This window comes from Gigantopelta aegis, chromosome 2 (genome assembly GCF_016097555.1).
Source record: "Gigantopelta aegis isolate Gae_Host chromosome 2, Gae_host_genome, whole genome shotgun sequence".
In the NCBI taxonomy this organism is placed as follows: Eukaryota; Metazoa; Mollusca; class Gastropoda; order Neomphalida; family Peltospiridae; genus Gigantopelta; species Gigantopelta aegis.
Genome location: NC_054700.1, coordinates 40,604,558 through 40,665,505, shown reverse-complemented (window position 1 = coordinate 40,665,505; position 60,948 = coordinate 40,604,558). Strand labels below are relative to the sequence as shown.

The window sequence follows — 60,948 nt, the reverse complement described above, 5'->3', positions numbered from 1 at the left end:
CCATAAGAAGGCTTTGAATTACAAGGACCATGTACCTATTGTAGTGTGCACCCTGCAAATGGCTAATTGTACGTTTATTAACTATTTAATATAGCTTTTCTTTATGTACACATGGAAACAAACCCAAACCACTGTATATTTCCATCAATTTTATCATCTAAACTGGAGGATCAGTTACAGTTAACATTTTCCCACACAATCGATTGTGAATTTTTATAATCTATCATCACATCGTAAGAGCCAGTCCGATCAATTTTCGATTATAATCGATCCATGGGAACATCACTAGTCACAATAACTACAACGAATATTTCAATAGTTTTAAACTGAAAAATGCCACAAGATTCAGAGAATATAAATATTTATTTCCATTTCATTCACGCTTGTAATATTACACAATTTATAACATGTCAAATCTTGACAAAATCTCAGACAAAATTAAGGTGTAACGTTTTGTTAAAGACACAGTCTGGACCATTCATTTAGCGATCAGATGTTAAACATGAAAAATATAACTTCTTTAGCATATGGATAACATTATAATATTAGTGATACAAATGCATATTTTTCATGGTGTGAAATTTATGAATGTTGTATTTTGATTAGTCAGCAGATATTAAGACAAACAGTCTAACTAGCAATAGTAAAAAACGGTGATAATAATTAAATATTTGTGATGAAATGAATGGCAAGAATTCTGCAGAATTAAAGTTCAGTTATTTTTAAAATATATTCCTGATAAAAAAATTCATTATTAATCTAGTTCATTGAAAAACAAAACAGCACCAAGATGAACATTCACAGATGCAACTATTACTAGTATTAGCCATGTTTCTGTGATTACGGTTTTACGATTCGTGACAAATGGAGATAAACACAGAAAGTTATGCCATATTTTATTATATAAATGATTTTAAAGCTGCAGTCTTATAATTATTTAATTTTTTAACCATTTAGAATAGATTATCCACATCTAGAATAGATTATCCACATTTAGAATAGATTATCCACATCTAGAATAGATTATCGACATTTAGAATAGATTATCGACATTTAGAATAGATTATCCACATCTAGAATAGATTATCGACATTTAGAATAGATTATCCACATCTAGAATAGATTATCCACATTTAGAATAGATTATCCACATCTAGAATAGATTATCCACATCTAGAATAGATTATCGACATTTAGAAAAGATTATCGACATTTAGAATAGATTATCCACATCTAGAATAGATTATCCACATCTAGAATAGATTATCGACATTTAGAATAGATTATCGACATTTAGAAAAGAGTATCCATTTAGAATAGATTATCCACATTTAGAATAAAATTATCCTCATTTACTAGTGAAGATCTTATTCATATTTAGAAAAGATTATCCATTTAGAAAAGATTATTCACATTTTTTTCTTCTTCATATGATACCCTATTCTATATCCTTTAGAAGCAGTGATTAATCTTCAATGTGCTAGTTTACAAGGAAGCATTTCAAAAAATAATAATTTAACAATATTTATTCATTCAATAAAGTAGATTGGCGAATAGGCAGTAGACCTATATAAATGCCTTATTTTTTTTATATCTGTTGAAACATATTGCTAAAACATGGGGAAAGATTGTTTGCGATACACTACCCCTCGATATTCTTTAAATGCAGTGATATCTATGTCATACATGTAACTAGAAATTATTAAACGAGCTTGTGTGTCATACTGATTTTATGAAACGAGTGTCACCATTCTTGTATTGCCTGAGAAAAAGCAAGAGTAACACATGAATCCTGACATGAGTAAAATCAGTACGATTCACACACGAGTAATAATTTTTATATTATCCACATTATCCATAATATTATTTTTATTAATAACAAGGACCATGAGAAAATAATTTCAAACGTAACTAGAAGAAGACGGTAAAATGACATCATTTTGTAAGTGATTACACAGAGTTAAGACTGGGGAAGCTGCATTGTTATGACATCATTCTTTGTGCACATGAAATCATTATGACACACATGTTATACTGGTTGTATTATTTCCCTGTATATCTTGAACTATGTGGATAATTTAAAAAATGTATTAACTTGCTATGTACTGCCAATTTACAGGATGCTTCAATTCTTTTCTGAGGTCTGTGTCAACACATTGCAAAACAAGACAGAAGACCTGTTTATCACATGAAGACAGCTGATCACACACACATTGTGTAAAAATACACACATTTATTAAAACAACACTTGTGTTTGTATTTTATATTTGAAAATTATCATATATTGATGGGGAAGTGAGAGAGAAGCTTTAACTGTTTAAATGGTTTAGCACTGTCAATACAAGTAGCACACAATGTCTTTGATTGGAATGTCTATCACAGCCACACCAACAGCAGCGAAACTTGTACAACCCCGGCAGTGTCTTAAAGCTTGGACTGTTCTTGGAACAGAGTTCCGAGTTTCTGAGCTAACATCATGTTACCCTTGATCTTCAACTTCCCTGACATGAATGCCTGAAATAGTAAAACAAAAAAAAACAATTTTTTTTTTTTTTTTTTTTTTAACTGGCATCAAGATAAACATTATCAGGTGCAACTGTAAACCACATTTGATTGGTAATGGAATTATAGTCGGTGATAAATAGTGCTAACTGCAGAAACATAACTTGGACATTGATGTCATAAATGCAATCTATTGAGATATATACTATGACATTTATGCAATTTATGCACATCTGTGGACTGTTATTTAACACATATGGTGGAATTTAAGAAAAAAAACCCACCCCAGGGAGGCCACTCTGTGGCTGATTTGAAAACTTCAACAGATGTCACATAATCATGTCATGTATTCTTTGATGTGTTTCTCAAAAATGACTGTTTTCATTCTGCGTGTCCAAAGAAGATTCGGATAATTTATTAACAGCAGGAGTCTAAAGTGTGTCCAAAAATATTTTCCTCACGAAAGGCAATAAACTCCGTAAAATCACCCACACACGAGAGCTATGAGCTGAGCAAAAAATTCCAGCTGATAGCTTTCATGTGCGGTAGGCTTTAGGTGAATCCTCTACCACTAAGCTACATGTACACAGATGCTTACTCAAGCACAAATTTAGGACTGTTTTCAATTCATTTTCTAGGGGAGCATGTCTCGACCTTCCCCCTATAAACTCTGCTGGCCACAGTCTAGGTACATACACCCCTACTAAAAATTCCTGCACACACACCTTCTACACCCATGAATGAGCCGGACTGAAACTCTCACCTGGGCTGCTGGTAGTTTTCCTGTGAGTAGATCCCTTAGATTAGAGTCGTCTATCGTCAGCGTACAGTCGGCTTTCTTTACCTTCGGCTCCCCTTGGTAGATTTCGCCATTTTTAGACGTTTTCATGTCGACAGCTGAAAATTAATATTAATAAATCAATAATCTTAACTCATTTATTCTACAACTGAAGTCACTGCCATTATGAATCACAAACTGGAGAAAACTTGGAGTGTTTTCTCTTTTATGGATACATTACCTGTCCTCAAACAAGTGTAGAGGGGAGTGCACTGTTTGAGGACAGGTAATGTAAAAAGAAATCGGATATTTTTGGATCATTTCATGAAACGATGTATTAAAACAAATTCCATAGAATTAAATGTCTCACCTACTATAAAATTATTCAACAAATAAAGAAATAATCTGAGATGTAACAATTAAAAAACACAAAATAAAATAAAATAAAGAAATATTTAAGAATTGACCGCAATTATTTTTTGGTTCATGCAAGTATGAACTGAAAAAAAACCGATGTGCACACTGTATGACTCTGCGTAGATGGCATACAAAAGTGTGCACATCGTTTTTTCGGTTCATACTTGCATGAACCAAAAAATAATTGCGGTCAAATCTTATAATTAAATTTATATGCATACTTTAACAATACATAACTGAATTGATTTTGTTTAGCTTTAGCCTGTAGCATTGTTTGTGTAAACTTCATTGATACTTATGTCGTGTAAGAATGCAAATGTTCATTCACTATTATTTGAATCAGGTGATTTTTTGTAAATGACAACATTTGGTAAATTACGTAATTTTGATTAGCGATGCCATCTAGCTGCTGTGCATTTTTACGGATCATTTCATTATATTCGAAGGAATTGTCCTATTCGTATTTAGTTTATATTTTATGAAAATGAATGAAGGGAACGTGTCTAACATTTATGCTGTTGGGGGAACTGTTTAATTTTCGCCAACAGCTGTAAAACATCGCTTACAAGTAAGTTACAGGTGTGAAGTTTCCTACATGATTTCTTTGGCCAATGACCGAGTCTCATGTCATGATTAGCAAAGAGGGGTTTTTTGTTTTGTAAATCAATGCATATAGATCTACATGTCTACTGTGCTATAGCATTTTCCATTAATTTATCGTATCCATGTACATTTTAAAAAATTACTTTTGTAGATTTCATGTGTATTTTCTTCAAAATATCTAAATATGGTTGCCTGAATAATCCGGCTTGTTGCACAAAAGTAGTGCGAGTCAGTGGGGGGTGTGGGGGGGGAGGTAGTAGGCGTGGCTTAAATTTTTTCAGTTCATCGAGATATGAATGAAAAAATGTAAGCACCTCTGGACCAATCAGATTGCCGTAAAGTGTATAGACGCAAAGAAAATTGAATTATAACTAATTTAAAAAAAAGAAGGAATGTTTTAAACATGCATTGAGATGAACATCCATAGATGCAACTATAAACCAAGTTTTACTGATCTCGGACTTATAGTCGGTTACAAATGGAGCACTAAAGACAAACATTTAACAATGGAGCTAAATGCACAATTTGATTTTGTAGCTGCTGCCAGAAAGGAATACATATATCTCGCCTCTCAACTTCACCATGGCAAGACAAAAACGACAATAAGACTTGCATATTGCAACAAATCACTTGATAAGATCCACTGACACTAAAAACATGAGTTAATTAAAAAATGTGCTTATCTTGATTAAACTGATGCTTCAAATAGCGTATGTTTTACTTGTACTTAAATAGATTGATACTCAGCTACTCAAATAGTGTATGTTAAGCTATTTCTTTTTAAATATAATTCCACATACTCCACTGTGCAACCTGGTTGCCTCCCTTTGTGATGTTCCATTGAAAGATTGCGTTGATCTTAGCTGCAAGGCCAGGACTTGACTTAATACGACGAGCCATCTCTTCAAATATGGACGTACTCTGAAGATCTGTTGAAACCTAATAAATGCAGAGTATTATGAGAGAGTGAATATAACATGTACAATATTAGTGTTCAATGGCATGACCAAGAGCAAAGGTAATAATATAGTTTTAAAAGTTTGTTTTGTTCAACGACACCACTAGATCACATTGATTTATAAATCATCAGCTATTGGATGTCAAACATTTGGTAATTTTGACATAGAGTCTTAGGAAACCTGATACATTTTTCCATTAGTAGCAAGGGATCTTTTATATGCACCATCCCACAGATAGGATAGTACATACCACAGTCTTTGATGTACCAGTCGTGGTGCACGGGCTGGAGCGAGAAATAGCCCAATGGACCCACCGACGGCAATCGATCCCAGACTGACCTCGCATCAAGTGAGCACTTTACCACTGGGCTATGTCCCGCCTTGAAATCTAATAAATACACAGCACATGTATTATGAGAGAGTGAATATGACATGTACCATATCAGTGTTCCCCTGCATGACCAAGGACAAAAGGAATCATAGGCCTAGTTATTGTCAAACAAGAATCAGTCAGACAAAAGAACACTATTTCAACTCAATGTAATTATAAGACTTAGGTTTTAAAAAAAAAAAAGGAATATGATCAGTAACAATATTTGTAAGGGAGATGGTAATTTTTTTTCTTAATGATTCGTACCTGTTTTGTGACTGGAGTACTCTCCTCTTTAAGATCGACGTATGCTCCTGTTAAACTAACATTACCATTTTCTACAACCTGTAATACAGGGGGTGCATACAGTCAGATCAAATATTATATAACACAGCATAAGACATTCATTTATTAATCCGACGCCATATAACCGTAAATAAAATGTGTTGAGTGCGTCGTTAAATAAAACATTTCTTTCTTTCTTTCATTTATTAAATTGTGATAAAACCATTCCCAAATTAACAAAACAGATGTCCTACTAAGTCTAACCTTAAAAAATAGATTGCTAGTTGTAACTTGAGTCATCATGATTAGACAAATTACTTTTTTAATCAATATCCACCCCACCCCCCAATATATTAAAATTAATTTTAAAGAAAGTAAAATGATGTCTTCAGAGTTATTTTAATGAATACATGTGTACCTTACTGTGGTGTAACATTAAAAAAAACCTCTAGTTCATCCCATCCTCCTATAAAAAAATTTGGTTTGACATAAGAAAAGTAAAAATGTTTTTGTGTGCAATTTAGAAAACAATTGGCTCAGAAATAAATAACGTGTTATAAATTCCATAGTATGAAAAAAGGTGTTCCCTGCCGGAAGGCCTATAGATCACATTATACCTTTGTGACAAAATGAATCCGGTTGCCTTCCTTCCACATGTCTGTCTGTAGGGTCTGCCCAGGAAGCACTGGTTTTGAAAAACGCACCTGAAGAAACAAATATTAAGAAAAACTTAAAAGTTTGTTTTGTTTAACAACACCCCTAGAGCTAGTGATTTATTTGGAACATTATTTAGCTGTTTCACGGTTTGTTTTGTTTAACAACACCACTGGAGCACACTGATTTATTAATGATCGGCTATTGGATGTCAAGCGTTTGAAATTTTTTATATATAGTCTTAGAAAGGAAACACGTTACATTTTAATAAATATTAGTAGCAAGGAATCTTTTATATGCACCATCCCACAGACAGGATAGCACAAACCATAGCCTTTGATATACCAGTCGTGGTGCACTGGCTGGAGGGAGAAACATTTTAAGAAGGTTTTATGCTGTATGAGTTGGATATATGAGTTGCTACGAGAAAATGGTAACGCCACACCTGAACAACCCCCCCCCCCCGACATATGAAGAAACCGATTTAAGCAAATTTAAATCGGAATAAATTGGATAAGTCAACTGTTGAAAACAAATTTCAATTATTATTTGCCTTGATTCAATTTTAATTTTTAGACGTTTTCATTAAATACTGGTTATCATAAGTAACATCTGAACTACTGTCTCTTGGGAACTACAATTATCACAAATACACCAACCTTCACACATTTGAACTTGGTCACATCATTATTGGCAAACTGTTGTAAAACGTGACGGACAGCAAAACCAAAGCTGCATAATCCATGAAGAATTGGAGTCTGAAATCCTGGAAACAAATATCACAAATATGGAAAAACACTGATATCATACTTATAGATTAATTTAAATATCACACTTATGGAATAACACTTGTATCCAACTGATATTTCCCTAACAGAAACACTCATAAACTATAACATTACTGTGCTTACCAATCTAAATATGTTATTAATATCAGAGAGAGAGAGAGAGAGAGAGAGAGAGAGAGAGAGAGAGAGAGAGAGAGAGAGAGAGAGAGAGAGAGAGAGAGAGAGAGAGAGAGAGAGGGGAGAGAGAGAGAGAGAGAGAGAGAGAGGCGGGGATGGAGAGGGGGTGGGGTGGGGTTTGGAAGCCAGTACCCTAAAGTATTATATTATGTTGTTTTATTATCTTTATGTACACAACCCATGTTTTACCCTTGGCATGTGTTGTTCTAATTGTAAACAAGGGCTGGCAATAATAATAATTTTAAAAAAAATTGAAATTAAAAAAAAGCTCTATTTGAAAAAAGGTATACTTACATATACCTACACCCCTTCAGAATAGTTTTGAGTTCCATATTGAGTAAACGACACCATTTACATGTCAGTATGTTTTTAGTTTTTAAAATTGTAGCCAAAATATTTAGTTAAAAAGATGAAAGAAAACAAACCCCATTCATCACATATAACATAAAAATAATTACCGTTGAATATATTTACTAAGTACGATGCCTAAACATTCGTGCAGCAAGTCTGCTGTCATACCTAGGATTTACTAGACTAGTATTAACTTGCCTTCAATATAACCAAGTTAATAATAATCATACGAAGCACACGTGTCATAACAAGTGTAATGATGTAATTTTGGGAAGCGACGTCATAACATGACATTGCTTCTTCAGTCCTAGCTCAGACTGTGCATTTGAAATATGACATCATCTCCTTCTAGTTGTGGCTGAAACATTTTGAGTTGGGTCTTGTTATTCATAAAGAAAACAATAATAATATGGATAATAAAGAAATTATGACACTCGTGTGTGAGTCGTACGTATTTTACAAAACTTGTGTCAGAATCCATATATTACCCTCGCTCTCGCTCAGGCAATACAAAAATCCTGACACTCGTTTAATAAAATCATTATGACACACAAGCCCGTATAATAATCTCTATATATTAACTTGCCTGCCATTGCTGCAAAACTTGGGTCAATATGTAACGGGTTTCGGTCTCCACTTAGTCTGAAGATAGCGGCCTGGAAACACAATAAAAAAAAAAAAATCTTTAATCTTTTTCATGAGGCTAGAAAACTGCAAACGATCACTAAATATGTTGGGTATGGGTGACTGACTTCATAACTTTATGTTTTGTGAAATAATGTTTTAAATTTTTTTTGAATTACTAACTTAACAATGAATCCCCATTTTAAATTTTGTTTGTTTTACAAACTGACATTTTCAAGTTAATATTTATGGTGAAGTTGTTACATATTTATGTTGTTGCAAAATGGGAATGGTGTATTTGAGCATATGATTAAATGTGTTTGTAGTTGAAATGTTTATGAATGGAAGGAAGGAAATGTTTGATTTAACAATGCACTCAACACATTTTATTTACGGTTATATGGCGTCAGACATATGGTTAAGGACCACGCAGATATAGAGGAAACCAGCTGTCGCCACTTCATGAGCTACTCTTTTTGATTAGCAGCAAGTGATCTTTTAAATGCACCTTCCCACAGACAGGATAACACATACGACAGCCTTTGATATACCAGTCGTGGTGCACTGGCTGGAGCAAGAAATAGCCCGATGGGCCCACCAACAGGGATCGATTCCAGACCGACCGCCCATCAAGCGAACGCTTTACCACTGGGCTACGTCCTGCCCTGTTTTCGAACGGGTCGAGAAAAAACAAACCTTAGTTTTTGTTGTTGTATTTAAGTTGGTAAAAAACAGAATTAATCACTTTACTGACAAGGCAAACTGCGGGATGAAATGTTATTTGTAAGAGATTTGGTCAAACTTGGCCCTCACGTTAACCATTTTTCCTTGGTTTGGAATTGTCTTAAACATTTTGTGCCCCCCCGTGGTTGGGACAGGGAAACAATTATTTGTGTACACCATAGAGGAACCACGACTGGTATATCAAAGGCTGTGGTGGTATGTGCTATCCTGTCTGTGGGATGGTGCATATAAAAGATTCCTTGCTGCTAATCGGAAAGAGTAGCCCATGAAGTGGCGACAGTGGGTTTCCTCTCAATATCTGTGTGGTCCTTAACCATAATTATGTCTGACACCATATAACCGTAATTAAAATGTGTTGAGTGCGTCGTTAAATAAAACATTTCTTTCTTTCTTTCTATTTGTATGATATCTAGTCAGTGTTTACACTATGCTAATGAAGACGAGTGAGCTGTCTACCAAGGTGTATTTTGCTGACCAGTTATCACATTTTGATTGGTTGAAATACTGCAATTTCGAATGATTTTTGTTAGTCAAAATCGCCATCGGCCAGGAGATATTTTTACCTGCCATCCCGGAGATATTTTAACCTGTCATCCCGGATTATACTTTAACCTACCATCCCGTCGAACTGGCAGTTATTTTACTTTATGATCATATATGGTCCAGCAGGTTTTTGATTTGGTCCAGCAGAATTTGTAGCTTGCCCCGACTGAATCTCTGGAAGGAATTTCAGTCAATTTTGACCACTGCCCTCCTTTTCTCTAGCTCCACTATCCACTTCCCCCATCCCTGTTATTTTGAAATATTTATGCAATTTTTATCCATGTTCACAATGAATGAATGAATGTTTAACGACACCTCAACACAAAAATACAAAAGGTAAGGCATGTTGGAAATAAGATCTATTATAAAGATAACATACTAGAAATCACTGTGCACCAAGAAATAAGTTTTTCTGTGGGACAGTGTTTTACATGGGTGATACTGATTAGCGCAATGTGGTCTTTAGTATGCACTTTGACACAGACAGGACAGTTGATACACCTGTTGTGATGTGCTGGTTGAAAAACATAGGATTACCTGGTCGACATTTGTTGATTCTGTGACTGTTGCATCCGGCCGACGTTTAGGGTGATCCACAGTTGGAATCATTGCGTCTGATGTTCGTTTGCCACCAAAATTACCCGAACCAACGATGAAAAGCGAGGACTGGTTAAATGCAACTTTTTCTCCTTTTTCGTCAAAAGATTCAACTGTTAAGAAATAAAAACCAAATTTCATATAATTCTGTACTATTCTTTTCTTTCTAATTTCTGGCCATATAGTCATGCACGTCAATAGTTGCACATGTCACATTTTTTTCTAAGGCTTGTGAGCATGTGCGAACTAGTGACGTCACATTTATCAACAACTCAAAAGACAACAACACTTCCTGGTCCGTTAACAGAATAAGTCTAAAATAAAAAAACATTTCACTTTTTTTTCTAAGGCTTGTGAGCATGTTCGAACTACAACTCAAAATATAACAACACTTCATGGTCCGTCAACAGAATAAGACTAAAAATTTAAAACATTTTGACAAGTGATTTTTACATCATTTGTTTTTTCATCAATGAAAAGTCTAATTTCTCTATTACCAAATACAAAGATCCAGAGACAGACATTGCCGTTTTCATTACGTTTTACAAGGTATGCCAAAAGTGGATTCTATTTAAAAACTTTGGCAAATGAATTTGTCAGTAGATATTAATAACAAATAGTGTGTTAAATACAGCACTGGACCAACTACTTAAGTAAATTATATTTATTTTATTGCTTTACTGTTACACATTAACTTTACTGTTTGTCCTTATGTGCGTAACTATTGATTACTCCAGGATACATATATGACCATAATTCAATTACACATCACAACTGATTTTAGCCATCTGATTGGGCCAATCCATGGGACAAAGGGGGAAAGTGCCATTGGTCAGGGGTCAATTTTAAATTTAAATTTAAAAGAAAATTGATAACAAATAGTATATAAGAAAAAAAAAAAAGGAAATGTTTTATTTAACGACACACTCAACACATTTTAATTACAGTTATATGGCGTCGGACATATGGTTAAGGACCACACAGATATATAGAGAGGAAACCTGTTGTCGCCACTTTATGGGCTACTCTTTTCGATCAGCAGCAAGGGATCTTTTATATCCCACAGACAGGATAACACGTACCACAGCCTTTGATATACCAGTTGTGGTGCACTGGCTGGAGCGAGAAATAGCTCAATGGGCCCACCGACAGAGATCAATCCCAAACCAACCGTGCATCAAGCGAACACTTTACCACTGGGCTACGTCCTGCCCCTTATAACAAAAATGTATCCAGTTGAATAATATATGTTTTGGGGCGAATTAAATGTACATTAGTATGGGAATATTTTAATGGATTATTTAGTTTATCAACTGCTGTGGGGCCCTGTAATTAATACTATCCAGTATGAACAAGATCCACTATACAGAAGTCAATTAAAAGAGATTTAAAGTTTGTTTTGGGTAACGACACCACTAGAGCACATTGATGAATTAATCATCGCCTATCTGATGTCAAACAATTGCAGTGTTTCTGCCAGAAAGAAATGTTTGGGTATGGCGCTCTGGAACTGAATGCAACCACAGTCAATTGGGGTATGGGGAGCCTCCTCCAGAAAGAAAATGGGTTACATTTAGGGTTAAGAAAATCATACAGTAAAGATAAGAGTAATTAATTTTATCAAAAGATTAACTTAAAAAAACAATATCTACAAAAATATTTGGGTATAGCACCATACCTGTTTAACCCTCTGACAGAAACCGTGAACTGGTAATTCTGATAGTAGTCTTCAGAGAAAACCTGTTACGTTTTTCTAACAGCAAGGCATCTTCTACATGTATATATAAATACACTTTACCACAGACGGGACAGCACATATTACAGCTTTTGATATACCAGTCGTGTGGCACTGGTTGGAATGGGAAAAAGCAATAGGTCCATTGAGGAAGTTTAATCCTATGACCCAAGCACCTCAGTCGAGACTACTCTACCGGATGAGCAAAATCTTACCCCGAGAGTCACTGAAATTGCTTAAAGGGACATTCCTGAGTTTGCTGCAATTTTTAAGATGTTATCGACTAACAGAGACTTTTTAATGATTGTAATTACATATAAAATATATTTTTCTGCATAAAATATTAGTGGCTGTATATTAAAAGTGTTTCTGATCATTCTAATATTTGTACTAGGTTACATTTTATTTTGTTTCCTAAAAAAAAAAAATTCTGTATGTACGAAATTATTTGAATGCAAAATCCAGTTTGGGCTTCCTACAAATATTAAGTCGACCAGAAACACATTGAATATACAGACACTGATATTCTAAACAAGAAAATATATTTAATATGTAAGTTTAATCCTAGAAATATTTTATTAGTCGGAAACATCTTACAATGCAGCAAACTCAGGAATGTCCCTTTAAAGTTGGCAAGAACTCACTGACATAAGCAGTGGGAATTATCAAAACTGCGAAAGAACTTACTGTTGTAGAGAACAAGTGCCCCTGACCCCTTGTCAACGATATCTGCAATCTTTATCCTGTTGGTTAGTGTAGCCATTGGTTTGAGGGGTTGGAACAGCTCCAGGTACTGTTCTCCATGAAGAATCTGTGGAAAAAAAAACCCCATAACAATGAAGGAAATGTTTTAATTTACGATGCACTCAACACATTTTATTTACGGTTATATGGCGTAAGACACATGGTTAAGGATCACAGATATTGTGAGAGAAAACCTGTTGTCGCCACTTCATGGGCTACTCTTTTCGATTAACAGCAAGGGATCTTTTATATGCACCATCCCACAGACAGGATAGTACATACCACGGCCTTTGTTACACCAGTTGTGGAGCACTGGCTGGAACGAGAAATAGCCCAATGGGTCCACCGACGGGGATAGATCCTAGACCGACGGGGATAGATCCTAGACCGACTGCGCATCAAGTGAACGCTTTACCACTGGGCTATGTCCTGCCCCTCAATAACAATGACTGTCATTTACAGTGTACTGTGTTCAGTCATGGGTCACTGGTTGGGATGGGAAAAACCCCAACCCATAACAATGACTGTCATTTACAGTGTACTGTGTTCAGTCATGGGTCACTGGTTGGGATGGGAAAACCCCCAACCCATAACAATGACTGTCATTTACAGTGTACTGTGTTCAGTCATGGGTCACTGGTTGGGATGGGATTAACCCCAACCCCATAACAATGACTGTCATTTACAGTGTACTGTGTTCAGTCATGGGTCACTGGTTGGGATGGGAAACCCCCCAACCCATAACAATGACTGTCATTTACAGTGTAGTGTTGTCATGTGTCACTGGTTGGGATGAGAAACCCCAACCCATAACAATGACTGTCATTTACAGTGTACTGTGTTCAGTCATGGGTCACTGGTTGGGATGGGAAAACCCCCAACCCATAACAATGACTGTCATTTACAGTGTACTGTGTTCAGTCATGGGTCACTGGTTGGGATGGGAAACCCCAACCCATAACAATGACTGTCATTTACAGTATAGTGTTCAGTCATGTGTCACTGGTTGGGATGGGAAACCCCAACCCATAACAATGACTGTCATTTACAGTGTACTGTGTTCAGTCATGGGTCACTGGTTGGGATGGGAAAACCCCCAACCCATAACAATGACTGTCATTTACAGTGTACTGTGGGTCACTGGTCAACCCATAACAATGGTCATTTACAGTGTACTGTGTGGGATGGTTGAGATGGGAAACCCCAACCCATAACCAGTCATGTGTCACTGGTTGGGATGGGAAACCCCAACCCATAACAATGACTGTCATGTACAGTGTACTGTGTTCAGTCATGTGTCACTGGTTGGGATGGGAAAACCCCCAACCCATAACAATGACTGTCATTTACAGTGTAGTGTTCAGTCATGGGTCACTGGTTGGGATGGGAAAATCCCCAACCCATAACAATGACTGTCATTTACAGTGTACTGTGTTCAGTCATGGGTCACTGGTTGGGATGGGAAAACCCCCAACCCACAACAATGACTGTCATATACAGTGTACTGTGTTCAGTCATGGGTCACTGGTTGGGATGGGAAAACCCCCAACCCATAACAATGACTGTCATTTACAGTGTAGTGTTCAGTCATGGGTCACTGGTTGGGATGGGAAAACCCCCAACCCACCTGTCATTTACAGTGTACTGTGTTCAGTCATGGGTCACTGGTTGGGATGGGAAAACCCCCAACCCATAACAATGACTGTCATTTACAGTGTACTGTGTTCAGTCATGGGTCACTGGTTGGGATGGGAAAACCCCCAACCCATAACAATGACTGTCATTTACAGTGTAGTGTTCAGTCATGGGTCACTGGTTGGGATGGGAAAACCCCCAACCCATAACAATGACTGTCATTTACAGTGTACTGTGTTCAGTCATGGGTCACTGGTTGGGATGGGAAAACCCCCAACCCATAACAATGACTGTCATTTACAGTGTACTGTGTTCAGTCATGGGTCACTGGTTGGGAGGGGAAAAACCCCAACCCATAACAATGAATGTCATTTACAGTGTACTGTGTTCAGTCATGAGTCACTGGCTGGGATGGGAAAACCCCCAACCCATAACAATGACTGTCACTTACAGTGTACTGTGTTCAGTCATGGGTCACTGGTTGGGATTGGAAAAACAAGAAAAAACAGTCCATTGGGAGCAATTAATCCTGCAAACCATCACACTGAGCGTTCTACTATTGAGCTACATCCTACCACGTATAATTGTCAAAATGTAATGGTCTTACACAACAGTTTACCGTGACAAAAAAGTTACAAGTTTGTTTCTTTAATGACATCACTAGAGCGCATTCATTTATTAATCATCAGCTTTTGGATGTCAAACATTTTGTAATTTTGACATATAGTCTTAAAAGAGAAACCCACTACATTTTTCCATTTGTAGCAAGGTATCTTTTATATGCACCATCCCACAGACAGAACAGCACATACGATACTCTCTGATATACCAGTCACAGTACACTGGCTGGAATGAAACATAGCCCAATGGGTCCAATGATGAAGATCGATCAAAGTCAGACTGCGCAGCAAGCTAGCGCTTTATCACAGGGCTAAATGTCACCAACTACCTTGACAAGGTCCTGTTTTAGACCAGGAATATCAGTAGTAAACACTGCACGCATCGCCGAAAAGGATGGAAGGACTCCGAACGTGGGCAGCACGCAGAACTCGTCAGAACCTTCGTAGAGAAACTTGAGGTAATTCTCCTCTCTTGTTGACATGCCGACTGAAACAAACAAACTTCGTAACTTTATTTATTCACAAATATTATTTATTAAAACAGACAAAACATTTTACCATTATGTCACCTGATTGATTACAAGTGGAGAGTATGTTGAGGCCAAGGTCTTATAGCAATCATTAAAGTATAGTTTATATTATTTAATCACTTAGAATAGATCATCTGCGCTAACTTAGCTTGAACTTACTAACTATTGTACTGCTTCATGTCACTGTTACATAACATTTCATATTAGTGGCTAATCTGTGTTACAAAAATGGATTATTATCCATTTTAAGAGGGGCCGGATGTAGCCCAGTGGTACAGCGTTCGCTCGATGCGCAGTTGGTGTGGGATCGATCCCAATCGGTGGGCCCATTTTGGGCTATTTCTCGTTCCAGCCAGTGTACCACAACTGATATATCAAAGGCCATGGTATGTACTACCCTGTCTGTGGAATAGTGGATATAAAAGATCCCTTTCTGCTAATCAGAAAGAGTAGCTCATGAAGTGGAGACAGCGGGTTTCCTCTCTCAATATCTGTGTGGTATTTAACCATGTCTGACGCCATATAACAATAAATAAAATATGTTGAGTGCATCGTTAAATAAAACATTTCCTTCCTTCCTTCAACATGAGTCTTTCTTTCTTTCTTTCCATTTTAAGACTCAGAAAATTGCTATAGACTTGTATGCTGTTTGAGGGCAGCTGACAATAACCATTAGCATACATACAAGTTTTATTACAACTGTAGTTGCATTTGTATTTTACATTAATAAATGAAAAAAAAGTTTGTTTTGTTTAACAACACCACTAGAGCATACTGATTTATTAATCATCAGCTATTGGATGTCAATAATTCAGATAATGTCGTATAGTCTTAGAAAGGAAACCTGCCACATTTATCCATTAGCAGCAAGAGATCCTTTATATGCACCATGCCACAAACAGGATAGCACATACCACATCGTTTAGTACATCAGTCATGGTGCTCTGACTACAACTAGAAATAGTCCAATGGGCCCACAGATGGGGATCGACCCTAGACCAATCACGCATCAGGTGAGTGCTTTACCATTGGGCTATGCCCCGCCCCTGCATTAGTAATGAGGTGAGATTCTGAGTTTATTAAAGGGAGAGTAAACTCAAACACGAGCCATATGTGTTGAAAAGATGCATACCCATACTGACACTTTTAGAAATGAAAAATGCATAGTCTGATTTATTCGTGGTTTGGTTTGTTCACAATACGTTTTACAAGCAGTATAAGTACGCCAATTATTATACATACATTTTTATAAAGTATTTTAAGAGCAAGACATTTTATTTTTAATGGTCATTTGTAAAATAATTTTAAATATAAAATTATATCTCGACTCAAAAAAAAATATTGCATTTTTACCATGCCATGTTAATGTGCTGGGTCAGGGATACTTGGGCAATGTGTCCCCCAGGATTTGAGTTCAATCAGAGAGTTGGCAAAATAATTTGGGGGCGAGAATGCTAGGTATTTTGTTTTTGTTTTTAAAAGTCAATTGTATTTAGATGCATTCTGGCGTACATAATAGATGGGTGTTACCGTGAGAGGTACACACAGAAATCTAAAAGAAAGATACATGTCAAGACATACTTCTGTAATGTTTATTACTGCTTTGATGATGTCAAGTCTTTGATGAGAAGTATATATATATATTTTTTTAAGTACGGATTACTCAATATAAGCACAAATACATAATATATAGGCCTACTATTGATTAATTAACTCAACACAAGTAACATAAAAAGCTATCACTGATTGAAAAAAAAAGATAAGCAATCACAAGTACATAATATATAATAGTGAATTATTCAACTAGTTATTATTTTTTATTTATTTTTTGCTTCTACTAAAAGTGAAAAAAATAATCTGCAAAGATTTATTTAAAAAAAGAAGAAAGAAAAGTGCAAAGCAGTTTGCGTACATTGTACATGTAGTTCAGGAATTGCGGGTGATTTTTTCCCAATAAAAACTTATGGAAATTAGCGATGTTGAATCATTTTTAAATTAATATGATGGAAATTGGGTGCCATTTTATAATTCTTGAAGTTAACAATTGTTTACTTTTTTTTTCAATTTTGACCAGTGGGACGAAACATACTTAAAATGTTTATTCTCTCGTCAGATTAATCAATGGGATCTTACGGTCCCGACAAGAAATTTGCGGGTTCTGTGCAGGATCCGAATGGCACCTATCGTCCATGCAAACATGTTCGGTTTTAGGAAATCGAATGCTGTGATTGGCCGAAATACTTTACAGGTCATCGGGATTACCAGCAATGTGCGGGAACATTTATACATGTACCATTAACCCCCCCCCCCCCCCCCCGAAATGAACCGTGGTTCACAAATTGGGAAACGGTGCACCAAACTGTGGGCCTAAAACTGCGGTTTTCGGTAACATCCAATAATCTTCCCATCCCTCTGCTAACTGGGGGCAGCCATTTTGTTTCTTTTTTGTGGCATCCGGTACAAAAGTTTGGGGCAAAGTGACGTCAGCTCCGACCATGCACAGTAGAAACAAACACTCTAATTGACGACAAGGTGCTTCACTTTCATCAACCTGACTTGTAAAACAACATAAATGACTTGATAGTATAATAAACTATTTAACTAAATATATTTTTTTGTGTCTAGACAGGTAATTAGTTACAGTTTCTTGGTTACTTTTCAAATACACACCTGCCAATCAGGAATCACAGGTACAGGTCATGGAAAGAAAAGACAAATTAACAAAGAAAACACTCCAATTACCATTTTAGTACGTGGGTTATTGCATGGACAAAACATGATACAGTTATTTCGACACTTTGACAATGGTGGTTTACTTTGTATTGGAAAATAATATATACTTATTGCTGGTTTACTGTGATGGATATTATTACAGAACATTGCAATGCATCCGCAAAAATCAGCTAGCTTGTTTTTTCAGTTCTAAGACTAATTCCTGACGTGACACGTTAAGTATTACATAACCACCTTGCTTAAGCATTCCTTTAAAACTGCAGTTACATACTTACAATCATCATGATAATGGGGTTTTTGCATGCTCTATATTAACTGGGTTTTTTGTTTGTTTTTTAAACAAAAAATCACTTACTTCCCAGAGCGTACAGTATCACATCCCTTTCATTGTACGTGAACATTGACGGACTGATCTTATACGACTTGACAAGTTCCTGCAAGAAAAAACATAAATCAGTTCATCTGATTATTTCTAGAGTATTTGAACATTGCTGGTGTCATAGTGTTAGTGAAGACAATAACAAGACTTTCTTCCACAGGTTCATTTATTTAATGATGATCATATGAAAAACCAGACATCTTGTTCTAGTTCGCACTAAAACGCACATGTGAAAATACGTATTGTTATCTTTGCCTTTGCAGTCATGGATTGAAAGATGTTGTTCATATAAAAACAGAATAAAGAATGAGATCAGGTGTGGTTAATTTGGCAGGAACAGGTGGAAAAATACCCAGCATGTGCTAATATCCTAAGCATCACTAATTACACGTGCCACAGAAAACACAAGAAACCAATATCCAATCTAAACCAACCAACCGATAACATTACTCTCACTATTAAAGGGACATACCCTAGGTTTTGAACCCTAAGACATATTTTTGACTATTAGAGCTGACCGGCCTCGGTGGCGTCGTGGCAGGCCACCGGTCTACAGGCTGGTAGGTACTGGGTTCGGATCCCAGTCGAGGCATGGGATTTTTAATCGAGATACCGACTCCAAACCCTGAGTGAGTGCTCCGCAAGGCTCAATGGGTAGGTGTAAACCACTTGCACCGACCAGTGATCCATAACTGGTTCAACAAAGGCCATGGTTTGTGCTATCCTGCCTGTGGGAAGCGCAAATAAAAGATCCCTTGCTGCCTGTCGTAAAAAGAGTAGCCTATGTGGCGACAGCGGGTTTCCTCTAAAAACAGTGTCAGAATGACCATATGTTTGACGTCCAATAGCCGATGATAAGATAAAAAATCAATGTGCTCTAGCGGCGTCGTTAAATAAAACAAACTTTACTATTAGAGCCGGGTTTTTTATAACAGAAATCATACTTTACTCAGATTTTATTGTTTATATTCTCCATGTCCGTACATTCGAAGTGTTTTGGGTCATCCTGGTGTTTTTAATATAAGAAAATGCATTTCTCATATTTGTAAAAACGCACATGCGTCTGAGAAGTAACAGTTATGGAGTTGAGTTTTAGTCTATTTTTAGAGGGTATTTCACCATTTCAAAGTCACAGACTCATATTTTACCCAATTGAAACTTTATCCAAATGTGTTAGAGGTTTGTAGATTAACTAAACTTAGTGTGCATTTTCATGGGCCGAAACTAGGGTCTGTCCCTTTAATATATAAACTGTAACAAGGTAAGTGACGATAACTATAAACGATTAATACCCTAAATATCTAATAAATAATATATTTAATGACCAAACTACACTTGGTTACAACACTATACTGTACAATGTTTATGAGACTGATCTGGTAGCTATATAATTATCCTTGCCCTTGCTTTAAAAAAAATTTCTCAAACTCATTTTACAAACACTGAAATATATATTTACAAAATGTACACACTTACGGGATCCATGCGGTCAGATGAGCTGTTTGATGACGTAGAATTAGTTCTGACGGTTCGACCAGAATCAATCTCCTTCACCAAGTTCATCATTAACACAGATGACTCTGTAACACAACAACACTAGTCTGTAACGTAACAACACTAGTCTGTAACATAACAACACTAGTCTGTAACATAACAACAGTTGTCTGTAACATAACACTTGTTTGTAAAACACTAGTCTGTAATACAACACTTGTCTGTAACACAACACTAGTGTGTGACACAACACTAGTCTGTGCCACAACACTAGTCTGTAACACAACAACATTAGTCTGTAACACAACAACATTAGTCTGTAACACAACACCTGTAACACAACACTAGCCTGTAACTCTACAACACTACTTTGTAACACAACACTAGTATGTAATAAAACACTAGTCTGTAACACAACACTAGTCTGTAACACTACAATACCAGTTTGCAAAACACTAGTCTGTAACACTTCAACACTATAGTGCTGTTGGAAATAGAATACAAATTATTTTCTTTGATTATTTCTTACATATTAACAGACAAGTAAATATTTTGTAAATATCTATTTAATTAAAGTCTACCTAATTTAGCATTTACTTGTTTTGGCTCTCATTGATGTACAAGGTGGTATTTACTCTTGAAATTAAAAGAAATATGTCAGTAAACAGGTGATTTGTGCACTTTATTGGAACAGACTATAACAAAGTTTGGTCAACATATGTCAATTTCATTGCTGTTACAATATGTGAGGGTCCATTTCTGATAATGGTTTACCCCTATTCCTCTCCAAAACTAAATATTTGTAGACATTTATAAGCAACTTTTGAGCAAAACTGTCAAGAACCATTTCGAGTTTGTGATCTATTTTCTGGTATTAAAGGTGCTATCTCAAAGTTGCAAAATGACAGCTATTGCAAATCATGTTTTTATTAAATTTTGCTTTAACATTTAAAGACTACACCTTTAACTATATGCCCATAAATGATTATAGGAAATGATTTTATCTACTAGTAGAAAATAAATTTTTATTGGAGAATCTTTATCACAAACAGATGCTCACATATAACTTCTGATATAGCACCTTTAAGTGATTGGTAGATTGTGTAAATTTCTACTGTATTTATATTGAATTTATATTCACTAAATATGCTGGACAAAATTAATAATTTATCTTGCAGTTTTAAATTAAAAGTTTGTTTAAGGGTAAATGAAATTGACACATATCCATCAAAATATGTTATAGTCTGTTCCAATAAAGGTCACAAATCTCTTGTTTACTGACATCTTTATTTTAATTTCAAGAGTAAACACCACCTTGTACATCAATGAGAGCCCAAACAAATAAATGCTAAATTAGGCAGAGTATCATTAAATAGGTATTTACAAAATATTTACTTGTCAGTTCAATATGAAAGAAATAATTGACGAAAATCATTTTTATTCTATTTCTGACACTACTTTAGTCTGTAACACTAAAACACTAGTCTGTAACACTACAACACTAGTCTGTAATACAACACTAGTCTGTAAAACACTAGCCTGTAACTCTTGAAACCCAGTCTGTAACACAACACTAGTCTGAAACACAACACTAGTCTGTAACACTACAACACTAGTTGTAACACTACAACACTAGTCTGTAACACTTCAACACTAGTCTGCAATACATTAGTAACCTGCTTTCACACATGGTGTCCAATTGTTAAGCACACACATAATATAAATGGTATCTTATGGGAACTTGTTTAGTATTCTTTATATATCACCTCCAACACATCTCATACCTTGAACTGTCGATGGATTATCACTCTCTGTAAAGTCTGTAATCTTGTCCCAGTTATCTCGGACTAAACAATACAAGAAACAGAAAAAAATTAGTAAACAAGAATTAATACAGGCATTGGTTTAGGCAGTCATGTAGAGGAGGGTGAGCGATTGCGGTCACTAGCATTTACGTAAAGATAAATGTAATATAAAAGAAGACAATGGTACCAGTCAAATAATTCATGAGTTCTTGACCTTGTAAACATACAAGTGTTTTTGTCAAATGTGTATTCAAGTTGTGTGGGATCATTGTATATCATCAAACAAATACTTTTTTTCTACACAGCCTTAATTTTGTTTTACTGATGATCATTTCCAAACCAGGAGTTATTTCTGGTTGAAACATCAAGTAAATTTCTATTTGAAATTATAACTAATTAAATACACATCTTCATAGCTTCAACAGGTACAACTACGACTTGCTCTGGGATGAACTGGGCATAGCCATATGGTAAAGCACTCCCTTGATGCGTGGTCGGTTTGGGATCGATCCCCGTCAGTGGACCCATCAGGCTATTTCTCATTCCAACCAGTGCACCACGACTGGTATACCAAAGGTCGTAGCATGTACTATCCTGTCTGTGGGATGATGCATATAAAAGAACCCTTACTACTAACAAAAACAAATGTAGCGGGTCTCCTCTCTAATACTATATGTCAAAATTACCAAATGTTTGACATCCAATAGCCAATGATTAATAAATCAATGTGCTCTAGTGGTGTCGTTAAACAAAACAAATTCTCTTTGTTCTGGGATATACTGTTTGTGAGCAATGAAGGAAGGAAAATGTTTTATTTAATGATGCACTCAACACATTTTATTTACGGTTATATGGCATCAGACATATGGTTACGGACCACACAGATATTAAGAGAGGGAACCCACTGTTGCCACTTCATGGGCTACTCTTTTCGATTAGCAGCAAGGGATATTTTATATGCATTATCCCACAGACAGGAAAGTACATACCATGGCCTTTGTTACACCAGTTGTGGAGCACCGCCTGAAACAAGAAATTTAGCCCAGTGGGCCCACCGACGTGGATTGATCCTAGGTCAATCACACATCAGACGAGCGCTGTACCACTGAGCTACATCCTGCCCTTGTTACGGTGAATGAGAACACTTAACACAGAGCTAAATCCAGAAGTTGATGTCACTGTTATTAATAGAAAAGTAACAGCAGTATTTTGCTCTCGACTCTGTTGAGACTAAAATAATCAGCCCTTGAAATATGCGATGGCAATCAGTGCCGTTACAAAATTTATATGCAGAGGGTTTTTTTATATTTAGAATTGGGTATTTATTTTTTGTTATCTATATTGAATTGCCGTTGCATGATGATTTGAAGTTTCAGAGCTGAATATTGTAATAACTCGAATAAACTACACTTCACGTTACAAACCGTTCTCTGGCGTCATCGCTTGTCCTTGTCTTCTGACGATGGCTCCTTTTGTTCTCTCCCATCTCACTGAAAATATAAACAGTATATATTGTTATCAGACAATCAGTGGAATATCTGTTCCAAGTGAAAATTTATGAGTGGTGGAAATAAACTATAGCTTCATTAATTAATTTAATTTTTCTTCACCAAGATATGAATGCAAAAACAAACCCACCTGTTGTAAAGTGTATAATAAGAAATCACTTTCTGTCGTGGTTGTCTAATATTTATATAATTTGTAGACCAATGCAGTCAACACTTTTAAGAACATAACCAAAAATATGATACATGTATACATGTATAAAACAAATTTACAATTATAGTACCATTTCGAACCAAGAATAAGCGTAGGCTACCCACAATGTGTATTTTAGCAAAACCATAAAAATTTAAGCCCATCAAAATAAATGATTTCACAATAGATGTAAAGATGATTTTATTCCTTGAACTTACACTTTGCAATCCATCCCGCGCCCACTTCATAGAGAGACCCTGTCTCCTGGCAGCTTTTGTCACACAGGAAGAGAACCAAGGGCATCACGTAGTCTGGCTTCAAGGCGCCAATTATATCTGAGAAAAATTCACATCCATTGGAACAGCAATTCTAGAATAGTCAACTGATAAACAGAAAAAGACTTCGCTGTTTAAGGGGAGCTATCACTCACCCTCCCTCCCCATCACTCACCTGAGACTAGTTATCTTTAGCTCCCCTTAGCATCTGAGTTTATATGATATCAATTGAATATTAAATGTATCTTAAATGGCTTTCAATAATCAAAGTTAGAGAAGTAATTAATCACTCCTCAATTTTTTCATGTTGATGTCTGAAGAAGGAAGAAATGTTTTGGACTGGGCTGGATTGATGGATTGGATTGGATTGGTGGATGGATTGGACAGATGGATTTAATAGATGAATGAATTGGACAGATGGATTGTATAGATGGATTGATTGGAGATATGGATTGATGGATTGGATAGATGGATGGACGGATTGGATTGGATGAATGGGATGGATGGATGGATGGGATGGATGGGATGGATGGATGGATGGATGAACGATGGATGATAAATATGATAGATGGATTAGATGGAATGGACAGACAATGGATGATAGATGATGGATGGATGAGATGGGATGGCATGGATGGAGGCAGTCAGGGGTGAATGAATGAATAAATAAACAGAAGGATGTACAAATGGATGGACAGACAAATGTTTATAGGCATCCTGTTAAAGAATGTTCACACTCACCAGGGGGCATCACTGTCTCTGTAAGTCTGGATCCAGCCATAGGAGCTATCGTGTTGCACAATATGTTGTTTTTCTCTCCTTCAACTGCCAGTGTGTTGCTCAATCCAAGAATGCCCAGTTTGGCTGTCAAACAAAGACAAAAGGCAAAATAAAATACAACATTGTAGCGGTGTTGCTCTTGTAAATACGAAGGAGGAGAAAGATATGTTTTATTTAACGATGCACTCAACACAATTTATTTATGGTTATATGATGTCAGACATATGGTTAAGGACCACACAGATATTGAGAGATGAAACCTGCTGTTGCCACTTCCTGGGCTACTCTTTTTGATTAGCAACAAGGGATCTTTTATATGCACCATCCTACAGACAGGATAGCACATACTACGGTTTTGAAATAGCGAGAAATAGCCCAACGGGGATTGATCCAGTGTTCACCATAAAAGGCCAGACATTCAGTCGCAAATCATTGCCACTCTGTGCAGCCTTCAGTAGTCCAAAAGTCAGAAAAACACCATTAGTGAACTGTTTGATGCAATTTCATCATGCCACGCCTCAGTGAAAATGACAGATGGCGAGTCATAGGGATGCTTAAATCTGGGACCTCGCAGCGTGACATCGCACATCAATTCAACGTCTACAGAAACACCATATGGCACTTATGGCAACGATATCAACAAAACAACCAGGTCGACCACCCATGACAACCCCTCGCCAAGACACATGGATCCGAACCACACATCTGTGAAACAGGCCGTACCATCCCTTTCTCCAGCATTTAGTGGCCTCAATGAGATGACGGTGCCAGGCCTGTATCAATGCTCAAGGTGGACACACTCACTACTGACTGTGAACTTCGCTCTCGACCCCCTCTAGTGATGTGGCTCATTTGCATATGGCAGCAAGGTTACTGCCCGAGGGTAAAATGGGTAAGGCATCATAACCAAATTTTTCACAGATTTTTTTTAAATTGACCTTTTAACAAAATTAATTACTATTATCATTATTTTCTTAACCCTAACCCATTTTCTTTCTGGGGGAGACCCTCATACGCCCTATCGCATTCAGCACATATTGTAAAAATTCAATTGCATAGTGCCATACCAAAAAACTGGGCAGGTACGCCATTTTCATGGAGTATTACTCGTTTCCATACCTTCGGACATTTCTCTTTCCATGTTATAATGTTTCATACATGGCAGTAAAAACTTATCATCAATTATCTTCATCTTTTGTGTGTCACAATAACTTTTGCCTTTCAGTATAAATATATTTCAATTTGCATTAATAGAACGAAATGGAATTATAGTATTTTTTTCTCTTAACAAGTCCAAAGAAAAAATGCATATTACCGGTATTAGGCCTATTGGTCAGGTATGTTGGTGCAAAAACAACCACTCACAATACCCAAGTTATAATTTTATTTTCTTCTGTGTCTACGTAATTGATCAGTTTTGTGATTTTAGATGGGAAATTCTACTTAATCAAGGGTTTTACAGAATTATTTACAGTAATAAAACAGGACGGCTGATAATGTCCATTACCATTTTAGGGGTGGCAGATTATCCCACAATACCCTGTGATGTTTTAAAAAAAACCCAGCACATATTTTTGTTTGTGTTCAGACAACGGTAATTAATTACTATGACTATTTACCTTCCAAATATACACCTGTCAATTGGGAATCACAGGTACAGGCCACAGAAAGAATAGACCAGTTAACTAAGAAAAACACTCTGTTTATCATTTCAGGACATATGCATGGACAAAACATGATACATAGTCCATGAGCCCGGACTCAAAAATTGGCAAATTGGTACCACCTGGGGGGACAAATGCTCATAGTGATTTTTTTCAAGATCTACATCCCGATGGATAGCATTGCAGGACCAGTGGCGTAGCGTGGGTTGCCAGCACCCAGGGCAAGTATTGTCTCCCCTAACCAATGAACCGTTAGCACTTCCAGAGTCCCTTCCACCAGTCCAGAATTTTGCACCTGGGGCAACCACCCGTGTGGTCCCCCCGCGCTACGCCACTGTGCAGGACTCACAGCTGTCTGTGTGTATCCATCTTCATAAATCAAGGCTAATATTCATTCCTCGTATTCAGCCTTGATACATGTCGTCAAGAAATAGAGGGCGCTAGTAGTGGATATCAGTAATCTTGACGACATGTATCAAGGCTGAATACGAGGAGCGAATATTAGCCTTGATTTATGAAGATGGTATGTATCTACCAGTTCTGTGACCCTATCCCCATTTCCACAACAGTTATATTTTTAAAGAATTGCTAAAGAGTGACTATATTAAAAGCATTGTAAAATAATTGTCAGGGCATTTAGGAATATAAAACTTGGATGATTGGGAGTTAATGGATTGGAGAATTCAGATATGTTACCAATATTGAAATCCTTTGAGGATTAGGGTCTCATATAACACTTTTTCTGTAATGTTACAAAATACAATTCACAGAGTTTTATTTTTCAGTAGAAATTTAACATAAAGTTTAGGTTCAGCACCTAAAATATTCTTTTTAAAGGTTTTAATTACAACAGAAGTTCATTTGGACATCCAGTTATTAGTTGCATCCTATATATAAAGTTTACTTGGAAGTGTTTCTATATAATGACCCTTTTCATGACCCTACCCACCTTCCTCAAAAGCAATATTTCAAAGGAATTGTTAACAGGATAACTAATAGAAACATTACAAAATATTTATTAAGATGTGCATGGCAAACAAAAAGGGTAAATAAAGTTGATGGGATATAAATCTGAAGAATAGAAACAATAGTGACATCATTTGAAGGTTAAGGTTTCACATAACACTTTTATTTGACATTAGGTAATGCAAGTTTCGCCATTTTACAACAGTATTTCAAGTTGAAGTTTAGGTTTACACCTTTTCGGGGCTTTATTGTAAGCCTACCTGAATGTTTGTTGGACTCCCACGCATTATTTACATCTTCCATAGCTATTTGCTGATTAACATGAGGATCATACTGGTTTTTTTTCAAAAAATATTTGAATACAATTTTATTATTTTCTAATATAAACCTAGATATGATACAACAAAGTAACATAGCGCTGACATTGACACGGTCTTCTGTTCACCGAGACCTGGGCAAAAGTTTCCGTTACAGTACCATAACTAATATAAACCCAGTAAAAGTCCCTGTCAAATTAAAATGTACTTTTATTACATATTACTGTTACCTGCTGGTGGTAATAAAATTTGAGCCGTCACACGCGAAAATCTACAACTTAACATGACGTCTTCTTGTTAAGAAACCGAGTAAACGCAGCTCAAAGTTTGACGTCACATGTAAATGCGGAAGTAAAAGTTGACTTGCTATTTGTTTTGAAGAATCCATAAGGTCGACGACTGTCACTTTTCGGACCCTTCGTACACAATAAATAAAGCATATCCAACAGTAATTTTTTAATGTGATATATTTGACAAAAGGTACTTTTTATTTCTTTCATCTTTAAAACTTAAAATTAATATTTTGTCCAGAATTATGAAAAATACAAAAAATACCGACCTATAAACAACGTTGTCGGTTTGTTATAGAAATTTGACAGGGGTCAAGGTTAATACACTAGTTTTTATTTTAATGTGGCGAAGCATTGTAATAATATAGCTAATTTTAAATTTGAATGACGTCAGTGTTACGTCGTCAATTTGCACCTCCTTACAATAACCATAGACTGGGTATATGACGTTTCCGTTTTAAGAATGCTGGAAAAATTCCAATGCAAAATTGCTATTGAATTTGTTTTTTGTTTAACATTACTAATGCACCTGAATGTGTTTGAAGAAAACCTTGTGATTAAAAACTTGTACCTTTTACGAAATACGAAATTCAAGTGAAATTACGGCAGGATATGCTATATTTATTGTGTAGGAAGCAAAAACAAGGGTGCGAAAAGTGACTGTCGTCGATGGCATCTTCTTCAAATATAGCCTACATAATATTCTCGCTGGGTAAAAATTAAAGGAGGTCGACTGCGTGACCCCACGCACCCTACCCCCAACAAAACAAACAAGAAGAGAGGAAAAACAAAACATACGAGAAAAAGAAGAAAAGGGGGGGGGGGGGGGGGAGAGAGTAGAACATGAGTAAGACTTTGCGAAAAGACCTACGCTTATTTTAATATTAATATTTTGATAAAAATTTCAAGATTTAAATAATAAAGATTTTTGTTTTTTAAATATGATTCTCTAACTTGGGATAACATTTCTGTGTTCTTTTTATTTCTTCATCGATTGTAGTAGTTTCGTTTTTGTAAAGGCGGTGTATATATTATTTGGCGTCCAAGATGAATGCTTTTAATGATGCCTTTACCACTTCCTTTGTTTTTATAAGCGGTGATACCCTACAAAATAAAAAGTTTCTAATATTTTATCAATAATTACCGAATAAACAAATGACAGTAATTAAAAATCACCAGTTACGACCAACTACATCTGCAATTGAGAACAAAATATCAGACGAGAGTTAGCGTACAAAAAGTCAGAATGACCATTCTGATCACGTGACAAATTTGGTGACAAGTAGGCCTAAGTGGTTTTTCAGTCGGGGATTGCCGTAATAATGTAACCAGCGGCAAATATATGACAAAATGACATTTAAAAAAGTATTATTAAATGAGAGTGCTTTTCCTTGCACGGGTACTACGAGTCCCGTGAACGGACTCGAGTCTTGCAAGACTCGGCCCATGCACTCCGAGCACACGTGGAGACACTAACGGTAAGCTACTTAAGTTTTTGTACACACCGCGCCTTTTTTTCTTTGATGTCCAGTGTGCAGACTGATCGATTGTTTTTTTCAGTGTGTGGGGGCAGTGGCGTAGGTAGGATTTTGTATTGGGGGGGCACCTGTGTAGTGGGATATGGCGCAGGAACCTTTTTAATGTTATTAATAAGCGGAAAGGTAAAAATTTCCCGGGATTGGGGGGGGGGGGGGGAGAAGAGAAGTGTGTGTGTGTGTGTGTGTGTGTGGGGGGGGGGGTGGTTGCGGCGCTGGGTACTGTGAAATATATTAAAGGGAGAGTAAACTCAAACATGAGCCTTATGTATTGGAAAGATGCATACCCGGACCACCAAAACATACTGACACTGTAACAAATGAAAAACGCGTAATTTTAGATTTAATAAAATAAAAAAATCCCGTGATTATTCCTGCTAACTGGGGACAGCCATTTTCTTTTCTTTTCGATGCATCCAGTACTCTACCTTGGGGCGTCAGCTCCGACCAACTTCTGTATGCACAGTGTAACTAAAAACAGTACTTTACGACAAGGTACTTCTCTTTGATACACCTGACTTGTAAAACAACATAAATAATGTGATAATATAATAAACTATTTAACTAAATATATTTCACGTTGCATTAACTGAACGAAATGGGGTTATAGTATTTTTTTCTGTTAAATAATCCAAAGGAAAAATGTACACCATTAGGCCTATTGGTATGCTAAGTTGGAGCAAAAACGACAACCATCGATACCCAAGTGATTATTTTCTTTACTTTGGGACTACGTAATTGGTCAGTTCTGTGATTTTCGATGGAAAAGTCTACTTAATCAATAATTTTACAGAACTATTTACAGTAATAAACCATGTCCATTACCATTTTAGGGGCGACAGGTAATATTACACAATACCGGCATATATTTTTGTGTCAAGACAGCGGTAATTAATTGGCTCGTCTGGTTACCTATCAAAGACACACCTGCCAATCAGGAATCACAGGTACATGTAGAGGGCGTATTCACTGGAATGGAACAAAATGGCTGCGCCCGTTAGATATAACAGCCGTCACATTTAACTGTTTTATTAATTAAATACATATATAATAATATACTTATTGATATTAAGCAATAATGTGCATTATATATTGTTGAATATGCACACTTCCAAAAGCCTTGCTTAAGCGGGAAAATAAAGAGGGGAACAGAAAAGTAAAGGTGTGGCAAAACACGAAAGCGGGGCGGCTGGCCCGCTATTGCAATTTGCCGCCTCGTTTTCGCTTAAATGGAGCAGTGAGACCACTTGCCACAACAGAAACTAAACTATCTGTATAAAACCATTCAACCCTTTGTCCGCCTCAGGTACCAGGATACAACATGTCCTTTACCAACCGAAGAATGAAACGATATTGTTCGACAGTACGACACCAACAAAATATGAAATTACTCTATGGCGGATACAGGAATCTGAATAAAGTGGGGTGGGGTGGGAAATGTTGTAGTTCGCTAAATTTCATATGTGTCACCCATGGAACCATCTATGGTTTACTAATTAGTATTACATTCATGTATGGGATCTGTAGCCTACATTTATTACCCCCCCCCAAAAAAAACACAAAAAAACAACCCCAATTCAATTCTTTATTTCTTTATATATGAATAATACGAAGAACATGGCACATTCTAAAACATAAGTAAGAATATTTAAATACAAAGATATTCAGTCATGTACCATATGGATTTTAAGTGAATAATGACACACAATGTAAATAATTTTGATAGTTTAATAACATATCTATCGGAATATATCACTAAAAAAAACCCCAACCACCCCAACAAAATCAGATGCTGAATAAACAGAAAATTAATAAAGTACCGATTCCAAATGAATTAATTTTACTGAAATTGGACGGGAAGTAACCTAGAAAACGGTAATAGCGTTAAAGTTTCATTTATTGTCCGAACCAAATTGTTAACAACTACGAATAATTACTCTCCTACCTTTAATTGCCGTTAGATTTCCTCCAAAGTTTGTCCAGACACAAATCTTGAAAAAACCATTACAATGACACAGATTCCACATACCAGATGATAACTATGTCACCTATATCGACTTCGCTGAGAGTGCATAGGGCAAAAAGCATGTAATTTTGTGCCCGCTGCCATTTTAACTTTTTTTGGAATATTCTTTAAGAGGGGTGAAAGGATACAGGGCCGTACCCTCCGGGGGGGGGGCAGCGCCCCCCCCTCCCCTGAATCTTTTTTTTTTTCTTTTTTTTTTATATATCTCCAGTAATAGCATAGAAATGTTTAATCTTTATAGTATGTTAAAAATTATTTATAAAATTTAGTGCCCCCCCCCCCCCCCCCCCCCCCCCCCCCCCCCCGCCCATCCCCCCCCCCCCCATGGATTTTGGTCAGGGTACGGCACTGGGATAGGACTTAATCTAATAACGTCATAACATGTTATGATATAAAAGCAAACGTGATGACGTCATATTATTATTTCTTCTTCTTCTTTTTTTTTTTAATGATACCACTAGAGATCATTGATTTCATATTAATTGTCACATACTTTGGAGGCTTTCACCCCTCTTGAAGAGTATTCCATAAACAAGCAACATGGCAGACGGCAAAAAACTGCATGTATTTTTCCCTATGCAATCTCAGCAAAGACGAGATCGGCGACATCGTTGCAGTCGCGTGTGTGGAATCTGTATATTTGTAGTGTGTTTTTTTGCGATTTGTGTCTGGACAAAGTTTAGAGGAAATCTAAGCCAAGGGCAATTAAAGGTAGGAGAGTAATTTTTTGTAGTTGTTAACAATTTGGTTCGGACAATAGATGTCGTCTACTTTGATGTTGACAAAGTGACGTCATTAATGCTGTATTCTTACAAGGTACATTTAAGATAGAGCCCAAATATCTGGAGCCTATTTCACTAAACATCGTAAATTTACGTTGACGTGCAAAACGTAACTTACGATGCTTAGTGAAATAGGCCCCTGAGATTGAGTTTTTTAAGGTTATTACCTGTTACTTACCAAAAAAACAAAACAAGAATAAGCTTCTTGTTTTTTTGCATGTGACGGCTCATTAATATTATTGTTAAAATCTTGATAGATACCATGATAAAGATGGATGCATACTTTGCAGATATCAAAATTCTGTGCTACATTTCCATAACTCTTCATTTGCAACCTGGTTGTCAGTCTTCAGTTATGAACACCATAGTAGTCTACGAGATACCATATAGAGTCTTCTTCTGTTTCTATTTTACCAGGCTATATCAACGACAGTTGGTGTCACTGGGTCATACTCTACACTGCAATTTGGTTAATTGAATGTTGTGTATTTTTTATCAAACAATCCCTACACTGTTACACTTGGTGTCTTTCGATTCTACCCTTCTTTGCACAGAACAAAATCATATCCTGGCAGGATATAATCTACAACTGAAAAAGTAAGTGACTTCTCCCTTTAAAGACCGGCCTCGGTGGCGTCGTGGGAGGCCATCGGTCTACAGGCTGGTAGGTACTGGGTTCGGATCCCAGTCGAGGCATGGGATTTTTAATCCAGATACTGACTCCAAACCCTGAGTGAGTGCTCCGCAAGGCTCAATGGGTAGGTGTAAACCACTTGCACCGACCAGTGATCCATAACTGGTTCAACAAAGGCCATGGTTTGTGCTATCCTGCCTGTGGGAAGCACAAATAAAAGATCCCTTGCTGCTAATCGGAAGAGTAGCCCATGTAGTGGCGACAGCGGGTTTCCTCTCAAAATCTGTGTGGTCCGTAACCATATGTCTGATGCCATATAACCGTAAATAAAATGTGTTGAGTGCGTCGTTAAATAAAACATTTCTTTCTTTCTTTCTATCTTTAAAGGGACATACCCTAGTGTTTAAACGCTACAGCATATTTTTCACTATTAGAGTCGTTTATGATCACTGAAATCAAACATTACTTATATTTTAGTGTTTCTATTACCACAAAATGCATTTTTTCGTATTTTTAAAAACGCATGTGCGTCTGAGAAGTAATTGTTATGGAGTCGCTTTTTACTCTATTTGTAAGGGCTCTTGTTTCATTCTGTTGTATTCAAATTTGTTACAGATTTGTAAATTAACCAAAATTTTACAGGTTGAAACTAGAGTCTAGTGAAAATTATGCCTTAATGTTTAAAAACTAGGGCATGCCCCTTTAAAGAAGAAAGGGAAGAAGTGTGATAAAAATAGGAGAAGTGGACATTTATTGGTAAATTTTAGTAATGTTTCGTCATGTTCCGCATCAATTCGGAAAGGCCTCAAATTAGACACTCGATTCTGATTCCGGAGTACAGTGGCAGTTTAATCCCAGCGTATGCAGCTCTACAGACATTTCCATTGTCAATACAAATTCAACGATGCTTGCACCAGGCCCCGTGCTTATAAACCTTAAAGTCTAGACTTTAATAAAGTCCAGACTTTAACGTCATGGCAACACCATTCAAATAGCTTTACGTTAAAGTCTGGACTTTATTAAAGTCTAGACTTTAAGTTTTATAAGCACGGGGCCAGGTTTAGGACCACATTTGTGATAGCAATGGGACTCTGGAGATCTCATGGATTGCCAAGCACAAAATATAGTCTCTGTCTTCTGAGCTAAAGGCATTTTACTTGTATCCCTTAATTGCAGCATCACTTCCACTTGAAAACACAGGATAGCATACAACCTTGGATATTATTTTAATATTTTTTTAATAAAACACTTTGCCTTGGAGTATATTATTTATACTGTCTTAATTCTTTGTCTAGGAAAGTAATTAAATTGCTTATTTTGGTGACCTGACTCTAAAAGGTTCTCAGTTGCTTTACAATATATGATGCTAAGATACTTGGTTGCCCCTTTACATGATGATCTTTCGTTGCTCTTAGTGAAAGTCCCGTGATATATATCAACCACCACAGTAATTTATTACCTCTAGAAACAATCACTGTTTACTACTTGGACCAAATCAATCCCATCGACAATAGTCTGTTTTTCTGTTAGACTATCTGCTCATGTCAAATTCATCTGCAACCAAATTCATGGTAGAGATACCAATGAATGTTAACGGATATCTGAAAATTATGCCAGCTCAGTGATGCACTCAAACTGATTGGTCTTCAAATTTATTTTCCTGGCACAAATAGTCACTTTTCATATTCCGATTTTGTCATGGGATTTTTTGTTATGTATAGTCGCTCAAACTTGAATGTTGCATAACAGTGTTCTTCATCAAGTCAAAGGCAGCATCCACCGAAACTGCCTTTGCAGTACAGATGTTCTCAGCAAATGCATTTAATCAACTTTGAATGAGGCTTACTACCAGTACTATGGAATATATTCATATTGATTCCTTTAAACGTTTGGCTTTGGAAACTCTCTGATGACGGGTTGATGTTCTGCTGTATCTTTTTAGCAGGCAAATTTAGCCTTAACCCTGTTGTGACCTCTAGGATTTGTAAATGTAGTTTTATGTTGGTATGCTCTGGTTCACAATTTCAAATACATTCATCGGCTCTGAACATAATGTATTGATAGTAGGCAAGTATCTTTGAAATGGTTCATAATGAATTCGGTCCAACTTTGGATTTTTCAATTATTTGTGTTTGTCTGCCTTGCTAGCCTCAAATGAGGTTATTTGTTTTCAAGCAACTTCAGCTAAATGTTTGGGGTTTGGTTTTATCAGTGGTACCATCCATTACCAGTGGCTGTGATCCAACACATGCGCCTGAAACATAAAATTTCAAACATTTGCTCCACCAGTGAGAGCCACCTTCAGTCTATCAATGTTGTCCCAAGCTAGATTCGTCTGTATTAGCCTAAATGGTGGTTGAAAAATATTGAAGTGCTAATTCGTAGAGACATAGAGTTTTATCATTTGTCTTCAGCAGGGAGTATAACACCCTGTCATGGTTTTTTCAAGGCCTGGATTAGTTCAACATAATTATGAATGTAATAATGCATTAACATTAAATTTTAGGACACATATACAGCTGAATCACATACTAGTGTATTAATGTAATTCATAAATAGGTAAACTTGAATACAATAAACGTTTGTTGTTTTGATATCTTAAGCTGTGGAGCCAACAGTATGCCTATTTGGGTGTGGTCATGTTATGATTTGTTAGTATCTTTCATGGACTCTTTGTACAAAGATACAGTTTTAAACAATAATACCTTTGTAGTCATGGATATATCACAATGATAACAATAAATCAATACATAGACTTTTAATCAGTTTTAGTCTAATGAGAACTCATTTTAATGGCATCTAACCAAGACATAATGTCAAATTCACTTTAAATGTAGAGCCTAAGCCTAAGTAGTATTTAGCAGCCAAGTGTAGATTTGTATGCAACAAAATCCCTGAAACAGAACATTTGAGGGAGTCAACATAAACTTCAAATGAAATTACTGATGGTGAAATGGTGGAAATTGCGTGAGACCCTAACCCTATACGGATGCCACAATTACTTCTATTTATGAAATTTATATTCCACTAACTTGCTTTTCCCTTATTTTTGCCTTGCCCATCCTAATAAATATTTTATAACGTGCTTTATTTAGTCACTGTTAACAATTCCATTGAAATATTGCCGTTCAGGAAATAGGGGTAGGGTTATAAAATATGTAATTACACAGAAAATCCTGCAATAAAACTTCATGTATAGGATGTAACTAAAAACTGGATGTCCAAATGAGCTTCTGTTGTAATTAGAACCTTTAAAGAGAATATTTGAGGTGCTGAGCCTAAACTTTATTTTAAATTTCTACTGAAAAATAAAACTGTGTGAATTATAATTTGTAACGTTACAGAAAAAGTGTTATATGAGACACTCAGTAATGAGGGCATGCGGGGCTTTATGGGCCGGAGTCTGTTACCACAGAATGTAGTCCACTTATAATGCATATAGTTCGTGAAATTGTTGGCCCAAGAATAGAACAAGTATGACTTTCGGGTTAAGAAACATTTCAGATTGTTAATGCACGTCTTGCAAAAGCTGTTGGTTCAAACTACGTTACATCACATGATGTATTCTATTTCTCTGTTTCTAGACAAACAGTGGTAAGTTGTATCAGAGGTGTGTCAGAAAGAAACTGTCTCACTCTGACCACTCTAGTTGCTTCAGGTTCAGACAATTTGAAAAACCAAGAAATTTGACTGGGTGACTAAGTCTACAAGTTGTCTCATCTTAATAAAGTCCGAACCAAATTGTTAAAAACTACCTTTATTTTTTGTTCGATTTTATCCACATTTTGTCCAGACAGAAATCTTGAAAAAACCATTACAATAACATAGATTCCACATACTAGATGATAACCATGTCACCTACATGTATATCAACTTCACTGATATCACATAGGGCAAAAAGCATGTAATTTTGTGCCGGCTGCCATTTTGACTTTTTATGGAATAATCTCCAAGAGGGGTGAAAGGATATCATTTAATGTAACAACGTCTTAACATGTTATGACATGAAAACAAACGTGATGACGTTATATTATGGTTATATTCATGTTTTTATTCGTATGTTTTGTTTGTTTAAAGATACCACTAGAGATCATTGATTTTATATTAATTATGTCCCATACTTTGGAGGCTTTCACCCCTCTTGAAGAGTATTCCATAAAAAAACAAAGTGGCAGACAGCAGAAAACTGCCCTATGCTATCTCGGCGAAGTCGATACTGGCGACATCATTACAGTCTCGTATGTGGAATCTGTGTCACTGTAATGGTTTTTTCAAAACTTATGTCTGGACAAAAGTTGGGGGAAATATAACGGTAATTAAAGGTAGGAGAATAATTTATCATAGTTGTTAAAGGGACATTCCCGAGTTTGCTGCATTGTAAGATGTTTTCGACTAATAAAATATTTCTACGATTAAACTTACATATTAAATATATTTTCTTGTTTAGAATATCAGTGGCTGTATATTCAATGTGTTTCTGGTCCTCTTAATATTTGTAAGAAGCCCAAACTGGAGTTTGTCTTTAAATAATTTCGTATGTACGAAAAAATCTTTTTTAGGAAATAAAATGAAATTTAACCCAGTACAAATATCAGAACGATCAGAAACACGTTTAATATACAGCCACTAATATTTTATGCAGAAAAATATATTTGATATGTAATTACAGTCGTCAAAAAGTCTCAATTAGTCGATAACATCTTAAACATTGCAGCAAACTCAGGAATGTCCGTTTAACAATTTGGTTCGGACTTTAGGTTACTTAAAGTGATCATATCAGTAGCGAAAAATCATATCAGGAGCAAAGGCAACAATTATAATAACTACATAAAGCATGATTGTCCAACAATTAAATGCACTGCTTATTTAACGTTTATTTTATCATCACTTTGACAGTCTAATGTCGTCTGCAAATTGAAGTATGTGCATGACACAGCGGAAATAAAGTAACATTGCAACGTTCAACCAGCCGTTTTTTGCTAAACGTTTGCAAACATATTTTGACTGGTTCCCGAAATGGTCATTCGGTTTAATGTGTAGCGTAAAAATCTGTCTTCCAAGACAAGCGTTAGGCGACAAACTGCTGGCTAAACTTACTCCTGTAAAAAAAACCTGTCCCATCTGCGCAAGCGCAACAGACTAAGCAGTAAACCAGCCCCAAGCTCAACCAGCAAACATTTCACTATGTTCGCGAAGTATTTGATTGGTTCCCAGTGTGACCATTTGGTTTACCGTGAAGCGCATAATTCAGTCTAACGTTTGCCAACAGTACTGCACACGGGTCAATCGTCCGTTTTACTGCGTGTGGCAATAGTAAAATAGTATTGATTTTTGTTTAACTTCGTGTTAAATCGTAATTCTGTTTCCAAATGTAAATTCCATTTCACAATGGGAATTCCGGGAATTCTATCTATTTTCCACGATTGAGAAAAATCACTGGGTCTAGTGTGCTCATGAATCTTTTTTTAAATTATTTTTTTAAATTTTAACTGATGACGGTCGGTCTTGTTGGAAAAAAAGCGATTTGGAATTTCCTTATCTTGTTTCTGTCGCTTGAACAGAGTCTATTGACTGCTGCTTCGGCTGCTTTCTCTTCTGATTCTTCTTGCAATCCATGATAATGATAATCATGTGGAGTGATCCCACATTTCTATCCTTGAATGTGATTGGTCAGTGCAGGAATAAGCGATATCCAAGCGTTCCATGTACAGTGTAAGTGTGAGCTAATCGCTACAGCAATGAGCAGTTATGGATGCTGTATTCGTGGGAAACTCAAAGTTTTCCTGAAGAAATTAATCCATAGAAGCCGAGCTATCCATTCAGACAAGAACCAAGAAAATATGAACTGGAGTCTGAGCAACTGTGGCGAAAATAGACGTCGCAAATAAGGGTAGTAAACGTCGCATGCGACGCCTTGTTTTACAACCACCGTTTTAATATAGTCACCCTTTAGCAATTCTGTAAAAATATAACTGTCGTGGAAATAGGGGTAGGGTCACAAAATGGGTAGACACACACAGAAAGCTGTGAGTCTTGCAATGCTATCATAAATTTTCCATCACTAGGGATGTAGGCCTTGACAAAAAGCATTATGAGCATTTGTCCTCCCAGATGGTACAGACAGACCCCTCTGGCTCATGGACTAACAGTTATTTCACCACTTTGACAAAGGTGGTTTATTTTGTATTGAAAAATAATATATACTTATTGCTGGCTTACTGGGATGGATATTATTACAGAACATTGTGATGCATCCACAAAAATCAGGTATGTTTGTTTCTTAAGTTCTAAGACTAATTCCTGACGTGACACATTAAGTAACCACCGGCTCGCCAAAGGGCGTATTCACTGGGATAGTACAAAATGACTGCACCCGTTATATACAATAGCCATCACATTTAACAATTTTATTAATTAAATATATTATACTTGTTGATATTAAGCAATAATGTGTATTATATATCACTGAATATGCATACCAGTCCAAAAGCCATGCGCGTACATTCATTTAACTACTACACCAACGAGGCCAGTATCATACTTTTAACAGGTTAAACCCCATTCAATGTAATATTCATTCCACTTGGATCACCACATCCAAAGTTGTCCACAAGGTTAAAGGAGGGAAGCAATAAATACCTGCACTATAGTTTGCCTGTCCAAAATTTCCATAGATACCAGCTGCTGATGTAGTCATTATTATTCTGAAAGGAAATAAAATGACTGGTTGACAAAAGGAAAGGAAATAATGGAAATGTTTTATTTAATGACGCACTCAACACATTTTATTTACGGTTATATGGCACCGGACATATGGTTACGGACCATACAGATATTAAGAGAGGAAACCTGCTGTCGCCACTTCATGGGCTACTCTTTTCGATTAGCAGCATGGGATCTTTTATATGCATCATCCCACAGACAGGATAACACATACCACGGCCTTTGATATACCAGTAGTGGTGCACTGGCTGGAGCGAGAAATAGCCCAATGGGCCCACTGATGGGGACCGATCCCAGACCGACCGTGCATCAAGCAAATGCTTTACCACTGGGCTAGGTCCTGCCCCTAAAAGGAAAGTAACCAGTGTTACCACCAAGGCTACTTTTACCAAGTTTTATATGTGCTTTCCCATAGACAGAAATACACATACAATGGCCTTTGATCTTTGATATGGCAGCCTAGGTGAACTGGGGCAAGTAGAATGAAAACCCAATGGGTGCACTGAGGGTGGATCATCCACGCAGACTTCACCATGAGCAAAACCAAGGTGAGATGAAGATCACCCTCCTATAAAATGGTGCTAGACAAACAATTACATGAAGTTTAAAATAAAATAATTATATAAAACGTTTTATTGAAAGATGATCAATTTACCACTCATCATGAAGACTGTCCGATGACCAATCACAACTCGGAGATACACCCCTTCAAATAAATACCCAAGATGGTATGGTTCAACCCCAATCAAGTAAAAGCATGAAATAAAATAATACAATTTTCATTATCATTTATGAAAACATTAAAATACTTAAAGGAAACATGTCACGTAAACCATATTTGGCACCAACCATGTACAATTAATTATAAATTGAATCACCTAAAAAAAAAAATTATAAAAAATTAATTACTTAAGATATCTCCATAAAAGAACCCCAGATACGAGCTCTTAGCGGAAATTGCCGATCTTTAATGAGCAGGGCAATCACGAGGTCCGTGACGTCAGAGACGCGTCGCTTGATCTGAAGCCTTACACTTAAAAGCATTAGTCCGTACCACTCATAAAGAATCTAAGACTTGCACAGCTTACCAAAACAATGAGTGTTCGTTCGCAAAACGTTTTGCCGTATCAATATGAGCTGTTAGTAAATGAAGAAAGACACACATTTACTTACAACAGTGATACTGAAGAAAAAACGGATAGCGAGTCGGAGGGTGGAGAAACTGATGGTGCCAGACCAGACCGGTCGACCAATTTACAGCCCGGAGCCCGAAAGCAACCCGGAGACAAAACCAAAAACTCGGATGCTAATGCCGAGGTGTATACTGTTCATATTTAGCATAAAGATACACCTCGATATGATGTATTTAAATATGTAAAAAATATAAATGTAGGACAAACATTTTTGGGTGTTTTTTAAAAGAAAATGTCGCATTTTTTATGTTCGGGCTGTACATAATGAAATCTGTATGCACAGTGTAAACAAACGCTCTAATTTACGACAAGGCGCTTCACTTTCATTAACCTGGCTTGTAAAACAACATAAATGACTTGAGAGTATAATCAACTTTTAAACTAAATATATTTCTATTTGCATCAATAGAACGAAATGGGGTTATAGTATTTTTCTCTCATAAAAAAAGTAGTATATTATTAGGCCTATTGGTAGGGTGCGTTAGAGTAAAAAAACGACCACTCACGATACCCAAGTGATAATTTTCTTTTCTTTGGTACTACGTAATTGGTCAGTTTTGTAATTTTAGATGGGAAAGTCTACTTAATCAAGGGTTTTACAGCATTATTTACAGTAATGAAGCAGGGCGGCTGATAATGTCTATTAACATTGTACTATAGTCGCGACAGGTTACGCCACAATACCCTGTGATCTTAAAAAAAACTGGCACGTATTTTGTACGTATGTCTAGACCGTGGTAATCACTTACCTGGTCGATACCCTGCAATATACACCTGCCAATCAGGAATCACATGTGCAGGCCACGGAAAGAAAGGACCAATTAACTAAAACAACACTCCGATTCTCAAGTCAGCCCGTGGATGAAACATAATAGTTATTTCGACACCGACAGTAGTGGGGTTTTTTTGTATTGAACTTCGTGTTGCTTCGGGCGATGAGGAACGTTTTTGTGACGTATTCCGCCCGAAGATTAAAAACATTATTTAAAATTATTATTGTTTTCTACACGTTTTTTAAAAAACATATTTAAAATACATCGTACTGAGATGTATCCTCATGCCAAATCCCATGTTTGTATATGCCATATTTAATTACTTATTGACGTTTCCTTCTTCGGACGGTGAATACAGATTTTGTTATGTAGGCCTACAGCCCTAACATGAAAAATCTTTTTTTTTTCAAAAAAATAAATAAATAAAAAATTCTACATTTTTGTTTTAACATATATAAAATACATCATGCTGAGGTGTATCTTTGTGCCAAATATGTACAATGTATCTCGGCATTCGCAACCGAGTACTGTTTTTGTCTCTGGATAACGTTCGGGCTCCGGGCTGTAAATAGGCTGACACCAAAGTACTATGCGGTGTTGGTGTCCAGTCTTTTGTTTTGCGATAAAATAGACGCGTCTTTCTTGGGATACAATCCTTTGGAAAACCGTAAAAAGACAATCCCGATCGTTTAAACTGTTTATTTTTACACCCAAAGGCCGCGCAGTACGGCACTGTTGGACTGAAAAGATCGTAAGCCCCTCACTCCATATATAAACAGTTAACAACAATGGAAGAGTACAGCGGCTCTGACGTCACTTCCCTTTTTTTCCGAACGCTCACGAAGAAATATGCATAAATCGTACTTTGATACTGATTAGCGTAATTTCTTAATTTTAAGTTAACTACACGTATTTTATTGTTATAAAGTTATTTGTATATTATTTTTATATCATTTTTCTTTTAAAATGAGCTATAATATGGTCTCGTGTCATGTTTCCTTTAAATGATGGAAGTAAAACTTTATCACCTAAATAGGTGACTACCTGCCAAAGTTCTGTTTCTTCATGTGTGGCCAAGCAGCGCGAGTTACTAGGAACGATCCTCTCAGGTGGACCCGATGAATCAAATCTGTAACCAGAACAAATTTATAAATAAACAAGCATTCTGACAGTACTGCTAAAGCAAAAAAAAAATTCTCAAGGGTCTAACTCTAAAAACAAATATAAAAAAGGGATAAATTCCATTTCTGGCAGAGTTATGGCCCTTTTATATTTCTGATGAAAGTCAAACCAGTCTCAGTGGTGTCGTGGTTAAGCTATCGAACATAAGGCTCGTAGGTACATGGTTCGCAGCCCGGTACCGGCTCCCACCCAGAGCGAGATTTAACGGATCAGTGTAAGACCTCTACACCCTCTTCTCTCTCACTAACCACTAACCACTAACAACTAACCCACTGTCTTGAACAGACAGCCCAGATAGGTGTGTGCCCAGGACAGCATAATTTAACCTTAATTGGATATAAGCACAGAAAAAAAAAGTTTTAAAAAATTCAATTTGATGTGGCCATAATTTTGTCAAAAATGAGTAAATCTCTATAAAACTACTCTACCTTTCTCCCTTCTGGTTTACAGAAATATAAATATAAACTGATGGCTATCAACTAGAACCGTCTCTGTTTTAAAAACATTTCAATTAAAGGTCGTTTTTTGGTGGGGGGGGTTAGGACTTACCTGACAAATGGGTAACACTGCTTTGCTTTAAAAAAAAATCAGAATTTTTAAAACTTTAAAATTGTTTTTCTAAAAATAATTATTTTGGACATAAATAATTCTGTTATCAGCCCTCAAAATAGAAATACAAATGTGAAATAAAAATTAAAACTCTCAAAACCTACCCCAGTCCTGGTCACTAATCCTGGCAAATGACCTGTCTCGCAAGATTCCAGCATTGTTCACAAGGATATCTAAAATATTACATTTATTTATTGTCCATTAGGATATCTGGAAAATTATATTATTTCACGAGGATATCTGCAAAATGGTATTATTGTCCACAAGGATATCTAAGAAATTGTATTATTATTCTCCAGGATATCTTGAATGTTTTTTATTATTGTTCACAGGGATATCTGAAAAATTATTTTATTGTTCACAAGAATATTTGGAGGGATATTATGTGAAAAAGTACAATATTGTTCACAAAATTATGAAGAAAAGTACAAAATTGTTTACAAGTACACCTATAAAAAAAGTGTAATATTGTTCCCAAGAATATTTAAAAAAGTATGTTCTAAAAAAAACCCACCCAAAACTTATTACTTTATCAAATCTATTAAACATACTGCTGGGTAAACCTACCAATTCTTCCAAAATTGTCCAATGCTGTCTGAACCACTTTATCTCCATCCTCAACAGAATCTAAAAACAAAACAATGGCGTGATTCTTTAGCAACACATCAGGACTCATACCTAAAGAGCAGGATCTTTTATATGCAGTTTCCCACAGACAGGACTGTACATACCACAACTTTTTAAGTACCAGTCAAAGGGCACTAGTGAGATGATACCAGATCTCACACCTGTTATTTAATTATACTGAGATACAGTCTAAAATTCACAGGGCTAGCTCTGCCACTCGCCAATTGCGAAATTTTAGAACATTTGGCAAATTTTATTTTAATTTTTTTAATAATAATTCATATTTTGTTGGAAAATAGCTATAGGTTTTGCATTTTTTAGATAATTTGGTGAAATTTTCTGATCACCCAGAGCGAGCCCTGATTATTCTATCAAAAAACCATCTTTAATGTAGTTTGTTTATATAATCCAATGTACTGTATATCACTGTGTATTGGCAGATTTTTTAAGCCGCTAAATACCACTAAGAGAAGAGGGGTTGGCCAATACATGGGTTGGCCAATACATGGAGTCAACAAAAAAATGTCTTAAGAAAACACAACAAAATATTGGCTTGTACGGAAATACAATACTAACAAAAACTCGTCTTCAAAACCTTACTGACTGGCCTCGGTGGCGTTGTGGTAGGCCATCGGTCTACAGGCTGGTAGGTTCGGATCCCAGTCGAGGCATGGGATTTTTAATCCAGATACCGACTCCAAACCCTGAGCGAGTGCTCCGCAAGGCTCAATGGGTAGGTGTAAACCACTTGAACCGACCAGTGATCCATAACTGGTTCAACAAAGGCCATGGTTTGTGCTATCCTGCCTGTGGGAAGCGCAAATAAAAGATCCCTTGCTGCTAATCGGAAAGAGTAGCCCATGTAGTGGTGACAGCGGGTTTTCTCTCAAAATCTGTGTGGTCCATAACCATATGTCTGACGCCATATATCCGTAAATAAAATGTGTTGAGTGCATCGTTAAATAAAACATTTCTTTCAAAACCTTACTGTTGCATTATTTAACCAGTATTTTTCACAGCCACTATTAAGTCCCATACTAGTGTCCATTTGATTGTTTGACACCTATAATAAAAGTTCTATTTTATTTGAGAAATTAAATCAAATTTATTTTAGTTTTATTGTGTTGACAATTTCTGGCAAAAAACACTGACAAGTAGTACACATGTACCAGTATTTGGCGCCAAATGTGTCATATGATCAGAACGGTCATTAATTTCATGATCGCTGATATTGTGTCCTCAATTGCAGATTTAATTGGTCGGAACTGGTGATTTTTACTTACTGTCATTGTTGATTCTGCAATTCCTAATAAATTATTAAATTTAAAAGCTATGTTTTATTAGAGATCTTATAAAAAGAATGGAAGAGGTAGTGTTCATCATTGCAATTATCTATCATGGGTGTTAAATAATATTTACACTACTGTATAAAAGTGAAACTACATTTATCAGCTAGCGATGTCCATCCGATTGATTCAATCGAGAAATAAAAGAACAGAACAAAGTTATCCCACATTAGGGGATTTTTTTATAAACCTTTATTCTTTTTTAGCTATATAAAATCTTTATTAAAATAGTTTTTGTATACTGTACTTTAATCGATTCGCCAAAACAAATTCCCACGATTGACTGTTTGCCCATTTCAAATACGTAAAAAGAGTAGCCTATGTGGCGACAGCGGGTTTCCTCTAAAAACAGTGTCAAAAATGACCATATGTTTGACGTCCAATAGCCGATGATAAGATAAAAAATCAATGTGCTCTAGTGGCGTCGTTAAATAAAACAAACTTTACTTTATTTCAACTACGTAAAAGCTGGGTCGACTTATACATCATACCAACCTTTTTGTACCACATATTGAGGGAAAAACTAAGGGTTCAGCTTATCTGCAGAGATATATGGTACCACAAATACCAGTATTGCAACAGACTTGCAGGGCTCACCCTGCCCATAGTAAAATTAGCCAACTGCTAAGTTTTATACAAAGTGGCTACAACATTCTATGCTTGGCTAATAAAAATGATGTTTAAATTATCCTTTTTAAAATAATTTTCAGAGAAACACCAGATATATCTGAAAATTGCCTCAACCTAAATTCTTTCCAGTGCGAGCCCTGAATCATTTGTAAAGTTAAAGTTTGTTTTCTTTAATGACATCATTGGCTATTGGATGTCAAACATTTCATAATTTTTATGTATAGTCTTAAAGAGGAAACACGCTACATTTTTCCTATTAGTGGCAAGGGGTCTTTTATATGCACCATCCCACAGAGAGGATAGCAAATACCACAGCCTTTGATATACCAGTCAATGAGAATAAGCCCAATGCACCCACTGATGGGAATTGATCCTAAACCGGCCATGCATCAAGTGAGTGCTTTACCACTGGGCTACATACCAACCCTAATTATCTGTAAGTATTATACCATAGTTTGCCACAGCTTTTCCTCCCTTGGCCCGGATCTCATCAACAACCTTATCAGCCGCTTTTGATCTCCCACCTCCATGGATATCTCCACCAAGATCATTTACTGAAACAAAAGATGTCACTAATAATGTCTGCCACAACTTAGCCATATAATAACAAACATATATTCAGGGCTCAAACTTAATGATGGCACTGACAGCAATTGCTGTCACTATGATAGGAATTGCCGAAGGTAATGTGTAAGGAGCTTTAGAAAACAGCATTATTTTGCCACTGGATAAAAATTATTGCTTTTGATTGAAGATATTTTTTGGTTTTAATTTTGTGTAAAAGTTACTGGTTTATAATTGCCGTTGTCTTAGATGAGCAGTTTTGTCATAGATAAAAATATCTTTAGTTAGAGCCATGTGTATTTTCTTATAATATACTTACAAGCCTTCTTGAAAACTAACAATTAACATGAAGTAATATTATAATGTGTTAATTGTGAAAACTTTGTTTTTAAACTTTTGATTACTGATGATTGTGGTTTAATTGAAAATTGATTAGCAACTGCTATTTTATGTTTCATAATTGTGCAACTACATTGTATGTCTCAAACTTGCCTACTAAATTGCAATTCCACATAGAATAAACTGTTGCTTGGTTTTAAAAAACAATTAACAATTATATCAAAATATTTACAAGAAGAATTTATTGCACATTATGCTATCTAAAGGACAACTACAATTACAAATGAAAAAATTCATGAAGAATAGTTTTTATTTTTATTTAGATGGTTCAGAGAACAATGGTCATTTTACTGAAGATGTCATGATTTTAATTACACCAAACCAAAGGTGAATTTAACATTACTTTTTCACTTGAAAATGGAAAAAATTTTGAAATATTTAGTTCAAGTCCCCTGACATGAACACCAAAACATGTATTATCATAAAATAATTACACATTACTTTTGCAGACGAATCATATTCTGAATAATAAAGACTACATCTGAATTACAAACCTACAACTGATGCTCCCCTCTCAGCAAAGGCCAATGCATATGCTTTTCCCAGACCTGGAAAATATAAAAAAAGAGCCTACTTGTACTAGTTATAGTAAGATGGAAAAACAACAACAATTACATGTTAATAATAATTTATTATGACTACAAGTATTAAGATGTAAAGTTGCATTGACAGAGCTGTCAACCTGTGGCAATTCTTAGGCATGAGGAAATTAGAAATCAGGGTCCAGGGACTGCAGGCTCTTGGTCGGGTCCAGGGCGAAGTTTTTTGTTGTTGTTTGTTTAAGTCCAAAATGGAAATCTCAAAAAAAAAATCAAGCAAGTGCAAGTTTTACTAATTAATACGGTTAATATTAAACCATACAAGTCGGTCATCGGTAGCACCTGCAAGTGATTGTTGGTATTGAACCGAGGATAGGTTCAATATTCTATGTTATGGTAACGAATTCAGAAACCTGCATAATCAGCATATTATTCCATTCAGCTCTAACATATAAACCATGCATGATTATAAAATATTTTTATTTTTAGAAAAAGTGTGAGAGCGTGATGTTTGTTATAAATGTGTGATACTTATGTCAAATGCGTGAGAGTTGACAGGTATGCATTGATAAGACTTTACCAGGCTTATGCTATGACTTAAATAAAATAAAACATTTATTTAGACAAGTGAAAATATTGGTGCACAAGTAGATTTCTTGATGTATTTGTCTGGTGGATTGGTAAAAAATTCTGCATATTTCTATCACTGCTTAGAAATAATATTATGTCATTTTTCTAGCATCCTTTTCTATTTTTTCATTAAACCATAGCTTGCTTTTAAGAAAGAGTTTAATATTTTAAGCCAAGATCTTCAACACTCCAGCAGAATGAACAAGTTATATACCATTGGATTGCTGTCAAAAGGGGATAACCATAAACCAGCCTCAAACGATAAACCTCTTGCTTACAACCAATAATACTAATAACAAAAATATGTTTAATCATTACCATTATGTCTACTTATGTGTTGTGCATATCTGTTGGAATCTGCACAAGTAGCTCGTAGACATCTAAAAGTAAAGGGCACCTGCTGCATAAAAGTCAATACTTTTAATCTTAAAACTGCCATCAATGCAGACTGTTGGTAGGCTACAGGATTTCCTGTTTTGCTAACAAAAATGTAATTTATATTTTATGTAATTAACATTAATTTATTTAATGGTGTCACACAAATCATCGGCCACCTGTTAACATACATTGCCTTGCCCCTTGTGCAAAGTCCAGAGTCCAGATCAATGAAAGTGTCACTTTGACATTTCTTTAGAAAAGTTTACGTCAGTTATCATCATCAGAAACTATGTCAAGCTAAAATAACACTACTGATTAAAAGTAGAATACATTTTAAACTAAAATTAAATTAAATTAAATGTTTGAATACAAATACAAACCACCACCAGCACCGGTAACAAGAGCAACAAGACCATCAAAACGAATGGGAGCAGCCATGTTGTTTCCTTATCTTTGTATGTACTTAATTCCTCTGCACAAGAGCACCAGTCCCTGTTGGTCAAGATGTCCGAAATAACATCCATTTAATTACCGTTTATAACCAAATTGTAACCCAGTATATACGAATTAGTTCACTTTAAATTACCGGACATTATAAACGTATTAACTTAAACAATTAAAGTTAGCCTTCATTTTACCTGATATGAAAGACTGATAACTTTACGCCCAGCAAAGGTTTATAACGGGTCTCAGGGAACAGGTGGAACTTTGTAACAAAAGAAGAAAAGCAGACGTTGCAGAGATTCAGGAAAACACGACAATTATGTGGTGTCAAAACAGTATACTGGTGTTCTTCTTAGGCATTTTTCATTTCGCATCTCATGCATATGACATTGATAGTGATAAAGTTGAAACTTCCGACTTTGACGTTATAGTTGGCGGACAAACGCTAAATTACAAGCAAGACTCGGTAAGATACCTGTAAGAGTTGTCTCCCTTACAGCGAGTAGTATGGATTGGTATTTTTATTTTTTTGAAATCTCTGTTTACCAGTTAAATGATAATTTAAAAAAAAAAACCCCAAAAAGAAGTACACTTTCTTCCAATTTTCGAAGGGGAAGAAAAATAAATTGTTTTAACAGGAAATATGCCAGCAAAAATTAGGGCAGTGACCCCAGTATTCGACCAGTATCCTCGTTTAATCGAAAACCGTACGACTAAGAGGAAATGGCTGGTGCGCATGCTCAGTCATGTCAGGCTATCAATTTAACAACATTAATATTTACCTTGTTCAATTTAGAAATAAAATGTATAAAAAGGTAAGTACATACTCGCATGTTAGGCCTATCCCTGTTCCATAAAAAATTACACCAGGTGGTAAGAAACCGTCATTTTAAAAGCATTATCGAAAACCGTACTATGACGTTGTCAACGTAATGGCAACAACATAAAAAGCGGCTATCCGGAAATGATCTGTCATTACAGGCGCAAAGCAACACTTTATATTTACTCGCCAACTGGCTAGCGAATGAAAAAATACTAGCCAACTAGAGATTGTTACTCGCCAGGCAACATATGAAGTACATTTTGTTTTACTTTCCTTTGTAAATCGTTTTTTAATTGGGTTATGCGATTCCGACAAGTATACCAACGGCTACAGTTACCGAAACTAGGACGTATTTTATTTATTTATTTATTTTTGTTCACGATATGCTATCGTTACCAACAACTTTCTCGAACGTTTTTAAAAAATTTATTTAGCATATTCCCGCCATGTAACATTTAGCTTAACTTTAGGTGCAAACAAATTGGCTGCGAAGCAATTGGTCCAATGCTTTGTGAAAACTCATTTACCATCGGAAAACCCTGATGTGTCACGAGGCTTTCCGAACACCTCGATCGTCAAGTCGGCCGGAGAGCTCCGAGTGTGATATCCGCAAACAGGGCAAAATGCGGAAGTGTATGTTTACAGTTTCGATCATTAGTATATGTGTCGTCTGACTGATTAGTGAAATAAATGTTCCAGTGACAGCTTCATTCTGAAAAAATAATCTACTCGCCAAAAGGCTAGTGTTTTGCAAATTTAAATCGCCATAACAGAATTTCACTCGCATAGGCGAGTGTTTCACTCGCAGTATTGCGCCCTGCATTACTCATTTGGCAGTGCTAGCAGACGTGTTTGGTTGTGTGGATTCCGTTGTGCACCTGTTGCTGTTTAGGAATGCATATGCATTGCATTCATTAAGATTCCAGAGTGCAAATTAACTGTAATAATACATTTCACTGGGCATAAAACTTATTCTTACTATTTTTCCCGCATTTTTAAGGAAATGTGTTGTAAATGTACAAGTTTCCTTAACAAGAAGTTCTTGTCGTATCAACAATCGAACATGTGCAGACATTACAAAATACCCGGAAGTAAAATAATACAGTTTTCAATTTCGTACGGTTTTTGACAATTGGCGATACCCAATATTCGACCAGTGTATTTATTTAATTACCATACTCGTTTAAACTGAATAGTATATAGATTTTCCCAACTTATTTTGAACATATGCGACAGGGTGAACATTCTTTCTTCCGGAAACGCAATAGCAGACAATAACCATGTGAATGAACATAAGTATATATATTCATCGGCTATACTGATAATATGATGTTGGCCATTTTCTTAGCATGCTATTACACCATCCAACATCACGTGAACATTTGCAATACTTTTAATCCATTTGAAACCTTTGAAAATGTCTTTAATGTAATTATTTATAATCAAATGGAGCTGGCAATGCAATGTGACCTCGGTCATTATAATTTCGATCACGTGACCACGTGATCAAATAATGACATATGATAGAGAGGGTTGCCCCAGTATTCGACCAATAGAAAAGCTTGAGGATACATTCCCAAAATAAACTCCCAAGAACCACAAATTTACTAAGTACTTTTAAGTCTTTTGGTGCTGTTTGTTAGGACTTACACGATTATGTTTTCTTTTTATTTCAATCTAATATCATTATTTGTAAATTAAGATAGGACCAAAGAGACTGTTCGTCAGAAAGTAATTATGTGTGTGTGTGAATGTGTATATAAGCATGTGCGTAAATGCGTGAATATGTGTACAGTTGTGAAAATCAACACTTTTTGGATTTAGTTGTTTGATATATATGCTGCATTTACTATGAAATAAACTTCAAAGGTTAGCTCCAACAATAGGATCATTACCAGTGTTCTTGCTGCTCCATTTAAGTAGGGCGGCCCACCCCGCTATTGCATTTTGCCGCCCTCCATTTACGTTCTCCAACCTCCTTTATTTTCCAGCACCCTACTATATTTTCCAGCACCTATTTCCGCTATTTCCAAATGCACACTTTTTTCCACACATTACAAAAAAACAAACAAACAAAAACAACGATCAGTCTGCACATTCACTGGACATCAAAGGAAACAAGCCGCGTTGTGTACGAAAAACCAATTAACGAAACATTTACAACAGTTACCATACAACGTAATTTAACAGTATTTTTAACAGCCTCTATTTTGTCCCATACCTGTATCCATTTGTATGTTTAATATAAACAAGAAAAGTTATATTTTATTTGAGCAATGAAAACATTTTTTTTTTTAAACGGATTCGGCAATCTCCGATTGAAAAAATACCTCACTTATTTAGCGCCAAATTTGTCACGTGATCAGAATGGTCATTCTGTCTTTTGTTTCCACTAACTATCTGATATTTTGTCCTCAATTGCAGATAAAATTAGTTGTAACTGATGATTTTTACTTTCTGTCATTTCCGTCATTCTGTTTATTCAGCAGTTCATTATAAAAATATTCTAAACTTCATTTTGGGGGGATATCACCGCTTATAAAAACAACGGAAGTGTTTAATGTTTATCATTAAAATAATTTATCTTAGGTGCCAAATACAAAAACGAAACTACTTTTTATCAGCTGGCGATAATATTTTATCACAGCGATCGATTCATTTGATGAAGATGGAAATAACAAGAAATGTATCCGACATTAGGGGATCACTTTACAAACATCTTTATTGTTTTTCGTATATCTTGAAATCTTTATTAAAAATAATAATATTAAAACTTTGATCGGTTCAGCAAACCGGAACTGCCCGTGAATGTCAGACGGATAACATCTCCGATTCAATTAAAAGACGAGTCTGCTTGTATTTCGTATAAACCTTTTTTGTAGGCAAAATAAGAAGTATGTTTTTCCAGAGTCAACCAACACACAACAATATTATAACCATCCCCCCCCCCCCCCCCCCCCCCCCACCCCCCCACCCCCTTTTAAATTTTTTTTTTAGCTTTTTGTTTATTGTTTTTTGTTGGGTTTGTTAAGGGTGTGGTGCCAGGTAGCCGCCCTCCTTTAATTTTCATCCAGCGAGAACACTGATTACTATCATATTTTTTCTCGACTATCCTATTTCTATTCTATCTACTCTCTACCTTTTATTACTATATATTAAAAAATATTAATTATGTTAAATATTTTATGCCATTGGACATTGTTATTATGTTTTATATATATGATTATGAATATTGTCTGATGTCCATCTTGTTTAGGAGAGCACTTATATAGGCTCTGCCTGTTGTGCAATCCTTTTGATTCTTTTTTGATCAATAAAATATCTCAAAACAAAACAATAAACTTGAAAGTTTAGTTTTATTAGTTAATTAAAAAGTGGTCGAATACTGTGTTAACTGGTCGAATACTGCATACTGTTCCTTGCGGCACTCACACCTACTCTAGTCGGCGTATACTGCATGAACAAAACTTGGGTCTATTCAGTGAATGGCATTGCCAGTAAGTATTTATGAAGAAAAACAAATATTAGCAAATGCCAATAAAATGAACGCGTTACAATCCTTTTTTCTTAAGTGGTCGAATATGGTGTTGTTGCCCTACCACTAGCCTTAAAAAGCGAACATTTCATGAAAAAATATTGGGTGTGTTCAAATAAATATCTTACATTAGCTTACAAAGTATTCTGTTGCCAACTTTTAAAAGTTCTTTATAGACTTATTTATATAAATATGGATAAAGAACTTGCATATAATGACAGTAATTTTTGCTTTAAATATTGGTGGCTAAATTAATAAAATATTCTTATTGGATACAGTTCTCACGCAATGGACAATATTTAGAGGATTATTAGATGTGAAAAAGAGGTTTTCATTTGTCGTGATAACTTGTCATGAAAGCACTTAAATGGAATTGATTAACCTCAGAATATATTTAGTGCAAGCGAATAAAATTAGCGATAATTTACTGCAGGAAGATAGTTAATGTTGTAACTGTAACTTTTATTACATTATTTGTCCATGATTGTATAGAGATTTTGGGTCGGGAAAAAAAAAGAAAGAAAGAAATGTTTTATTTAACGACGCACTCAACACATTTTATTTACGGTTATATGGCGTCAGACATATGGTTAAGGACCACACCGATTTTGAGAGGAAATCTGCTGTCGCCATTACATGGGCTACTCTTCCGATTAGCAGCAAGGGATCTTTTATTTGCACATCCCACAGGCAGGATAGCACAAACCATGGCCTTTGTTGAACCAGTTATGGATCACTGGTCGGTGCCAGTGGTTTACATCTACCCATTGAGCCTTGTGGAGCACTCACTCAGGGTTTGGAGTCCGTATCTGGATTAAAAATTCCATGCCTCGACTGGGATCCGAACCCAGTACCTACCAGCCTGTAGACCGATGGCCTGCCACGATGCCACCGAGGCCCGTTTGGGTCGGAAATGTAACAATCCTAAAAATAAATCCCTAAATTCAATGCCTATTTTATATTAGTTGTGTTTAATACTAATAGAAAATATACTAAACTATCTTGATGCGAGTTTTGATAAAAGTAGTTGCTAATCAATTTTCAATTGACTAGAGATATCATAATCGGGATTTTGAAAATTTTCCTTGAGGTGTATTCAGTTTGCCCTCAAAATTCGAAGGATTTGATTTGCCTCAAATCATAACAAGCATTTGTCAGTAATTGTTTCACTAGTCTCATGCTAAATTTTTGTACTGTTTTTTTTAATTTAATTTTTTTTTTTTTAATACTGTAATTTACAGAGAAAGAAATCATTTGAAAGCCAAGATAATTCACATTTCCCCATTTTTCTTTATAGACAACTCATGGAATATCATGTACGTTCACATGGCAGGCTCAAGGTGGAACCATGGAGGTAAATGCACACAATTCACTTGGTTTGTTGACCTAGACCATTGCTTTCCTTAGTTATTTGTAAAGGCATACACATGTACATGTAAAATATTTTTAACCCCTGCGCGTGCTGTAACCTCACCGTGGTGCAGGGGTGTAACATTCTCTTTGAGAATGGCCAATAGGCTACAGCACAATTGAAATTTTGAGTAAAAGTCAGTATCTATCTGTGATATTTGTATTTTTTCAGTTCTTTACACTGTTTTTTATTTAAATCTTGAATTTTTATATTGATGTTGATCATCTCTTTATTTGTTTGCATTACCATAGTTTGACACCCAATAGCCGATGTATTTTTCGTGCTGGGGTGTCGTTAAACATTCATTCATTCATTCATTCATTCAATATTTTAAAAATAATAATAAAAATAAATGTTCCTCTTACATTTAAACAGTTTTCTGGATTTACAAATTAAACAAAAAATATTATGTTTAACACCTGTATCATTATTACTATTTTATTCTGAGCGTCATTGATTTGCTATTAGGTTAAAATAGCAAGACCCCAGCCGGCCTGGTGGCAGTCGTGTTTGGCCATCTAAGACTGATTAGATTATTAAACATCCAGTCAGGAAAGTAGCCCAGCTGTTGCCTCCCTTCATCAGTATTTTAAAAATGTATTATCTAAGGTAAATGATTCCATGGATCCATAACAAGCATAGCAACTACACATATATATGTTAATCTGATAGTTAATTTTCCAAAATGTGTATTACCAGAAGCAGTTTGGGGAACAATAGCTTAACACTGGATTGTTTACCACTAATACCAGTGATGATCTGACTGTTTGCACAAAAGGGGCAGGCAGGGCTAGCTCTGGCACTTGCCAAATTTGCCAATTGCTAATTTTAAAAACAACTTAGGAATTTTATTTTAATTTGGTGAAATAATTTCAAGTATTAATTGATATTTTGTTACAAAATAACTGGTTTTCTGTAAGTTTAATAGATAATTCTGTGAAATTTTCTGCTGACCGAGAGCTAGCCCATAGTGGTAAAGCACTCACTTGATGCACGGTCTGTCTAGGATAGATCCCCATCAGTGGATCCACTGGGCTCTTCCTCATTCCAGCCAGTGCACCACAACTAGTTTCTTGTCACTGGGATGGTGCATATAAAAGATATGTTATTAATGGAAAAATGTATCCATGGTTTCCTCTTAGACTAGACATCAGAATTACCAAATGTTTGACATCCAATAGCTGATGATTAATACATGATTTTTCTCCATTGGTGTCGGTAAACAAAACAAACTAACTTTTTAACCGTTTACACAAAAATTATATGAATAGCTAGTATGTTACTGTGCTACAACTTAGGCCATCATTGCTTGTAAGTCATAGTTGATTTCAAAGATATGGTAGATTGGGGAGAGGGGGGAGGGGGCTGAACCCCTCCTCTCCTTGTGAAACTTAGTTGCAGATTTACTACTGTATGTCATTTCATTTCAACTTATTTTCATGCCTATATCCAATTAAGGTTCAAGTACGCTGTCCTGGGCACACACCTCAGCTATCTGGGCTGTCTGTCCAGGACAGTGGGTTAGTTGTTAGTTGGTTAGTGAGAGAGAAGAGGGTGTAGTGGCCTTACACCTACCCATTGAGCCCTAAGAACTTGGATTGGAGCTGGTACCGGGCTGTGAACCCTGTACCTACCAGCCTGTAGTCCGATGGCATAACCACTGCGCCCCCGAGGCCAGTGCTATTGTATGTCATACATATTTAATCTAGACTGACTTTGTTTTCATATTCAGCAATGGGTCATGAAGATAGGCTCGAGTGAAGACGGGAAGCAGCTGAGTTGTTTTGTGGAGCGAGAAAGCGGAACATCGTATCTCTTCTTTATGTCGTTCAAGCTTGAGGTGCATGGGGCAAATGTTAAAGCTCAGCATGCTGTTGCAAATGTATGTTTACATATTTATATATTTATTATCTAAAAATAAACTTTTTTAAACCACACATACAGCATGTATATGTTGAGGACTAATAATCGGAATCTATTTGTGAAAAGAGTAGCCTACCAGGTTGTCCACTCTTTAAACAAAAAAAATGGGGGTGGAGGGTGGGAGTATTGGAAGGGGTTGATGTAATAGGACTTATGCAAGGCTGTACAATTTGAATAAAAAAAAAAAAATCCTTTGTTTCCTGTTTCAAACAAATAAATCATGTTTTTCTCAAACAAAACTCAAGGACCCCATGCCTTAAGATTGTCAGACCAATTACCCCAATAATTGTGCTATCATGTAATTTTTGTAACCTTTAGCATTCTAACCAGGAAGTCATTAGGAATGCATTTATTTTAGATTACATTACAAATGTATGTACATGTAGCCAGTGTGCATTCACTGAAAAGCAAAATTTATCTTCTTTGTAAACAAACAGCGAAAACAAAAAAATGTAATATACATGTCATTGGATACCCGCCTGATATAGTTTGTAGTTGTTATATTTACTATCTTGTTGTTTATTACAGGGTGAATCTGGTAAAGAATTGATGGATGGTAAAGACTTTAAATTAGACAGGAAATTAAACAAAGGTATGTTGTCACTCAGGTGTGGTAGTTCACTTCATGTACTGTAATTTAAGATCATCAGACCTGCCAAAACAGCCACTTCAATAATACAGGTGCCTTTCATAAGGGGCCTATTATTGGCATTTGAAGGCATACAAGGATTAAATGACAGAGGGGAAAAAGGCAATTGTGACTCAAAATACACACTATGCTTTCTGATAGTTAATTTCACAAGCAGGTTTTGCTTTCCATCTTAAAGCATTGTACAACTGTTCAGATTAACTTAAGAAATTAGTGTCTACTAGTAATGTCGACATTAGCACAACCAATATTAAATTAGATATAAAAATATCAGAAAGAAAATGATGAGTTTAAATTTACCAAATTGCTTCTCAATTACTAACATCTGCTTCCTGATTAAAATGCCTGAAGCAGAGATTGTTTCTCATTCCACAAAATGAATTTCAAGCATTAGCATACGAGTGTGGCTTGTCCTGGCACTTGATATATTATGATCGACAAGTCTTGGTAAACTTACTACACCAATGATCAACAAGTCTTGGTAAACTTAAAGCAATTATCTACAAGCCTTGGTAAACTTGCAGCAGTTTTTCCATGTGTTAGGTAGGATGAAACTCGATGATAGGGCAATTCCCTGAGGTGCAGATGATCTTAGGATCAATCACTTTATATGAGCCATCTCCACCAGTGCCTCGTAACATATAAGCTATCCTCGCTACGGAAAACATGTATATAAAAGATCCACTGCTGCTATTTGGGTGTTCAGGCTCAAACTTCAGATATTGTTATAGGCCTATGTACAATTTTGAAAGATTTCTGCTGTAGGCAAAATGCTCATCTGTGGCAATTTTCATCCTGCATACAGCAATTTTAAAAAGCAACTTTTGTAACAAAAAGAAAGCAGAAAATGAAAAATCAATTTTTTTTTACTTCAGCCAACTGCAATAATTTTTATCCAGCAGCGAAAAGCTGCCATCGGTAAAATCCCTGGCCTATGATAATTATATTACAGCTATGGCAAGTTTTGTGGATGACATCATTGTTTGAGGTCTTCTGTGTGATGATAACAAGTTTCTTCTCTGACTGTTTGACTAAGTGTCATTTTAACCATGTGTAAACATTGGTTTCCTTTGATCTCTAGATTCAGATTGTTGCATTCTATTGTTTTATTCTTTTAAGTGGAGTGGTCTTTGTATTGTTGTCATTAGTTGATGATATATAAAATGCACCATTTAAATTTATTGGACCACCATCCTCGGTGGTATCGTGGTTAAGCCATCGGACATAGGGCTGGTAGTTACAGGGTTCGCAGCCCGGTACTGGTTCCCACCCAGAGCAAGTTTTAACGACTCAATGGGTAGGTGTAAGACCACTATACCGACTTCTCTCTCACTAACCACTATAAAAACTAACCACTAACACTGTCCTGGACAGACAGCCCAAATAGCTGACTATGCCAAGGATTGGATATAAGATATTGAATATTAGCATGAAAATAAGTTGGAATGAATGAATTTATAGACTGTTTTATAAAATTTTGTTTTTTAGTTGAAGCTGGAGATAAATTTGATGCTCATTTAATACGAGTGGGTGTTTATGCAGTGAAAATGGAGAAACAGAAAGAAGATCTCTAACTTCAGCTCCCTATTTTGTTTTGTTTTTCTCACGGCCAGTCAACAATCATGTAACACAAAACCAGCTTCTTTGTGCATAGAGATATTGAGACAGCAGATGCCTGTGTCAAACAACAAGCCCTTCTCTTATGTTACTAAACAGATCCTAAAACAGGATTCTGTGTAAACAGATCCTAAAACAGGATTCTGTGTAAACAGATCCTAAAACCAGGGCTTCTAGAATTTGTATAAAATCCACCAGCCATGGGATCAGTGATTTAAAAAATTTACTAGCCATGATTCAAAATTCACTAGCTCTACTTTACTTTAAGTTGAGACAATTTTACTAAATAATAGTAAAAATTGGATATGTCACCAGAAGAGAGAGAGATAATTTAAAAATACTAACATTGTGGGTTGGTGGCATGATATTCATGTTTACAAAATAGACAACTGCAACATTTGACCAAAACAAATTCACTAGCCTTCGGGCATGGCAATAGTAGTTATTTACTAGCCCAACACTGAATATCACTAGCCATGGGAGTGGGGCTACCATAATCTAGAAGCCCTGCTAAAACCGGATTCAGTGTAAACAGATCCTAAAATGGTGAAAACATATTTAAATCTACAGGCAAGACCGATTTTACACAAAACATTAATTCAATCTAATGGGATAAAAAAATGTTTCCAAATTTGTCACAAATGTCGGCTGTCCTGAAAGTGTCACATGGCTGCTTGGATGTGTTCACTGGGGCCATTACCGTGTGACTCGCTTGCCATTGGACCATTCTGATTTCTCCCCACCACCACCCTCAGCTTGCATACTAAATTTGCCATACCAGTATATAACAGACAAGTCACACTGTTGCCTTCGCCGTCATTTGCCCAGCATGAGCATACTTTTAACAAACATTTAAAACCTGTGGTCTTGAAGTTTCCTATGTAAAGGGATGTTCAACAGTTTTGTATTGCAAAATAAGGCAAGTTTTTATATACGCACCCTTCCCCCATATGGTGCTTTTAATGTCTTTTTAACACATTTCATTCTCAACCCATGCATATTACATTATTGTTGAATGGCCCCATGTAAGTATATTGTTATGTTTATAATTAGAACATGTATGAAAAAATCTGTATCTATAATTAGTGTTGATGTATTTACATCATGACTAATAATTAATGTGTATTGATCATGTTTAATAACTTCAACAACACCCCCCCCCCCCCCCCCATGACATTCCTCTCATCCACCCCCATGACCTTACATAATTTTTGAATGACTTTAAGATACCTCATCTTTATATTTTATATCTCCTTAACTGGCTTAAGTATCTTCATCTTCAAATTAGAGCTATATCTACTGTGTAACTGTATTAGTAGTTTAGTAGCTACCACATTTAATACATGTCTGTGTATTATTGGCAGTCGTTTATTATAAGATATTGCTTTGCTTTACAGTAGTTGAAATATTTGCATGACTTTATTTATTTTAGTAATTTATTACCAATCCCAATCTGATGGATTTTTTTTTTTTTTTTTTTTTTTTTTTTTTTTAAGTTTGTATTTATGACTGGTATAAATGTGTCATCTAAGAGTTGTTTTGAAATGGAGGTAGAAATATAGCCTATTTTAAATGTGTAGCTAACTTTGTTTTCAAGACGAAGAGTATTGTTTATATCAAAACGTGTACACTAGAGATTATCATAACATCATTAAACTGGCAGCATTTATTCCATACTTTTATCCAGCTGAAGTTCAAGCACATTATCCTGGGCAAACATTGTCACTATTTGGTTTGTCTGTTCAGAACAGGAATTAATGGTTAGTGAAAGTTGGATTAGTTTAGTGGTCTTAAACATTAAATTCACTGCAGAAATGTGCATGGTTATTGCACACTTTGTACTATTGACTGTCAATCAAAACATTAAAAGTGTGCAATAACCATGCATACAACGAGTATGTTTTATGTGGTAATTCACT

The 60,948-nt window shown here is 35.9% G+C and overlaps 2 protein-coding genes across 5 annotated transcripts; one reads left to right on the top strand and one right to left on the bottom strand.

Annotated features, from left to right (window-relative positions):
* Window positions 1–348: 348 nt before the first annotated feature.
* LOC121385566 (peroxisomal multifunctional enzyme type 2-like) lies at window positions 349–49,071 on the bottom strand. 4 transcript variants are annotated; one of them, XM_041516294.1, is made up of 23 exons: window positions 49,008–49,071; window positions 47,575–47,628; window positions 46,567–46,671; window positions 44,082–44,141; window positions 43,619–43,687; window positions 42,768–42,852; window positions 39,674–39,738; window positions 24,782–24,904; window positions 23,984–24,100; window positions 23,492–23,557; window positions 22,047–22,109; window positions 20,245–20,348; window positions 18,745–18,823; window positions 15,456–15,613; window positions 12,815–12,938; window positions 10,333–10,505; window positions 8,471–8,540; window positions 7,228–7,334; window positions 6,532–6,618; window positions 5,897–5,974; window positions 5,101–5,239; window positions 3,266–3,399; window positions 349–2,514 (listed from the first exon to the last, which is right to left on the bottom strand). In XM_041516294.1, the coding sequence occupies exons 1-23, from the start codon at window positions 49,063–49,065 to the stop codon at window positions 2,425–2,427; spliced, it is 2,208 nt and encodes a 735-aa protein (XP_041372228.1). In that variant the 5' UTR covers window positions 49,066–49,071; the 3' UTR covers window positions 349–2,424. The 4 variants fall into 4 exon arrangements, with proteins under 4 accessions (XP_041372228.1, XP_041372254.1, XP_041372237.1 ...); XM_041516320.1 differs by lacking the exon at window positions 49,008–49,071 and adding an exon at window positions 48,568–48,586; XM_041516303.1 differs by lacking the exons at window positions 44,082–44,141; window positions 46,567–46,671; window positions 47,575–47,628; window positions 49,008–49,071 and having other exon boundaries at window positions 42,752–42,852; window positions 43,619–43,656.
* Window positions 49,072–49,350: 279 nt separating this feature from the next.
* Window positions 49,351–59,303, top strand: LOC121378303 (myeloid-derived growth factor-like). Its single transcript, XM_041506415.1, has 5 exons — window positions 49,351–49,537; window positions 54,727–54,783; window positions 56,573–56,722; window positions 57,292–57,355; window positions 58,901–59,303. Exons 1-5 carry the CDS (start codon window positions 49,391–49,393, stop codon window positions 58,984–58,986), a joined length of 504 nt encoding a protein of 167 aa, XP_041362349.1. The 5' UTR covers window positions 49,351–49,390; the 3' UTR covers window positions 58,987–59,303.
* Window positions 59,304–60,948: the final 1,645 nt, after the last annotated feature.

Excerpts from the sequence above, each read along its gene's own strand:
- LOC121378303 (XM_041506415.1), top strand. The coding sequence starts at position 49,391 with ATGTGGTGTCAAAACAGTATACTGGTGTTCTTCTTAGGCATTTTTCAT. Across the intron at positions 49,538-54,726 it reads TAAATTACAAGCAAGACTCG|ACAACTCATGGAATATCATG; the intron begins GTAAGATACCTG and ends TTTTCTTTATAG. Across the intron at positions 56,723-57,291 it reads CTCAGCATGCTGTTGCAAAT|GGTGAATCTGGTAAAGAATT; the intron begins GTATGTTTACAT and ends TGTTTATTACAG.
- LOC121385566 (XM_041516294.1), bottom strand. The coding sequence starts at position 49,065 with ATGGCTGCTCCCATTCGTTTTGATGGTCTTGTTGCTCTTGTTACCGGT. Across the intron at positions 42,853-43,618 it reads GATTAGTGACCAGGACTGGG|ATTTGATTCATCGGGTCCAC; the intron begins GTAGGTTTTGAG and ends TTCTGGTTACAG. Across the intron at positions 20,349-22,046 it reads TAATCCATCGACAGTTCAAG|AGTCATCTGTGTTAATGATG; the intron begins GTATGAGATGTG and ends GTTGTGTTACAG.